The sequence below is a fragment of the Pelmatolapia mariae genome, linkage group LG10_11, assembly GCF_036321145.2.
Source record: "Pelmatolapia mariae isolate MD_Pm_ZW linkage group LG10_11, Pm_UMD_F_2, whole genome shotgun sequence".
Lineage (NCBI taxonomy): Eukaryota > Metazoa > Chordata > Actinopteri > Cichliformes > Cichlidae > Pelmatolapia > Pelmatolapia mariae.
This window is the reverse complement of record NC_086236.1, coordinates 35,975,954-36,046,833: the sequence shown is the minus strand read 5'-3', so window position 1 is coordinate 36,046,833 and position 70,880 is coordinate 35,975,954. Positions and strand designations below refer to the sequence as shown.

Below are 70,880 nucleotides of genomic sequence, written 5' to 3'. Positions count from 1 at the left end.
AGCTATGGGATCTTCTGCTTGCTGGGCCGCGTTCATTTCCATTTCTCCTGCTGGGATCTTTGCTCTGTTATTGACCCAGGGTCCTTCTACTTGAGGAGGATTTATTTCTGTGCCTGCTGCTGGAACAGCAGCCTGTTCCTCATCAGCCTCATCATTCTGAAGATTGTCCTCCTCCTCATCATCTTGTTGCAGTTGATTAATAACTTGATCCATAATACGAAGGTTTTCTTCAGTTAAGAGGCTGCACAACAGACCGATCTCAAGCCAGTGGACCATCGGGTGAATTGCTTCAAAATCTTCATGTTTGAGCAGTGCCAAAACCAGTTCATCGACTGCTACCCCTACAACAACAAACAGAGAAATATATTATTATTATCATTCATATGATGCCAAAGCTGTCCACAAATTCCAGTTTGTGTAAGATAACTACACAGGGAACATAGAAACAATATTAATGAATATATGCATACATTTGATGGCAAAGATCTATCCCTTCAATGAAGTTGGCACAACCCAGACCAGATGAGTGGACCAAACCTCCATCTTCAACTGGTGCTGTAATGAGGTCCAAAGCCTTGTGCAAGGTGTACTGTTTGGCAGATCTGGGTTTTTGTGCAATCATCAGGTGATGTTTCAGTGAATTTCTTCTCTCATCTTTTGTTTTTCCTCCTTTCTTTTCTCTTCTTCATTTCCTTTCTTTGAGTGTCTGTTTGCTTTGAGGTTTTTCACTTTTTCCTTCGGAGCATTTGTTTCCTGACTTTGTTCCTGCTGCTTTTAGTGGATGCAAGCTCCCCTGTAGAAAGAAACACAATGCATATTATATTCTAACAAACAGTGAATCACTCTGAAACAAGTTATTAGGACCATAAGTGACATCACTGTAAGGTATAATGATCAGTCAAGGCAGCATACCTGCAGCTGGTTGCTGATGAGTTTGAGCCTCTATGAGCAAGCATTTGGTGACAGCAGGAAGGAAAAAGGGAGGAAGACGAGCAAACCATATTAATGATGATAGGAAGGCCCCAACCCCGCCTTCCTAATGTGGGAGCCAACCAATAGGACCACTCCCTCCATAACTGCGACCAGTAAGAGCACGATCATCACCACCTAACAAGGTACCAGTGGTATGAAACACACACTTGTTGTATTCCACTTGTATGCACAATCATAGTGGGTCACAGGCTGAACAGATATCCACAGGTGGTACGTGGCAGTCAGGTGAACAGGTCGCTGGTGGCAGGAAACTAAGTCAGTGCGTCAGAGGGGGGAAAGCCGAGATTCAGTTTGTTAGGATGGGGGACAGTGGGTTTGGAGGATGGGTGCAACACTGAGTGTCCAGGAGCAAAATTCAGTGTTTGGATCATTTTCTGGGTCTCCCATCTTCCTCTTCATCATCCTCCTCCTCCCTTGGCTCCATCATCATCACTGTCGTTGTCATCAGTGTCACTGTGATCGGTGTCACTGTCGCTCTCAGCCTCCTCATTATCCCAGAACCACCTCATTTCTTCAGCTATGGGATCTTCTGCTTGCTGGGCCGCGTTCATTTCCATTTCTCCTGCTGGGATCTTTGCTCTGTTATTGACCCAGGGTCCTTCTACTTGAGGAGGATTTATTTCTGTGCCTGCTGCTGGAACAGCAGCCTGTTTCTCTTCTTCCTCATCTTTCTGAAGATTGTCCTCCTCAACATCATGTTGTTGTTGTTGATTAATAACTTGTCCCAGAACACAGAGATTTTCTTAAGTCAAGAGGCCGCGCATCAGACCGATTTGAAGCCAGTGGACCATCGGGTGAATGCTTCAAAATCTTCAGTGTACTTGTACTCTGGATATTGTTCCAGCTCATTTACTAAAAGATATTATGACACTGTGGGTATGAGTTTGCTGTCTATTTTCAATAGCAGTCTTCAGTCTGGGTGTGTCCCTGCTGACTTTAAACTTGCTGTGGTGGAACCTATTCTTCAGCTCCAGACCTTTCTAGATAAAAATGGCATTTGTGAAGTATTTCAGTCTGGTTTTAAAGCCCACCACAGCAACCTTTTCACTTTTACTGACTTGGGAGATTCTGCCATTTTAATACTATTAGACCTCAGTGCTGCCTTTGATACCGTAGATCATAGGATTCTTATCTCTCGGCTTGAACACTGTCGGAGTCAAAGGGATTGGAGTGGTTTAAATCTTATCTGTCCAACCAAAGCTTTTCTGTTAGATTGGGGGTTACATCATCCTCAAAAACCTCACTCGCTTGTGGGGTCCCCTAGGGGTCCATTCTTGGCCCAGTTCTCTTTTCAATTTATATGCTCCCTATGGGTTCAAGTTTTAAAAACATGGCATCTCATTTCATTGTTATGCAGACGACTCACAGATTTAGCTGCCACTGAAACGTACATCTTTGAATCCTCTGAAGGGTTTGCTAGATGTCCAGGAGCAAAATTCAGAGTTTGCGTTGTTTTCTAGGTGCCCCATCTTCTTCTTCATCATCCTCCTCCTCCCTTGGTCTCCTCCTTGAACCCCCCGGTACTGGGCTGGGGGGCAGTGGCACAGGGGCATCCTGAACATTGTCTCCACCATCATCATCGTCATTCTCATCAGTGTCATTGTTATCATTGTTGTTGTTATCAGTGTCGTTGTCGTCACTGTCACTGTGATCGGTGTCACTGTCAGGACCACTCTCAGGGACACTTTCATTGTCACTCTCATCCTCCTCATCATTCCAGAACCACCTCATCTCTTCAGCTATGGGATCTTCTGCTTGCTGGGCCGGGTGTATTTCAATTTCTCCTGCTGGGATTTCTTCTCTGTTATTGACTTCAACGTGAGGTGGATTTATTTCTATCTCCACTACTGGAACATCAGCCTGTTCCTCCTCTTCGTTATCAGCCTCTTCGTCATTGTCCTGAACTATGTCCTCCTCATCATCATCTTGTTGCATTTGATGAATAACTTCGCCCAGAACACGGAGGTTTTCCTCAGTTAAGAGGCCGCGCAACACACCGAGTTCAAGCCAGCGGACCATCGGCCGAATTTCTTCAAAATCCGGACGCTGTTGTAGTTCAAAAACCAGTTCATCGGCTGGTCCCCCTACAACAACAAACAGAAATATATTATTGTTATCATTCATATGATGAGAAAACTGTCCACAAATTCCAATTTATGCAAAATAACTACATAGGGAACATACAAACATACGCCCACTACACTTATTACAGTGTGATTGCTCCTTCAAATAAAAAAGGCTTTAGTTGATGAGCAGCAACGTGTAAACGTCCTCATGTCACTGTTTTCCTCAGCCCTCACTCACTGTTGTAATGCACTATTAAACTAAATTATTAGGATTTTGTTACAATTAAGTGCAAAGTCTAAATCATTTTTATAAAGAGACATATGTGTATTCCCAGTGCACCACGAAATACACAGTACCACACGGATGTTTTCAGGGCTCAGAGGAGCCTCTGGGCTTGTGTGACTGAGGCCTTAAAACTTCAGAAACTTTCATGTGTAGAAACAAACTGTCAGATAATCCACGAGAAAAACTGCAAAGAGAGACCACACTCTTGTCACACCCCTGAAAACAGGGGGAAAGAATCACGAGAGTGAGATTTAGTTGTCTCTATCATGCAGTAGTTTACAGCGGTCCCTCGTTTATCGCGGGAGTTACGTTCTAAAAAATGACCCGCGACAGGTGAAATCAGAAGTAGCCAACTTTATTTTTTACAATTAATATAGATGTTTTAAGGCTGGAAACCCCTCACTGCACACTTTATACACTTTTCTCAGACAGGCACGAACATTTTCACACTTTTCTCTTTTGTTTAAACTCTCAAAGTTCAAACCTTCGTAGAAACATAAGTCCAGTATTATAGAATGAAACCAAAGGCACCCGCAGGAGCCTCTGACGGTGCAAAACGTTTCGTCTGCATTGTTGTGTTTGATGGGGAGAAAACTTACAAACATACAGTACAGCAGAGAGTCACACTGCTAACGCATTCTGTACTGTACAGCAGCGGTCCCCGTCCTTTTGTGCGCCACGGACCAGTTTAATGTCAGACGGTATTTTCACAGATCGGCCTTTACGGTGTGGCGGATAAATACAACAACATAAAATGATACGACCAAGACAAAAAGGGTGGTATTTTGTAAATATAATAATAAACGCGAAATCACTGTGTAACTTTATTAGCAGCGTCCTCCTGAAACGCGCCAACAACATTGGGAGTAACGTCCGATCCTCTCTGCACCTTAATGCGCTCTGGTCGCTATGGTAACGCGTAAATAGTTATTTCAAAATAAGACAACTACACCAGGGGAAAAGACCCAGAGAAACCGATAAAAACCCTGAAAAGCATAAATTTCACAACTCAACTCTCGCGGCCCGGTACCAAACGACTAACGGACCGGTACCGGCAAGAGGAGAGCGCGCGAAAGCCCCCTGGTGGAGGATGGAGTCACTAACAATTGATCCCAGAAAGGCTCATTAGCCGATTAGCAATGGACTAATAAAATGACAACCATTAATGCAACATGAAAAAAAATAATAACAATTTTCTTATCGTGTTTACATCGTTTTTATGCTTATGGCACCTAATATGAATTAGTAATATCTCTATACACCTTTGCTTTGTTGTGAACCCTATGAATAACAGCTGTATGGAGCTTTTTGGTACTGCCTATGGGGAATAACAGTAGCCTTTCAACCTATCACACACTTACTTTGAATCGGGTTGTCTCTTCGTCCGTCTCCTCTGTCCATTCTTCTGGGATGATACACAATCTGGAGGAAACTAAAGCAGTACAGCTCTCAAACTTTAGCTGACTGGATTCAAACTTATCCAAAGTTATGACACAGTCCTTAAAAATGCTGTGAAATCTTTTAGCTCTTTAAAAACGCGGAGTAAATGTAGACTAATCGCCACTGAATGCTGCGAGGAATGCTGCCAACTGTTAACTGATATTTCTCCACCAACTATCCAATAATATATAATGATGATGAGATGAACGTCACAGGTTAATTTTGTAGTTTTGCGTTCTGACTCTTCAGTGACGTCATCGATTGAAGCTGCTCAACGTTCTGCTGGTGAAAAAACGTCACTTTGAAACTTTTACAGGTGAAGCAAAACAAAACAAAGTTTTGAAGGTATTATAGTGACAGAAAGAGGCCACGAGATGGCGCCATTTTTCACGTAGTGGATACCGTCTGTTTGGTTTCTGTTCACACCCCTCCACGAGTGTTTTGCATAAAGTATTCCTCAGGCTCATGATTTCTGTTTCCTCTCTGGCTGAATGAAATTAAATTAAGGAAACTAGAGCGAGTCTTTCATCAGTAATTAGTTATTTTAAACACTTTTCTACCTAAAGTGCATTTTTGGTGCTTTACATGTTTGCTGAACTGCCTCATGGGCTAAAAACCTTCTGATTCGTTAGACGCTGACTCTGTTCTTCAAATAAAATCTATACTTTGTTTTCCATTTGGCTTCCCGGATTGCCAAGTTTGAAAATAAAAGCATTGAACAGTGTGAGTGTCAAAATGTGTCGTGTAAGTGTAGAAACACTGAACAAAAATATAAATGCAACACTTTGGTTTTTGCTCCCATTTTTCATGAGCTGAACTCAAAGATATGAAACATTTTCTACATGCACAAAACACCCATTACTCTCAAATCTGTCTAAATCTCTGTCAGTGAGCACTTCTTTGCATCCCACCTCACAGGTGTGGCATATTAAGGTGTTGATTAGACAGCATGACTATTGCACAGGTGTGCCTTAGACTGCCCACAATAAATGGGCCTACAGGAGGGCGAGCCCATATGGCTTTTTCAGGCTGCACTTGGCCAGGCCCCATGGGCAAAGGCCCAGCCATCAGGCTCTCTCTGCAGCTGCAGTCACAACTGACAACATACAAAAAGGACGACGACCTGATGAATTTTCTTTAAAAATATCATTTTTAAAACTGGCTGCCAATATTTATTTCAGACAGTTTGACAATAATTACAGTTTACAGCATTCAAAAATCATGTTCAGCACTCAGCTGCTTTTGGGAATACACCAAATACCATGTGTTATTATAATGTGGTCAACGTATTTTCACTTTATTTGTCACAAAGTTCATCTGCTTTTCATGTTGGTGCATTTCCACATCTCGTTGTTCAAGCAGCAGGTTTATCTCGAAATCATGCATTTTTCCCCCAAGGCTGGTAAGGCGTTAGAATAGTCAACAGTTGCTTTGGTTTCAGACGTCAGTGATTGTGGCTAAATGCACATTTTTTTCCTCATTTTCTCAAAAACAGATTCACTAACTGTCAATTGGTTTTCCGTTTTAGTATTAAAAAATATTACAATACCATTTGCTTCCATTGGGCTGGAGAGGCATCTGGGTGACAGTGATCACAACTTTGTACAGTTTGTTAAAAATCTACTCTACTATGTAACAGTATCTGTGTGAGGTGACCTGCACCCCTAGTGTCTGCTCAGTAGCTGAACATCTGTTGCGCAGAACTGCTTTGTTGCTGAGGGGTGGCTGGCTGGCTCTGGCTGGGCCGGCCTGGATCTGGGCCCTGGGCCTCCTGACTCTCCCCCTGTGCACCCTCCACCACTGGAGTGACCTGGCTGCCCTCAGCTGCAGGTACAGGCCTCCACGCCAGAGTCGGGGCCTCTAGCTGGTGGCCCATGGGGTTGACCAGAGTGGCGAGGTTGATGAAATGGGCGACGGACTGGGGTGTCCCGCTTCCAGCAGGACCTACAGTCTCTGGGATGAGTTCTGCAGACCGGTTGTGCAGCATAGCAGAGCCACTGACTGTGTCAAAGGTGACCGTGAGGATGGAGTTGTCCAGTGTGAGGGGCCGGTCGCTGGCTGTCAGGTGGCCCACGGCAACAGGCTGCAGGCTGGTAAACTGGGCAGGGGCGTGGCTGGTGATGGGCGTGACTGTGATGTTGGTCAGTCCCACTGAGCTGTTGGGGGAGGAGGCTGATGGAGCACTGGGGTCGGTCAGAACCACCACCTGAAACGGCAACAATGAAATCAATTGCAGCTCGATGATGAAAGCAGCTCATCTGCCGCCAAAGCACAACACTGTTGTTATAATCTAAGTTTGTAAGGAACAGCAGCTGGCTGAGGTCGTGAGTCAAGCTCAGCCAGCGATCCTGGCAGACCAGCTGACTGAACTGAATTTTATTGCATTCACATAGCACCAAATGACAACAACGGTCACTTCAAGGTGATTTATATTGTAAAGACTTTACAATAATGCAGAGAAAACCCCAACAATTAGACACCACCCAGTGATCAAGCACTCGGTGACAGCGGGAAGGAAAAACTCCCTTTTAACAGGAAGAAATGTGTTGTTACTGATGCTGCCGCTCTCCCGGCCTCTTGGCTTTCCATACTGCACATGTTAGGAAAGTTCCAGAACAGAGGCCAAATATAAATTACTGCAGCTGGAATAACACTTATATTGACTCAAGTGGCCCGGACAGAGATGATGTAGTAAACACATCTGAAAAATGGAAAATAAATAAATAAAATTAGAAACTACGTCTTATTTCACATTTTTAAATCAAACTATATAAAGCATCATGCCACTTTGTATAGTTATATTATTAAAATTGTTAAAGGTCTAATGTGTTTGAGCACATCTGTAATCACAAAGCCTTAGCTGTCAATTGTGGCTTCAAGCATTGCACTGCATTTGTGTAATTTCATAACACTGTCTTAACAGTAGGAAAACAATTGTATATTATAAATGTAATCATTTTGTGGTTTGACTGTGTGTATTTTACACCTGCTTTACTCAACAGATCCACATTTTATCCTACGATTCCCAATGAAGTCATAACTACTAGGTCAACAATTACCGAAGTCAGCAATTTATTAGGTTATGTAACATTATAGCCCATTCAAAAAAAAACTTTATTAGACAACTGCCACATTTTTAGACAAATGCCACAGTTATTAAATGATGACTTCATATCAAATAATCAACAAAACAAATGCAAATCCAGATTTATTCTGCCTTTCATCGGCAATGTCGAGCCAGCTGCTGTGGGTGACTTAAGGGCTCTTCAGGGAGAAAAACTTCAGTCTGTGTTTTCCTTTTTAATCAGGCCGCCTGCCTTTATCCACTTATCGTGGTGTTCGGGGGGAAAGAAATTGGACACGTTATTGTAGCAACAAAGCAGAATCTTCTGGGGGAAACGTGCACACGTACCTGCTGGATGCTCTGTACAGCAGAGCTCGTCTCAGTCTCATCACCGACAATGACGGCGTTGAATTCTGACATGGCTTCGTGCCTTGGTTCAGCAAAATCAACGTATTCATCGGACTCGGAGAGCTCCGGCTCAGCTGAGCTTCTCTGCTTCTTCTTGGGGTGTCGGGAAGGTCGACTGGGCCGCTCCTGAGACATCCCGTCTTTTTCCATGGTCAGAGAGGGCTGCAGAAGGAAGTGAAACATCTTTAGTGTAAATGCAGATTTTAAGGCAACTGACACCACAGACATACTTAATCCAATATGGTTTCTTGTTGTTTGTCAGTGTTTTCATAGCTACACCTCCCTAAAACCACCTCGTTTGTCAATAAGGTCAAAGGTCAAGGTCAAATTTATTTATATAGCACATTTTAAACAGCCGATGCTGCACAAAGTGCTTAACAATATAAAAATGGCATTAAAAAGCAACAATGTAATACAATAATAACAATATAAAACAATAATAGGACAATAAAAGAATTAAAACAATAACTAAAACTATTTAAAATAAGACCAGAATGCTTGGGTCATAGTATGTTAAAAGCCAGGGCATAAAAATGTGTCTTTAGTAGTGATTTAAATTGCTCAAGTGTTTGTGCAGATCTAATATTTAGGGGGAGACTATTCCAAAGTCTGGGACCTGCCACAGAGAAGGCTCAATCACCATGAGATTGGAGACAGGTCCGTGGGATGGACAGCATTCATTTTGAGCTAGACCTCATGGTTTTTCCTGGAGCATAAACAGAGAGGAGCTCAGACAGGTAAGAAGGCGCTTGGGTGTTAAGCGACTTAAAAACAAAAAGTAAAAGTTTAAATTGGATCCTGTAGGAGACAGGAAGCCAGTGTAAAGAAGCTAAAACTGGGGTTATATGCTCTCTCCGTTTGATACCAGTTAGCAGGCGAGCAGCTGCATTTTGGACCATCTGAAGACGATGGATGGAGGCCTGGTCTAGACCAAATACAATGAATTGTATTTGGTCTGTGGTGTCAGAAATCCAGAATTTTATTCTAACCTGCACAATGCTGATAGATGAATCATTCATTGACAAATTTTCCTGAAGATCATCAAACTCGTCGATTCTCACAGACACCACCTGTAGGCATATAGGAGAAGGACAGCATTTCAGGTCGAGTCTGCCTTTAGGGTGCTGTAATATGGGTTGTTTCCTCTCAGGTCTGACCCCACTCACCTCGGGATGTTTGCGTCGCAGGTGTCGGTTCATAGAAGCGCGAGTGGACACCTTTGTCCCGCAGAGGTGACACGACTGGGCCTCTACCTTTTCGTGGGTCAGGTGGACGTGCTTCTGCAGCATGTACTCGGTCAGATATTTCTTATCGCATGTGGGACATGTCCACGTCTTACCCACTGCAGCAGCAGAGAAGGAGAGGAGGTCAGCTCAACAGCATCAGTTAGTATGAAGCTCCAAATTAAACCCTATCATATTCAATGTTGTGTGTAATGCACTCCAAAGCATCTTTGCTTTGTGTTGTTGGATTTGTGTTGATACATATGAAAGATCACATGTGTGTTCTGACTTTGATAGGGATATATGTTGGTGTGTAGAACAGCAGAACTGGTAATTATGTGAATTTGTTTCAGGTCAATTTATGGAGCAAAAGTAATGTAACGAGTAGTGTAACAAATTATTTACTCCATTATAATTTTGCTCAATAATGTATTAATCTCAGTTGCTAAATCTCCAAGTCCTTCCCTGTCTTATTAAACTTTTGTTTAAGAAAGAAAACACATTTTCCTAAAAATTGTTTGTAACTTTGCTTCATAGTTCATGCTTCATACTATTCTGACTGGCTGCATCACCACCTGGTATGGCAGCTGTAATGCTCTGGACCACAAGCTCTGCAGAGGGTGGTGAGGACAGCACAGTCATGCAGGATCTCTACAGACAGCGCTGCATGAGGAAGATGCAGCGGATCCTCTCCGATCCCAGCCACAGACTTTTCTCACTCCTGCCGTCCGGCAGGCGGTTCAGGAGCATTCAGACCCGCGCTAGCAGACACAGAGACAGTTTCTACCCACAAGCCATCAGGCTTTTGAACTGCTGACGTTCTGCACACACCATTACACACTCACTACAACTACAGGACTCTACACACTGTCACTTCAACAAATGCCACTTAAATGCTCGTTGCACAAGTTTTGCACAACATGTAAACACCATCTTGTCTTAACTATTAAATATTTAGAGAATTTTTTCTCTCTCTTTTTCTCTTTTATTAGTATTATTATTATTATTATTATTATTATCATCATCACCATCATCATTATTATTATTACTTCTACTTTCTGTTATTTTCTTCTTAATATAACTGCCCACTTTCTACATGTTCATGTAAAGCTGAGGAGCACGAGCCAAAGAATTTCATTATGGGTAAATGTGGCTACACTGTTTCTCCGTACATGACAATAAAACTTGAAACTATTGTTTAGTTAGCACCATGTAGCTAACATTACGCTAGTATTTGTCTCAGTCCAAAAATAGCAGGCGTTTACATGAAAGGATACAACGTGCTTCTTAAATCATAAGGTCCTGGCAGCAGCTGCATGTCACGGGCTTTTTGGCAAGTTTACTTTTGGACCAAACTGCCTCGCTGTAACCACACGTTTTTAGCCTTTATGCTAACTTAAGCCAACCTTCTCATTTTTGGAATCAAACAAAAGTTCCTCTTTCCTCTATTCATCATCAACTAATAAGAGCTAACTTACATTTTCATACCACAACAGTTAACATTAACAGCTAAAATTATTTTTGGTAAAATCACTTTAAATTATGACTAAAAGAAGATATTACATTACTACATATTGCATTACATTTGAAGCTTATAAGTAATAAGTTGCTTTCTGTGTGACTTTATCACACATCACCACTCTTGTTTACAATGTTCTGATTTAAATGTAGCAGGAAAGTAGATTCAGATGAAAGAGTTTCATGTTCAGCTTGTAATAATCAATATAACCGAGTAATGCACAGCAGTCTGGTTTTATGACGCCACAGTGACATGAAATACCTGTGTGGATGAGCTTGTGAGTCTCTAGTGTGGTCCTCTCACTGAAAGTCTTTCCACACAACTCGCACATGAAGTCCTTTATACCTGCAAGCACGGTGACACAAAAACAAGCACTGAGGGACAATGACGTGATTGTTAGGTGTGCTTGGTTTTTAGTGCTTTTTTTGCAGTATACATCCTTCATGTCTGTGACACACAAACACTTTTTCTTACTGCAATAGAGACAAGTGAGAACAATCAATACAATTAGGGTAAAGACAGTGTGGTGGGGCTAAACAGACAAAAAGAATTACAGCGACTGTGGGTGTATGACTGAGGATTAGTGCAGGTGTGTGTTTGAACGTGTACAAAACAGAGTAACCAACCCATCATGCTTACGCTATATGTATGTGTGTGTTTGTGTGTGTTAGACTAAGGTAATGCATTAAAATGAGCTCTATATGTACACACACACACATTCTCACTTACCTGTGTGTCTCTTGTAGTGTTTCAGCATGTTGACCTTTTGGGCGAATTTGCGCTTACACTCCTTACACTCGTACTCTTTGATGCCCTTGTGGAGCTTCATGTGGTGTCTCAGAGCATGTTTGGTCTTCATACCTGGGCAGGCAAACGTTGACACAATCTCAGAATAATTCAACCACCACCAGCTCAAGTCTACTTGTTCAGTTTACACGGTGGGAAAAGAGCAATGAGACGTGCGATGACCTTTCCCGCACTCGGCGCACAGGTACTCTCGGTTGTCGTCGTGCACCCTGAGATGCTCCTTCAGCATGTCCTTTCTTGCAAATGATTTGCCGCATTTATCGCAGCCGTGGCTCTTCACCCCTGGATGAGTGAACAAACATTTTAGCATTAAAAATGTGACTTCAATTAAAATCTTGTGGGATTAGCGTTTGGATGAAACATTGCAGAAACATAAATGATTTTGCTGATTACCAGTAGTGTTCATTTAAAAACCTCACACTGGGTGGTAGGCGAATACATTTGTTAAGCACTGACCACAGAATAAACATTTCACCTGTGTGGATGATCTTGTGCCTTTCCAGATTTCCAATGCTATTGAATATTCGCCCACAAATCTCACATGGATGGATGTACCTTTAGGAAAGAGCAAAATATTTGAAAATGATTTCTGTACATTTTTCTGACTTCATAGTTATTTGGTACCTTTATTTTGAAAAATACACGGTTTGTGCTAAAAATGACATCATTTCCTTTTAGGTGCAAGTCAGGATTTCAGCTCTCACATGCATGAATGATTAGTAACTAGCACTCAATGGCTGCTACACACAAATGTTACCATCTTTCCTACCGTGAACATATTTAAAGGAATCAGATGTATTCCTCTCCTCACCAGATTTCAAAAGTACTGTCTTTATACAATTATACATTTCTCTGCTGGCCCACAAAACTGTGACTAGCATTTGTACTTGCTTGCTTCCTACAGTCTTACTTCTGCACCGAAGGGTCGGGCAGCTGCTCTCGGTGGATGACCAGGTGAGCGTTGTAAGTGGCTTTGAGTGCAAAGCGTCGGTTACAGATCCCGCAGCCGTAGGCTTTCTCCTTGTGCTGCTCCATGATGTGCTTCAGGTACTCTTTTCCTTTTGCAAACGACAGCTGGAGACAAGAAGCAGGACATGTGTTATTTGTGTGGGACACAGGGATACGTGGTGCTCCATGTGACTGCAGAGTTTCTCCGTGACAGTCAGAAGGAGGCTTACTTGGCATTTCTTGCAGTTATATTTATGGTGCTCTGGGTCATCTTCATCTTCATCCTCGTCTGTTTCGTCACTGTCGTCCGCTGAGATGCCGATCTTCTTGATGAAGTCTTCCCTTTCCTGCTCGTCCATTAAGGCTATGTCCTGGAATAAAAGGACGTCATTCAAGCTGATGAACGCCAGGTATCTGGAGAGCATCTGAGCATTTCTGTGTTTATCTTTTCTTATCTGAGTAGCAGTGCTTCTGATTTTTTTTTTTAAATATGTCACCTAAAAATGAGAATTTGTCTTTAGCCTAGGATGCAGCAGTCTAATGTTTTTAACCTACAATTTAGAGAAATGGTGAGATTCTGACTGAGGACATGTAAATGTATAGAATATTCTGTTAGGTGTCTATAATACTGAATCAGAGATGGACCATCCCTCTAATTCATGTAAATCCTTGTGTGTGTGATTAAAGTGGAAACCAAGTACTCAAAGGCCCAAAGCCAAAAAAGCATTCTGAATTTTTGCAGCTAAATGTGCAGCGGCGCTGTTAAACGAAAAAGTGGAACAGACTCTACATGCGTCATTTGTCCTGTGGAATAAGCAGTGGTGCAGCTTTCATCCTAGAAATGCATTTCATCCATAAATCCTGCATTTTTGTAATATACTGAAACACAAACTCTTTGATCTTGTGATGAAACAGCAGCTTCTCTGTGAATGAACCCTTCAAAAGGTCTGATAATGTTGCAGGTTTCACCTTGAAGTGCACGTGAATGTGGTCTCGGAGGACGTCTACACGGAAGAACTTGCGGCCGCAGATCTCACAGGTGTACTTTTTATCGCCGTGAGTCAACAGATGCTTGTTCATGTTACTCCTGCAGGAGAACACCTGTGCGCACACACAGAAACACACTGCAGTGAAGCCGGTGAACAATGAAGGGTTTGCACTTTATGCCATGAGCCAACATGTGCAGACGGCTTACCTTGCTGCAAATGGGACAGGGTGACGGCTCCTTCCTGTACTTGGTCCCTTCTTCTCCATTGGCCTCCAGCTCCTCTCTCTTCATGTGCTTTGGTCCTGTGCGTATGGATTTTAGGTTTAGTTTAGCAAAGAGCGCCAGGGCCAACAGAGGAAATCCATCTAAACGGTGCAAAAATGCACCAGGCTGCTCAGCTCTGACTTGGTTATCTGTGTGTTTGTGTGGGAGATGTGAAAGTCGAATCCTTCTCAGTTTTATGAAATCGTTTACACAGTGAGATTCAATATGATTACCACTAACAATGCCAGAGTAATGCAATCATATGAATGGCTTCAAATAACTGTTTTATATCATTTGTTGCTGCCTGGCTAAACTCACAAAACAACAAATCACTTAATATTTGCTAAACAGTGATTAAATAGCTCTAATGGTATGGTTAAAAGTATTCTCTGAACTCAAATATTTGTAGAGCTCCTCCGCTCACTGCCTACCTAGCCCCTACAGTAAAGCATGGTGGTGGCTGCATCAGGCTGTGGGGGATGTTTCTCAGCAACAGATCAAACCAGCTGGAGTCGAATACACAGAGGTCTCTGAAAACAACCTGCAGAGATCTGACCAATAGTTTTGCTTATACAGCACCAAGTCACAGTTGCCTCGAGGCTCTTTCTATTTGCGAGGACCCAACAATAATACAGAGAAAACCCCAACAATCAAACGACCCCCTATGAGCAAGCACTTTGAGACAGTGGGGAGGAAAAACTCCAGCAGAACACGGCTCAGGGGAGGGAGACGGGACAAAAGAGACACCAAAGAGAGTCTGGAAGAGCAGGAGATTAAAAACGACTAATGATTAAATGCAGAGTGTTGTGTAAGCACACACAGAGTGAAATGAGGTGAATGAAGCCTAGGCTTATTGTGCCATAGCTAAGGAATAGCTCAGGGTCACCTGACTATAAGCTTTATTAAATGGGAAAGTTTTAAGCCTAATCTTTAGAGCAGAGAGGGTGTCTGGTGTCCAAACTGGAAGCTGGTTCCACAGAAGAGGGGCCTGAAAGCTGAAGGCTCTGCCTCCCATTCTACTTTTAAATACTCTAGGAACAACAAGTAAGCCTGCAGTGTGAGAGCGAAGTGCTCTACTGGGGCGATATGGTACTATGAGGTCTATAAGATAAGATGGGGCCTGATTATTTAAGAAGCTTATGTTTGAGCAATATGGACACATGAAGTTTGGAGTGGTTTGCAGAAAATCTCTCTGTTCTAAAAACCTTAAAGGTTCAAGCCTACGGAGTCTCTAGTTGCAGACTTGACTGCGAGACGTTTCCTGGAAATTCTGTTCGTCTTGCATAATCACGGTGACTGATAAGACCAGCGGCATGACTGCCTGGGAGGGAGTTTAACTATCCATACTCTGATTTATTTGGGGTGGCTGTAGCTCAGGTGGTAGAGCGGGTCACCTACTCACCGGAAGTTCAGTGGTTCGATTCCAGGCTCCTCCAGTCTACATGCCAAATATCCTTGGGCAAGGTACTAACCCCATGTTTGCCTACTGGTGGTGGTCAGAGGGCCCTGGGGCGCCAGTGTCCAGCAGCCTCGCCTCTGTCAGTGCGCCCCAGGGCAGCTGTGGCTACAATGTAGCTTGCCATCACCAGTGTGTGAATGTGTGTGTGAATGGGCGGATGACTGAATGTAGTGTAAAGCGCTTTGGGGTCCTTAGGGACTAGGTAAAGTGCTATACAAATGCAGGCCATTTTACTATTTACCATTTATTTATTCCTGTAGTGCTTTTCATCAACCATAAAAAGCAAGAGAAGCATTTTGCTGTCATCATTCTAGTACTGTGAAAAAGGAAGACTGTCTTAAATAGCATTAATAATCAAACGTTGCTCTGTGTTCTCATGGACTCACCCAAACCGTGCCTCCTGTGGTGCTCCTGCATCACGTCTTTGCGGTAGAACATCTTGTTGCAGATTTCACAGGAGTAGAGCTTCTCGCCGTGCTTCTTCTTGTGCTTGGAGAGGTTGCTGTTGGTGGAGAAGAACCGCGAGCAGATATCACACTGGAACGTCTTATCGTCTGGAGTGAAGGAATGAAAAGAGGATGGTTAGAAATGTGATCAGAAACAAGGGGAAAAAAGAAAAGAGAGAGGCAAACTTACCTGTCCGGCAGTTGTGGAACTTTAAGGCATTTTCCAGGCGAAAAGATTTCTCACACGTGTTGCATTTGTACTTGTACTCTTGGTCAGGCTGTTGGGGGGATAAACACATGACGTCATTAACCGCTGGAGCGGCTGAAACCCTCGATCCGGCCATTCGAAACGTCACTTACCACGTTCTTGCTGTGCTTGTATGAGATGTGCTGCTTCAGGCTCTCCTTACGGCTGAACAACTTGTCACATTCATCGCACTTGAACAGCTTATCACCTGTGGACCATACATGAAGGCACCTTTTAGTAAACTTTTAGTTTACTTTTTAGTAAACTTTTAGTACTCACTCCTTCTGAATTGAACTCTATCTGGAGATGACGCCATCACAGCCACAACTATACCATGAGATCGGATGTGTCTGTTGAGGTTGCTGCTGTTCTGGAAGACCTTGTTGCAGCGGGGGCAAGCGTAGACCTTCTTGTGCTCTCTCGCTCTGTGCCTCTTCAGGACAGGCCCGCTGTCTGGAGTGCTCAGTGGGCTGCTGTTCTCTGCCGCTTTTGTTCCCCCCTCTGACGCTACAGGCTCCGAGCTCACCAGTGGGGGCTTCACATCTGCACACATCAGGAACCCAACGTCAAGGTCGATGGAGCAACTGTAGATGAGCTCGTGTTCCACACTTGATCGTTTTATGGCCTTATTGCAAAATTAATCATATTCATTTTTCACCTCAAAATTCTACATGCAATGCTCTGTAATGACAAAGTGATGAAGTTTGTTTGAAATATAACATGTACATAAATATTCACAGCCTTTGCTCAATACCTTGGTAGCTTGGAAGCACCTTTGGCAGCAATTACAGCCTCAAGTCTTTTTGAGTATGATGCTACAAGCTAGCACACCTATTTTTGGGGCAGTGTTTCCCACTCTTCTTTGCAGAATCTCTCAAGCTCCAGCAGTTTGGATTGGGAGTGTTGGTGCACGGCCATTTTCAGATCTTTCCAGAGATGTTCAGCCTGGTTCAACTCTGGGGTGTGACTGGGCCATTAAGGGAAATTTCTAAAGCCACTCCTCTGTTACCTTGGCTGTGTGTTTGGGGTCATTGTCCTGTTAGAACAGGGGTGGAGGAACTGCAGACGTCGAGGGCCGGTGTCCTGCAGGTTTGAGATGTGTCTTTGATCCAACACAGCTGATTTAAATGGCTAAATGACCTCTTCAACATGTCTTGAAGTTCACCAGAGGCCTGGTAATGAACTAATCATTTGGTGTGTTGACCTGCAGGTTTTAGATATACCCACCCCTGTGTTAGAAGATGAACCTTCACCCCAGTCTGACGTCCAGAGCGCTCTAGCAGGTTAACATCAACATCATGCCTCTGTGCATCGCTGCATTGACCTTTACCTCCACCCTGACGAGTCTCCCAGTTCCTGCTTCTGAACAACATCCCCACAGCATGATGCTGCTGCCACCATGCTTCACTGTAGGGATGAGATCATCCATGTGATGAGCGGTGCTTGGTTTTCACTTGGCATTCAAACCAAAGAGCGTAATCTTTGTTTCATCAGACCAGAGAACTTAGTTTCTCGTGGTCTGAGCGTCCTTGGGGTGCTTTTTGGAAAACTATAGGTGGGCTGTCATGTGACTTTTACTGAGGAGTTTCTGTCTGGCTTCTCGAAAAAGTAGAAAAGTACTTGACACAAGTGAGATCCCTCTCTTTTCCCCCTGTGGTGATTTGCATACAGCGCAGGTTTTGCCACTTTGGAAAAGTAATAGCATGAGGGGACAACATGTGTTTTTTCCATTAAGTAAACCAGAGACCTGAAACATTCCTGGCTCAATGTGTTCAGTGGGCATCTTTGTTCAGATGGAATGTTCAGTTCAGTTCAGTTCAGTTCATTTTTATTTCAAACATTTCAAACATGTGTCTTCGCAATCATTATAAAATATCATTTCATTATTTGTTTGAAAAGAAGTAGGCAGAAGTATTTACTTATTTGTCCCTACCTAATGTGATTGGTTGGTGACTTTGTGAGCTGGATGGATACAAGGAGCCTCGTCTGAGTTGACACTGGGCGATTCACCTCAGCACTGCAGGATTTTTCTTCATGCATTAACTGTCTTTGTGTCTTTTCTGTGTTGTTCTGTGGTGCAGACGCGACTCTACGACACTTGTTGCTTTGTTCTTGGTCAACATTACTTGTTATCTGCTGTATTTCCAAACAGCGGATGATGATCTGCTTCAAAGAACAAGCTCTTCACCTCCTGCTGTGCTACACATTTGAATTTGATCTGTCTTAACGTAGTGATTATATCCAGAAACTTTGAGCTGTGTTGTGCAGGAAACAGGCGCTGACCGAGGGAGCACTCGATTTGCTTTGTGTTTTAACTGGTGCAGCATGCATTCTAAATATCATGCGATCATCCTCATTTAACCGCTGCAAGCCAGAATATGTTTCACCAAGTTTTTTTTTGCCCAAGCCTGACTCTCTCTTTCTTCTCACCTCTGTTTTTGCTTGCTGCAGCTGCAGCACTGGGCCTGCGTCCTTTAGCTCTCCTCCCTCGGCTGTGCCCTCTCTTGGGGCTGGGCTGTGCTGCAGGGGAGCTGCCCTCCTCCTCATCAGGACCAACCAGGCATTCCCCCTGGGGCAGGAGTTGCTCTGCTGGAAGCACCGTTATCGTCTTTACCTCGTTGAGGTGGATCAGCATGTCGCCTGTGATCCACAGAAAAGAGGTAGATGAGTCAGCGTGTGCGATCATGACGCAGCGTTTTGTTCAGCTTAGAATCTTTTGAATGGGTGAACATGTGGCGTTCACTCATGCTGGACTCGCTGCCAAAACAAAAAGCTGCTGAAAAATTGATGCAGTTAAAAGAAAAAAAAGGATTATAATCACAAACTTAGCTAAAATATGGGAAAACATTTCAAAGACGTGTGAACTGGAGGTGGTGGGTGTTTTTAATGATCCTACCTGCGCTGCTGTCTTCAGCCGCTGGAGGCATGTGGGCTCCACTTTTCTCTGAGATCTCAGATTTAGCAGATGGAGCTGTCACATCTGATTGAAAAAGAGAAAAACGAGAAGATGTAACTCTCACAGTTTCCATGGTACCCCAACACAGCATCTGTGCTGTAACCAAATCTACCTGGTGGAGGCAGCGGTGGCTGAAGTGGGGGTTTCAGCATGGTCTTCTCCATCTTCTTGGCGTAGAACGCTCCATACCAGACTCTCAGCTCTGTTCCTGGCAGCACATCCTGGGAAACACAACAGCGGCAGGTATGCACGTGGATCAACAAATCAGTCTCCTTACAGAGGTGAAGGAGCCGCGCAGGTTTCAGGTGGAGGAAGATACCTGGGAGGTGTTGAAGTACACTTCGTCATCCTGCTGGTAAGCCTTCAGATTCTGGTGCTTGTGGTCGCTGGCAGGTCGCACCAGCATCATCCAGTTGCAGTCCTCCTCACTGCTGGAGTCAAAACACACCACTACACCGTCCTTCTTGAAGATCTGCCCAACAACAGAGAGAGGATCAAGAAGGAAGTTAAAGTTAAAAACCACATGCACACATACAGTTTAAAGCAGGGGGTTTAAGTGCACCTTCAGGGGGAACGCTCCTTCCTTCTCCAGGTGGGGAACCCTCTTTGCTTCAAAGGGCCCAAACCGAGTCCTCTTGACCAGCCGGTGCAGGACAAACACCCCCTCCTCTCCATTTCCCACCTCTCTGATCTCCAGGCTGTCCGGAAGAGACGACCTGATCCAAGGAAAGAGCAACATGGCATAAACTCATGATTACTGTCTGTTCAGTATGTAAGCTAAAAGCATGATAAAAGCTCAAAGCGACGACCCTCACTCTTTACTCTCAACTCTCCATCATCACCAATCACAACCCCCAACCTGTTACTGCAGACTCCTCCCAGAGGTTTCTTCCTGTTAAAACAGGGACTCTTCCAGCCACTGTTGCTAAGTGCTTGATCACAGAGGATGATCTGGTTATTGTAGGGTCTTTACAATAACAAGGCCAGCCTCCTGCCTGTCTGCCTTCTTGTGAGCCCTTAGTTTCAGTATCACTTGATTCAGTATGCTGATTACTTTGCTAAAATGCTGAAAAATGGTGTGTCCTCCCCTTTTGAGCAATTTTGTGCTATATTATAGACAGAAACCCCAATGATCCAAAATATCCGAGAAAGAGGGAGTGAGAAAACAAAAACAAAAAAAGAAACTGCAGGCTGAGATAGGCTCGAGGAAGGCAGCTGTATGCTTGTGAGAAGAAAGCACAGAGTGAGATATCTATTATGTTTAAAGGGCCATTTTAAAAAGTTCCACATTTAGGATGAAGCTTCAAGTGGCAGAAACGCAACCACCCACAGTGGGATACTTGGACAATCTCTTTGCAAGGTCTAGAACAGCAATAAGGTGACACATGAATGGGATTTGTAATTTCACAGGTCAGGATGACTGGGTGTCAGCGCTAGCAGGGATTGATGTTTCTCCTTCTTTGGTTTTGCTCTGACTGAATCTTTAAAAAGAAACTTGAGTTCAAAGAACGGCCCAAACCCCCACCTGACACTTCCAGCTGTCACTCACCGAGCTCGGCTGAGGACGAAGGAGTCCTGGACAGTCACCACCGGCCCAAGTTCAGGACACTCAGAGTCATGGTACTGGCCACAGTCCTCGCACCCTGTCAGATACACACATCACATCTGTCTTCATAGTGCTTTAACACACACACACACACAGGGGACAGTAAGGGCTGGAGTCATACTCACAGATGAACTCATCTGGTGTCTGTTCAGCCATTATGCCAACCTACAGACAGAGGGAAAGTGTTTGCATCAGGGTTTACCAGAAAGCACGCAGAGAGCAGAGCAGCAGCCTGGTCGCACTCAGTTTTACTGCACATTTACACGAAAGAAGTACTTTAACCAGTGTTTCAGGATGTAACTGAACTTCTGAGCCTGCTCATCGTTTAATGTGGGACCCTTAAGGTGTACGTGAATGCATCAGCCCTACCGGCTGTACACTAGTGTCTTATGAAAACATTAACTGGTTTTTGGTCTACGCGAAACAGTTGACGCGTGTATTTGAACATATGCAGCCCGGGGAATAGACGGGATCCAGGATTTGAGTCGTTCCCAAACTCTAGCCGGGTTTTAACTCCGATCTGAGCGGTTCCTCTTTGCTAAAATGTAACAAAGAACAGTCGGCATGGCGGATGGACCGGAGACGCAAACCCCCAAACTGGAGTCAATGCTATTCAACGGCCGCCAGTGTGTGGTGGAGGCGCTTCGGGTAAACTCGGACCGAACCGGACGGATCAGCTGCACCTTCACTACCAAACTGCGTCTCCATTTGGTAGAAAGGCGGCGTGTATTGGTCGGGAAACACGTTACCTTTTCTGCAAAACCCCTTCATTTACCAAATCCTGACTCCGGGTTCCAATCCGCTCCAGAAACGGCGCAGGACCGGAAACGAGCCACCCCGACTGCATTATGGGAAATGTAGGCGCAACACAATGGCGCTAACCCAGGTCCTACTACCTCATACGTGTAACAGTTTTTAGTCTTACAGAAAATACAGGAGTTAACAAAATGTGCGCAAAATACTAAAAGCCAGCATGTCAGCGTATGCTGCTGCTTATAACTACTTTATCAAACTTCCGACAACGTTTGCTCTCACAACAACGTTTCGCTTTCTGTTTCAGTCCTAACAACACATTTAATGAAAATTATATTTCAGTGTCAAGAAGCTTTTTACAATGTTGTCTTTATACCAAAATGTCTTTCTATAAGCAAAGTGATTAAACACATGGAACAGTGCGAGCTTACTAAAGTGTACTAGTTAAATATTTGGAGTTTCTTTGACATTTTCTCTCTTTTGAATTTTTGATTAATATGGACTCTTTTTTGAGATTAAGTAAGCCCACTTATTATATTTGTTATAACTTCACAGTTACTAAATTCTAATATGATAAACTATATAATTAAAACTGTAAACGTGTCTCCTTATATGTTAGCACTCAGAGTGGGCATGTCTGAAGAACTGTACTAACAGCTGACAGAGATAGCCTGTATGGTCTGTCATAGTTGTTGCACAAAGTTGTGATAGTCTGGACATGTGCAGAGGACAGATAGTGAAGGCTGGACCATTGAGGCAATCAGTTGCCTTAATTGTTTGAGGTCTGACAACAACAGACATTTACTAGTTTGTTCTAGGGGATTAGAAAAATATAGACATAAAAGGCACAATACACTCACCAGCCACTTTGTTACATCCAACTGCTTCATTCATTTATTAATGCAAAGATCCAGTCAGCCAATAACATGGCAGCAACTCAGTGTGTTTAGGCATGTGCAGATGGCTAAGACGGCCTGCTGAAATTCAAACCAAATATCAGAAGGGGGAAGAAAGGTGATTAAAGGGACCGCCATAATTGTGGCTTTGTTGTTGATGACAGACAGGCTGGTCCGAGTACTTCACAAACTGCTGATCCCACACAACCATCTCTACAGTTTACAGAGAAAAAGTCAGAAAAAGAGAAAATATCCAGTGATATTTATTTTAGGTTAAAGCTGAATGGCCAGACTGTTTCTTTGTGATAGGGGGAAAACTGTAAATCAAATAACCACTCGTTTCAACCAGAAGAGCATCTCTGAATGCAAAACCCTGAGGCAGATTGGCCACAGCAGCAGAAGACCACACGGGGTGCCATGCTATCAGCAAAGAACAGGAAACCAAGGGTACAATTTGCGCAGGCTCACAAAAACATAGCCTAGTCTGATGAGTCTCAATTTCTGCAACCACGTGTGGATGTGGAAGTTAGTATAAATAACACGACAGCATGAATCCACTCCGCCTTCTATCAATGGTTCAGGCAGCTGGTGGGGATGTAATGGTGTGTGGGATAGTTTGTTAACACTTTGGCATCGTTTAGCACCATTTGAACACATCTGAGCATTGTTGCTGCCCAGCCCTTTATCACCACAGTGTATCCATGTTGATAATTCACCGTGCTACAAAGCTCATATCATATCTAACTGATTTCTTGAAAATGAGTTCACTGTACTCAGATAGCCTTCACAGTCAATCCATTAGAGCCCCGTGGTGCTGTGGTGGAACATGTGCAGTAACTGTGAGAGGAGTTATAAAATCTCTGAGAAATGTTTCCAACACTTTATCAAATTTATGGTGTGAAGAATTAATGGAGTTCTGAAGGCCAAAGCCGGTCCAGCAGTATTGGCAAAGCGTTCCTAATAAAGTGTCCAGTGAGCGCATTTCTTTGTTGATGCAGATGCTTAAAGTAGCATAAACTGTAAACATGTAAATACAGAACAAACTGAACTAAAGTAAGTACAGGTTTCCATACCCTGACACTAATTTCACTAAAAGGAAGTTAAACAGCAAATCAGATGAACGGGTCATGTGAAAGCCAGAACATCGACATCACCACAGTCTTAGTAATTCAATCAATATTTATTGCTTAACTCAGTATGTATAGTAGTTACAGTCCCTGCAAGGAAGTGACTGACGCTTTGCAGCAACAGTTAATCAGCCACTTTCTGCGCACACAGAGCAGAAAGACAAAAAAACATCAGGAAGCAATTCATTAATCACCTACAGCCCCACTGCTTACTGCACGACTGCAGTTAATGCTTGCAGGCTGTAAGAAGCTGAGCTCGATTTAAAACAATCCGTTTCCCTCTATTCCTCTCCTCAGAGTTGGAAGGTGCTTCTGTCTGAATGATTATTTTCTCGGCCTTTTCTTTCTATGATTTTCTCTTTTATTTGTTTTTAAACAGACAACAGTCAGTGACGGTGGATTAAAGCAGATCATGTAATTATGAATACAAAGACACCCACACAGGATCTGCAGAAGAGAATTATTGTGAAGAGCAAGAGTGTTTTAATATCTCAGGTAGTCGAATATCGTAAACAACCCAGTCAACAGATATGTTAAGTGCATAGGCTTATTGATTATAGAAACTGCTGATGATGCAGAAACACAGTGGTATGCTTGCCTGATCAGAGCCAATCCAACAGGTCACCACAGTCACTCAGGCCCACATGTCTGATAGCGGATGCAGCGTCAGGAGCCAAAGTCATGTCAAGCTGAGGAACAAGACTCGAGCAGCTGGGACATCATTCACAGAATAACTGTAAGGCAACCATTCAGCTCTCTGAGCAGAATTAACAAACAGTAGTTAACATGATGTACAGAACAAGCTGCTCACAGGAGGACAAAAAATACAATCATTAGCTGGATTAAAAAAAAAAAAAAAGCAGCAGCCACAAGACCTGGTTGCTCTCATAGGTGTTCACACTTTTCTTTTGTTCATGTGCACATCTTTTAAAAACACATAAAATGACAGGGCAGTTCATGCTATTGAAATGTAAGGAAGGATCCGTTTTATTAGCACAAGTATGGCCGTGTGTCTCGCTGCGGTCCCTGGATAACGGTTCAGTTCCCTTTCCACACAACAACAACTCTGCTGAGAACAGTAGTGTACAACAGGAGACAGTTGCATATGATTTGAAAACACCCTGCTTCTTTTTTGAAATTGACGACCAAGGCAGAAACTTTTAGTCTTACACATGTCATGAACACACTTGATCTAGCTTTATTTGGGAATATCATCGAGTAATAAACAAATGATTTCATATTAGTGTCAACAAGTAGTCATACTGCTCCCACGTACAGCAGTCTTGCAGTGAAACAATCGTCTCCCTTTGTGAATGAACTACAGTCTTGCACAAGAGTTGCTCCTGTCATTGCACTTTAAATTAAAAGGTACTAAAAACTGTGCAAATCATACAAACACCACTCGGCTCTTCATCTTTGGTCCTGTTGAGTCACCGTAGGCAACTTACGGTTTACAGCAGGGAGAGTTTTGAATCCGCCCTCAGCTTTCAGTGAGGTAAAGAGTGATGGCCCGCAGCGGTCCCTTCTGTCCATAACACAGCCGTAAAAGCACTTAAAGATTTTGAAATGTTGCATAAAATCAAATAAAAAGGACTAATCTCTGAAATCAATCCAGGGCAGGATCATCCACACATGCACACGCTTGCTGTTGGTGGCTTCTTATTTGAAGCCTTAAAATACGACTTTTTTTTGTTTCCCCATCCACAATGCAGCAGCCCCAGTATGCAGGTCAGCCATTAGAGGGGAGTAGGTTAGCCAAGATGTTTGCCAGTGCAATTTGAGGTGGAGGTGATGATGGTAGTTGAAGTGATAGGGATTGAGGTCAAGGTGAGCGAGGGACGGTGGGGGGGTCACGCATGTGGCTCCCCCACAGAGGTAGAGCCGTTGGCTTTACTCTTACTCTTACTCTTGCGGTTGAGCATGCGGCTGAGCGTGGCTGTTCGGCTCGCTCGCTCCACTGCGGCCGGAGACTCCAGGTAAACCAGGTCATTGTGTGACTGGCTCATCCCCGGGTCTTTGCGCTGGTGACGACGTCGGAAGAAGAGCTTGGCGCTCTTCTGCAGGAAGCTGCCTGTGGCAAAGAAGAGGAAAGGAAGCAGCCTGAGACATGGATAGTGTCAAAGCGACACCACTCAAGGAAAAGTCTTTACTACAGATAAAAAACAGGCACGAGTAGTATTGGCTTAAGCAGTAATGGAAAAACTCATTTAAAATAAATAAATCAAAAGTTAAAGCAGCAGTGGTACAGAATCTGTGTTAGTTGGAAACTGTTACTATGAAACACTTCCTGTGGATTGGATAAAAAATGTGGCTTAAATAGCAGCAGAGTTGTAAAATTGTGTTTAATCACCAGCTAACACATACTAATCTGTACCAACAGAGAGCAGCCTCATAGTCCAGCCTGGCTACAAGCACCATTCCTCTGCTTCCACACTTAAGGAGCTCCTGGGTTATCCTCAGTATCGGTGGATTCGTTTAGTCAGTACAAAACAATATGAACTCTAAACAGTATCAAAACAAATACATGACAAAGAAAAAAGGAGGCATTCGTGTCCTCAATTTGTAGCACATTCCTAAAGAAGAACGCAGAACAATATCAGATCTTCTCTAGATGCTTTTGGACCAAACACTTCTGGAAACTTGCCGAAGGGAACTGTCCACTGGAGGGAGCGACCCTCAGAGCCTTCGTTCTGTGTGCAATAGGACCTCTAAAAATGTGTGACACGTCGCACAACAAAAACTACAAATGACTGAGGGCGTTGTAATCAGAGATGTGTGTTTGCCGGGTTTCAGTGGTAGTGTGTCAGGCACTAAAACTGATAAGCTCAACGGTTACAACCAGCCTGAGGAGGAGGAGGGGCTCGCAGTGGCGCTCTTCACCTGCTATGATTCTGCAGCGTCACAGCCAAACAGTGGAGCTGTGTCTGTGCTGCTCTGTACACACAGTCTGTCAGGTGTTGTATTTTCTTGTCAGCTTCTACATTTCCGCTCCACATTGCTTCATCGTGTGTGGATGCCTCAGATAGCAGTTTCAGAGGAAATACGGGCAAAGTTGCTCTTCAGCGAGTAAACATCTTCTTGCGTTTCCTCTAAACTTCAGTTTGTCCATTTTTTTTTTACTGAAGCAACAGTTAGCATTTTATAGCTATGTGTTGCTTATACAGCTGATGTTTTTTACTCAAAGTTTCCTCTTGTGACAGAGAGTGAAGTGAAGGCGATACAAAAAGGTTTCTAAGAGCTTTTATGGTTTAAAGACACAAAATACTGGAGAACTCCTACATGGCTTAAAGAGTTATGATCAAGTTCCTGTGGTCCGAAAGCACCTACCAAGTGACTAATATTTCATATTGCAAGTGAATATACCGAAATATTCACGGCACTTCATCTGTGTTGTACAGCCACAAATAAAAGACAGTCGCTGCTCAAAAAAATTAAAGGAACACTTTTTAACCAGAACATGGCATCAAGTCAGTTTAACTTCTGGGATATTGATCTGGTCAGGAAATGAAATTAACAGAGCACAAGACGGGCAACAATGAGACAGCCCCCATTTCTACCAGTGATGGGTCCAGATCTGGGAGGAGATCCCCCGGACACCATCCATCACCTCATTAGGAGCCCTGAAGTTGTCAGTCATGCCTACAAACACAAGGGGGTGCCATACAAATGACTGAGGACCATTTTGAGTTGTTCCAGTCTTCGATTTTTGGGCTGTCTTTGAATTGGTTGATCATTTTCAGTTTCATCAAATGATGCGGCACCCTTTCATCCCTAACACATTATCCAGTGTCACTAAAGATATCAGCATGATTTTTCTCCAATCAGAGCTGATGTTTTTTCAAAGTATTCCTTTAATTTTGTGAGCTTTTTTTTGCAAACTGATTTTAGAGGAACTACAAAAGTGAATCTCACCTTGTAGAAAAACACTGTTATCTATTCTACTGCTAATAGAAACTACAGAGATTAGAATACCAAGAATACTACAAGTAACTCATGAAGTAACTTACTCATACAATGCGTGCTTAGCACTGCTTTCCTCTAAGGTGGCAGTGATGACAGTTCGAAAAGGAAAGGTTCAAAGAGTAGAGGGGAAGCAGAAAGGAGAACACAAAAAGAGAGTGCATAACGAAGGAGTGGCTAACAAACCCTAAACAGCCAAAACAGATCAAGTTCTGCTTGTAAAGGTATTATTTTCCTTTTCAGGATTTTAAGGTTTAATAATACTCCTGTGAAGATTAAAAATGCATCGAGAGGTCTCTGTGATCTCTCACCTCTGCTCTTCTTGCAGTTCGCCTCAGACACACACATGGACAGTGAAGCATTGTCTTGTTCCTCGCCAGTTTGGCTCTCCCAGTCCTCCGGAGGCCGCCCTTCAACTCTGGGACCTTCCGTGGGCTCCGACATCTCTGGAGGGGTACTAGTCCCCGATGCGATCGCTGTGGTCACATCCTGAGTAGAGCTGCTCTCTGACATTGATGCGTCCATTGCTGCAGCATAACCCGCCATCATAGCCAGCTCATCATCCTGAGACAGGGGCGTCTGGGAAATAAATCACATTCCCATTAAAGCCATATTTGTTGTGGAGCTAGTGTGGAAGGCCCAGGCACAATGAAGGGTGCTAACAACATGAGAAGGCCCTCGCTGCTCCAGACAAGGCATGGGCTTCCATTTAAAATCGACTTCTCTCCTCTGACGTTATGAACCACAGGTTATGGAACAGATTAGCTTAAAAAGCACTTGAGGAATCTGACTTCCAGAGTATCAAATATGCAAGATTGGCTCCAGCTGTGCTTCTTCTTTTAAGCTGATTTACATTAAGTGAAAAAGTACAAGTTAAAAAAAGAAAAAGGGGCTCATAATTACTTTGGCGATGCCCGAGATGATGATGGTACTCTTCTTCACCGGGGACTTGAGCTTCTGTTTAGCAGACTGGTGGAGTTGTCTTATGGCGGCTTCGGCCACAGGGTCTGTCCCATTGAGCATCAAGAGCTCAGTGTCGGAGGAGGACAGGGCCTTACTCACAGTGCCCCCTAGCATAGACACCTGCTCTGAGACGCGACGCTCCCCCAGCTTGGGCTTGTTGACCACGGCCTTCTGGGCAGGATCTGAGGAAGCAAGAAAGTGTCTCACTGTAGTTTCATTCATGTAAAGGACTTTCAGAACATTCATTTTTGTCAAATTATGAAAATGACCGAGTTGAGTTGCCAACTAACCAGCATCTAAAAAGCTGACTGGGGAACTGTGCTACTCTAACTTCCCTAAATTAAAAAACAAACAAACAAAAAAACAACTCCTGAAGCAACTCTAACAGGATCTTGTAGCATTTATTATACAATACAGCTATGTAAGGAATGTGCAGCGGCCTCACAGTTTTCAGTGCTTTACCTATATTAAGTGGGAGTGGTCGAGCTGGCTTGCTCTTCACCGCTGTGATCGTGGTAACCACTGTGCCACAGGGCATGACCGTGCGGTCCATCTCCACCCTCTTATTAGAGGCTGGGGTAGGAGGTTGCCAAGACCTCACCTCACTCGGTTCCAGGTAGGTAAACTGAAACACACGATTCAAGTTACTACCCAAACTACGTGTAATTGAAAATAAGAGACGCGTGGAAGGAATTCATCTAAATCTGATGATATTAAAGGAAAACATGCGATAGAAAATGAGTTTTTTAGGTCTTACGTCAGTAGTCAGTGATCCAGTCACTACATCTTTGGTCACGAGTTCAAATGTACGCTGTCCTTTGGGGTGCTTCTTCACAAGATCAAAAGGCACCAACACCTGACCAAGTAAGGAATCTGAGACAGAAAACAGCTGATTTAGCCTGCTACACAGAAACACGTGCTACGAGAGGCACAACGTGTGAACTACGTTAGTGGTGTGCGATACTGCATATGTTGGTATCGATACGATACCAAGAAAATACGGGCCAGTATTGCTGATACATCATTGAATTGCTAAATCTCAATTCATTTTCATGACCGTAAGTGTTTTTTGTGATGTTTCCTTTTTTATTATTAAACAGTTAAAACCCGGGACATAATTACGACAAAGTTTATAATTAAATAGAAAATGCTTTATTATAAATTTTTTTAAAGAAAAATCTTAAATAAAAAGTGCTCGCAAACCAGTAAACAAAGTACAACAAACATGTACTGTTGAGAAACTATAATACAAAAATTACAATTAAAATTCTCAACAACCGGTAAAAATATACATATTTGTAAACAACTTAACAACCCCCAACGCGTCTAAGTCACGTCAGGTGACAGCGCAACATCGAAACACAAGAGGGGGGAGGGCGAGCAAAGCGTGCCTGCTCTGCGCTGACACGGGAGCGGCGAGTGCGGCGACCTGGCTGTTTCCTCTTTGCCGAAACCACAGCATCGCAAACAAGAGCGGAACTTAAAGTAAAGAATCGATCTCACCAGGCTAGTATCGATCCGATACTGATGCCGACTTGGTATCGATACAGTCGATATTTGGATCGATCCGCCCACTAAACTAGACTCTTCATTACAGTAAATGCAACACAAGCATCAACAGGTAACTGGCCATGGCAGAGTTTTTCTTACTATCTGGAGGATGTCCATCGTTCATCAACTGAATATTGAGCTCCTTCGATCGTCCATTCAGTTCACTGGTGAGAGAAGAATATTTTACATGTATGTGAACGGTGTTGTTCAACAGAACCACCTGCGATGGAGTCAGCGTTCACACTTACAAAATAAACGGCTGGTCCCAGGCAGGACTCGTCGTGTTCTTCGAAACAGAAGTGTTGAACCTCTGAGGAGGATCATCTAACTGCAGCACACACAGAGGATTCATGCTGCCTGCGAACACAAAGTGCCATCCAAGAGCTGACTTTAAAGCTTTCTTTCTTTTATTTTGTGGTCAGCCACTTCCACTCCCTCACTCTAATGGATAAACACGGGATCACTTTACAGAGTATATATGATGAATTATGCAGAGATTAGAAGAGGCTAAATAAGTGCTGGTCTTCCTCAGCACACATTTTCTTAAGCACTTAAAGTGAATTTTAGTGGCCACAAGCTGTGAATCAGAAGCCTCGCAGATAAGATTCAGTGCTTTACAATACAAATTATTAAACAATTAAAACAATACAAATGAATAAAATGACATAAAAGCCTGCACGACCATAAAAACCCAGCAGACAGTGACTGATTTTCAATAAAAGGAAGGAAGATGTATATAGTGAAGTTTCAAATGCTGTGTCATGTCTCTGCTGTGCAATATTAAGAGTCAGACCGAACGCTTTAGGGGATGTCTGCAGCCCCGACAACTGCTGACTCACACTCGGAGAATGACTCATCACAGGAACTACCCAAACAAAGTTGTTGTGGGTGGTCTAAGACTTCATTACTGGACAATCGTGTTAACAGCCTATCATCAGCACAATCTATCAAATGCTCTCTGGCTTCATAGATGACCACACCCTGGTACTTTGTTTACTTATGTGCAGGTCTGTAGCACCACGCTGGGTGTTGTCTTACTGTTGTGGGTGTATTATTAATATACTGCCATCATTGTTTAGCTTTGACCAGTAGATTACCTAAAATGGAGGGGTGGGAGTGGGGGGGTGCGTTGTCATGCAGCGTTGGCAAAGTAAACATCAGCCATGCTGGAAGCACAGTCCCACTGCTGCTGATTCATTACCAAAGTCAGCTACCCTCTAAACAACCTTTTCATTACATAGTCGTGGTAATGCAAATAAAGAATGGTCCGTTAAACACTGCAAACAGTGCGTGCAGTCTGATGAAAGGAGCTAATACAAGTTCTGAGAACATTTCAACTTTGGAATAGATGTCTTTAAAAAAAGTCCTTTTGATAAAAATACAAAGTCAATATGGTGGGTGTAGGATTCTTTGTTTGTAACATATATTGAAGCTCATATTTCTCCTCAGCTTAGTGTGCAGGACCCAAGGTAAATATTATCTGTTAATAGAACGCTTCTGAATGAGTTTACATAGCTGGTACACAGATAACCAGCGCAGTTATTATTTTTCTTATTACTACTTTACTGACACTCCTGCTGATGACGCTAATGCTTTTAACATAACAGAACCTCTTTTGTTTTAGACACGCTGTATTTGGACCTAAATGTAGCCGTTAGCATAGGAAACATCATCAGCTTGAAAAATTCAGAATTAACATTCATTTATAAGCAGACACACAACCGACCTGCAGCATCTTCCTCCTGGTTGAGTGTGACTCGGATGTTTTTCACCAGCAGCTTCCACTCATGGGCGCGTGGGGGCTTTGGGGGCGATACCACTTTATTGTGGCTTTCCTATTGGAGAGAGCGTGCAGTGAGTACATACATAAACCTACAGCACAGATTTAGTGAGCGCAGCATTACGAGCAGTACTGGAAGCAGATAAATGAGCAGAGGCCTAAGTATGCTCGTGTCTTTAAATGAGAAGCGTCTTCATGTTTGAACAAGGACTCTCTGCAGCACGACCCCGTTTCCACTTTCACATGTTGATCATTTGCATTGGCCTTTCTATGATCAGGGAGAATTTGCATCAGAAGGACCTCTGATGAATTTGCATTACAAACAGGCACCATCTACAGACAAAAGTGATTTTTTTTGTCATTTAAATAGCAGTGTATCTGATGAGCTTAATGCTTAAATAGCTTCAAAGCACTAGAGACTTATTTTAACCAGCATGCGAAATCTATATGGTTGGTTTATATTACGGCTAAAACTGCCGGCTAATTGATCTCGAACATTTCAAATGTTACGCCATAGAGCGACTATTTAATTTCGTAAACCACAACATTCAAATCATCTGGAAATTAGGAGAACTTTGGGGTCCAATGACCAGATATATGAATGTCAATAATATTGACTTTTTTGATCAGACGAAAGGAAATTCCTCTGATCAAAATAAGAGTTAATCCCACTGCCTCTCATGTAACTCACAACTATATTTGGACCAAAAAAGAAAACTTGTCATCCTGTATCAAGTAAGATCTAATCAGAAACACGTGACACAGCATCATGTGATGGTGGGTCGTGAATAATAACCTTTTTAATGCATGTGAACATAACCTTCAGTGAATCAATGCTGCTTTAGATGAGCATTATTTCAGGTTGCAACAAGAAGCAGTAAGAGCGCAAACCACAGCCAAGGAACTGGCTCTCTGGGCAGCATTACTTTTAAAGGAATCATAATGTATTTTATATATCTTCATACTTCTTTGTTATTTATTTCTTAAACTTTTATAGAGCTTTTAGTGCAGTAAAAGTCAGAAAATGGCAACATGAATGACGTTTATTGATCATACAAACATTATGTAGGAGTAGGTTATGAATAATAACTATTGATTTGCAAATAACTGGACATAAATATAAAACATTATACTACAGTATATTTCTACCTAACCAGGCAGCTCATTCTCTTTCTCTTGACAGAACACACTTTGGTTCAGCTTGAAAGAAAGGCAGGTGTGAAATGTAAACATGATGCAAACTATAATGTGATATTTCAAATCTCCATATACTGGTATCATTTTCTAAACTTACCAATACAAACACAAGCAGTAGTTTTAAAAGATAAAAGACATTTTATGACAGTTTGAAAAGGTCACAGGTCATATTTAGAATGCTCATACATGCCTATATGTTCTGAATATAACAACTGCTTTAAGAAACATAGTTTTAAATAGCATAATTATCACTTTGACCCTGAAGGAAAGGTCAGAGTTCAAACACCACACTTGTAGGAATCGTAGTTTCTAAGATGAATTCTCCACTAATAAATCATAAAATTGTTTTTGCAGACCTTGCAGGGTGTGAGTGTGGCGCGTTCACACAACCCGCCTCTACACCCCGACAACATTTGATCAGAATTCATTCAAAACTTTTCAGGCTGTCACGTTTACAGACAGAATGACATAAACACTACCAAAACCAATACCCTCTCTGGTGGAAGTAATTATGAGTCTGGCAGCCTTACATCAGACATGACTCGTTCGCTCACCTTGACCTCTGAGGCCTGAGCAGGCCTGCAGCTCAGCAGCACAGAGGGATGCGACACACACAAAAGCTGCTTCAGCTGCTCCTTTATGGCTGCATTGTCCTGACAGAAAGAGATTATTCCAAATTACATACCTCATATTAATCGAGTAAAACTAGAAATGTAAAGTCCTATTTGGTGATAAAACAAATATCAATTGTTTTAATTCCATTCTTATTGGTTTCTAAATGGTTCGACTACTGTTTGATAATGAAACTAATTAATCTTCCTCTCCACGTCCTCGTTTGCGTGACTAAACACGTTGATGTAACAAAAGAACATGAAGAAATAAACAAAGTGATTTCTATGAAGGCTGACTGTCACACACACAGTTTCTTTATATTTTGGTAGAGCGAAACATTTCTTCCCATGTTAGTGTGTTAGATTTGGTTAGATTTATACATCTGCGATTCTGCTGCTTTAAAATTACCTGAGTGAAAGCGGGCATCACCTGAAGCTCCTCCACCTCTAGATGAGACACTTCCCAGCTTACCTTGACCTTATCTTCAGCTTCCTGCATGTGTAGATGAAGCTGGGGAAGAGAAAATAAAGAGCTGCCCTATGACTCATCCAGTACTCATCAAATTCACAGAAAGATGAACTAAAACTGATTCTCTGGAGATGAAGCGATACACCAAACATGGAGCAGCTCAGTATGTGAGGTGGGCGTGGAGGAACGAAATCAGCGCAGTGTTTCCCGCACAATTCGATTCTATTTGTGTTGCAGCCGGTGGTGAGTGGGTGGTGTGCATACCTACGCTTTGCGAAAGGGGTCATATTATGCAAAATCCACTTTTACATTTTTTAAACATAATTTGCGGTTCTCCAGACTAAAGAGGCATAAAGAATGCTCCGTTTGCAATTTTCCCTTTCTCCTTGGATCGCAGCGTCTCCCTCTATGAGCCCATCAGATTTGCAGCGGGTTATGATAAGCAACCTGAATGCTTCTCTCCAACCCTCGGTAATAAATCAAATATATCTGAATGCAACCAAGTCCCCAATAAAGCTTATATTTTTCTGTTTATCTTATCACAAATAGTACAGCTCGAACAACTATGAAGCTGTGAGACAAACTCGCCCTTTTAGGATGAAAGTATCACTTCTAAGCCATTTCAAAGCGGTCTGTACATACTGCTTAATCCCGAGTTTATATTCCACGACGCCATGCAGCTAAATGACCATACTCGGAAGTTAAAAAGAACAGCTGTTCTGGGATTTTTAATGTGCAAAACAGGTGCTCACAGGAAAAAAAGCCACAGCATGTGATCAAATACTCTTTCCTGCCTAGAACTGTTCCTAACATGGTGAAATGACATGAACTATGTACATAATAAGAGACAGTCAAATGTTCACAATTCTGAGAAAAAGAAAAAGTCCCTCAGTGCTTCCTTTCTTGTCCGTTAGTGGAGGAAAGGGAAGGAGAAAATGCTGTTCCCAAAGCGCCATCATTCAATAACACGACTGACAAGGAACACATCGCGTACCTTTTATCTTTTGAAATTTAATTAATGCGTTAAACACAAATCACCACTCGCCAATCTGCTAATCTATATTTCTTTATTTAAATTCCAGCCTCAGATCAAAGTGGCGCTTTTCACCTATTTGTCCTTGTTCATACAGCCTACATAACAAAGTTAAGTAGCCCTTTATAAATGCATAACTCTTTGTGAATTCTCCTTTATACGTTTTACTTCAAAACATGTTCCAAGAAAAAGACACGTTTTATCTGCTGTGTGATCAACTGAATGCGCTGTTCTTACTGGCTGCTCTCCATCACTCATAAGACCTCTTCTGGAAAGGGGTGTGGCCTGCAGCAGCACTCTTGAATATAAACAACCTGCTACCTTATAACAGTGGCACAAAGTATAAAGTACAGAACACTTCAATTGTTAAGTGCATTGTGACAAATGAATAACTGAAACACATATTTAGCTGCCTTTTCTGTCCCACTGCAGTCTGCAGCTGGCTCTCTTATGACCGGCAGACTTTACAGGGTGAGATTACCATGAAAAGCATACAAATATTTTTGGTTTATTATGAAACTGTAGCAGGCAGAGAAGATAATGGGAAACACTGCAAATGACTCTGGTAGGATTTTAGTCCCTTACCTGAACGTAAATAACATACAATCAGTGTGTTACGCTGACACCACTAATGACAACATTAGACCAAGTTTTTGTTAATTTATTGACCAACAAAAGAGAAATGCTACTTGCTTAAGAAAACTAGGGACTCTTTTCCACATCTTGAATACATCATTCTGTTAACCTTTTCCAAACTGAAGTCTTTGGATGCGATTCCATTTCTAATGAGATTCATATGGCCAGTGTGATGTGAAATCAGGAGTAAGGAATGATTTCCCAGAGCACGCAGTAATTAGAATGTGATGTTTTTTGCTGGTTGTATAACACTAACTACACAAATGCAAATCTGAAGTGAAGGAATAATCTCTGCATTTGAAATTAAGCCATGGCAGCTCCATATGGGCAAAGGTACAAATAAAATACACCAAAAAATGCATGTGATTCCTCTTAAGTCAGCCTGACACACGGGAAAAGGGTTTCTTGATAAATGGCAGCAAAGTTTGCAACACTTAGATCATATCCCAGTGACAGTTAGAGAATAAAAACAGTGACAGAAAAACAGGCTAAGCCATCCTGCCCCAGCCTGCCTGGAATTCAATGTAAGACTGCTGCCTGTGATGCAATAAAGGTCTCAACAGATAGTAATGGGAATGTTAGACAGATCCAGAAGAACATCACAGCCTACATCAGCAGCACCTAACACTATTTTTAGAAATATCTTCAACTGTTGGACTGTTATACTAACCACTCTAATGATAAAGAAAAGCGGACATTATTATTGAATATAATACATGGTTTCAATGGTTAATGGTTTATAGCACCAAGAGAAACAGGCCTCATGTGACATCACACTCCATCTACTACAGATCATCACTGGTGAGCAGAGATGGGCAGCGTTACTGTAATCCAATTACTTTTTTCAAGTAACGAGTAAAGTAAGGGATTACTATTGCAAAAAAGGTAATTAGATTACTGTTACTTTCCTGTAAGCACGCTGTGTTATTAAAACCGTGATTTTTTTGCGAGAATGTCTCATGCAAATGACGTAAGCGAGTGCGACATTGGTGACAACAGCTGTGTGCAGATCAACAATGGATAATATAACGAGTGCAGGAGAGAGTATGAGCGTGCAGCGTTTAACGAGTGGAAGTACTGACCTTACTTTGAGTTTGATTCCATAAAAAGTGACAAAAACATTAGCGTTCGCTGTGCGTGGGAAGAAAAAACCCCTAAACTTCCGAGCGAGCACCGAGTACGCTACCACGGAATGGGAAATTCACAGACAAACTCGCGGATTCTTCCACTGACCGCTGCAGCACACCTGCACCAGGGCAAACCTCCGCCTATCCAACTCCTGCCTTACAGGTGAAAATAGAGCAACAGGACCGCTAGTGTTTGATTTTATTTATTTTCTGCTGTGTTTCACTTGCATCTATTTGAAAGAGTGAGTGTAAACACAAAAAAATATTTTATTTTATGTGCTGCAATGTGCAGAAAATAGGTTCCAATGTTAAACAAATTTCTTCCAGTCAGAGAATGTTGCATATAATTTAATTTTTGCTTGATGCATAAAGTTAAAAGATTAAAACTAATAAAACAAAATTTAAAAAGAGACTTTTTCCATTTGATTACATTTTATATGATGGATTATGTAGAAAAAGTAGAACTGGGCTGAAAGATCTATCGCTTTATCACCTATTCAGGTTGTAAATCATGTTTTTTAAAAAGTAACTAAGTAATTAATTACTTTTGAAAATAAGTAATCAGTAAAGTAACGGGATTACTTTTGGTGGATGTAATCAGTAATTAGTTACTGATTACTTTTTTCAAGTAACTTGACCAACACTGCTGGTGAGTATTTCATTATGAGGCGTGTCATACTGCCGTGTCCCTCATCAGGTCACGTGATACAGTAGTGCATTTAAAGACAAAGTACACTCAGCAGCACACCTTCATGTAGTGACCGTGTTATCATGTCCATTAAATGCCTCTGTTCCACATGCCCATGCACTCCTATCATGAGCCACAAGTATTCTAGCTTGGATCTGAGTCAAAAGCTAACAAACGCTCCAGTGGACGGATGGAAACATTTGAATAAGCTCTCTGATTTTTCCAGACTAAGCTGAAACAGTGGGAGTGAAAAAGACAGACAAAAGGTTTCCTTTATGTCCCTGAAACAACGACTAATCCACAACCAAAACAAAACCTCCTCAACACCTGACTTTAGCTTCCAAACCTCTCACACTCAGGTTGTATTTATAGCACAATTACCTCAATGGAAAAGCACGTTAATTAGTTTAGAAATAGCCTTAATACAGTTGCATTAGCTTACATAGACACAAGCATTTTTTGCATTTCTGAACATGTAAATATGAACCTAAAAGCAGGAGAAAGCCTCCGGACACTACCCATTACACATCCCAACATATCAACTTTGGCTCCAATTTATTTCAACACTGCACTCAAGTCTAAAAATGCTAGAGGAGCGTTAGGACAGGCTGAAGGTGAGCTGCAGGAGGACTCCATTTAAGAGATCAACATAGACAGTTTTGATAACGATAAATCAAGCAGGTACAAACCAGGGAGTCTTATTTGGATCATAACTTCATCAGTTCTATATGGAAACAGGCCTCAAAGGGATGTTAATGAGCTGTTTGGGACATCTGCCAAGGAAGGAAAGATACCCCAACCATTTAATCTAATACTGCTGCCTGCAGTGAGCCAATGCTGGGCAGCACATCATGTTCAGTAAAAGCTCCCATTAAACTAAATCACTACGACTTCCAACGGATTTAACTCTACAGTCTAACTGTTACAGACATATTTTACAAAAGAAAATCAACAGTGTTATTTTCCTTGCAGTCTAAGACTTCACAAATTTAGAGTATTTACCTGCAGCTCCAATGGAGCTATACACACAGTATATTTACAAGGATCTGCTGTAGCCATGGCTGTCGATGCAGCGCTCAGAGAGAACTGAAGCTTCTCCCCAACCACACAGCAGGAAGCGGCCTGTTGGGAGGACAAGGTGAGGCATTAGTTTAATGTAAAACTCCAGAGAATCCTGGAGTTAAGGCAGTGACAGCATTTGCATGCTACTCATGTGGTTATACCGTTTGAATGCAATTCAAATAGAAAGTAAGCCCAGAATTTTCACTGAACTAAAAGGTGCTGTATGTGAATGCATATGTGATGCTTCATTGATAATGCAATCATGTGGTTTACTTTAAACCAGAATTATTGCCTTGCAGTTATAAGTTTGCATCAACCAAGCTGAAGTTTACATATTTGTCCAAATCTGTGTAATTCTCCACATCAATATCTCACCAAGTACGACCTCCCCTTCTGCTCCTGAGCTATGAGGTTCAAATAGGACCCCAAAGTGCTTCTGCAAAACATCATAAAATATCTTTTTACATCCATCCATCTTCCTAAGAGCTCATTCAATCCATGTTTGAGATTTGGCCATAGCATATTCCATCTGACTTTGGGTGAGAAGCAGGGTACACCCTGCAAATACATGCAAATGCTACACAGAAAAGCTTCTGTGTGCTTTGTGACATGACCTTTAACTATCAAAATCAAATTAGTCAATTGTTAAGTCGAGGTTAGAGGATAAAGGTAAGACGAGACAAACCAAAAGTATAATCTCAGCAGCAGTAGCCAGTGATGGGCAGAAGTCCCAGTTAAACCAGAGCAATGTGCTAACATACTGACTTTGCATAAAACTGACCCAAAACTGACATTTGCTTCAGGACAACTTCACTTTGAACTCTGAAAGGAAGGAAGGAAACGAAGAACAACTCTGATAGATCCCAAAGGCATCAAGAAGTATAATTATCTGTGATCTCTAGTCGAATGAATGACATGCAACCTAAACTGAGTATCAGAGGTAGTTTAAGCTTTAGAAACATATTTACTCAGCAAATTAACTCTGATTTCAGCAAAGACTGCATGTCTTTGACATAAGTACAGTATTAGAGGAAAGCTAAACATAACCATAGGTGCTGGTGCATTTCTGGCTGCCTGCTCCTCCTTAGTGCTGAGCGTGACAGCTTTATAAGCTTCTTACACACACACACACACACACACACACACACACACACACACACACACACACACACAGTGTGTGGTAAAAATAAACCTCTGCTCATTAAACTCCCTAGACTCCATAGAGTACCTGGTATTTTGGTCTATATCTCGAAGATCACAAAGAAAGGAGTGAGTTTGCATTTAATCTCTGCAAAGCCAAAAAAGCAGTGAGCAGTGTGTCCCTGTTTGACCTCCCAAGTTACAGTTTCTAGTTATACTTTCTAACACAGGTTGGCAAAAATGGGCAAACACTCTGTATGACTAATAAGTGCATCATGGTTTATTCAAGTATAGTTTACGGTAATTAACAACCATATTTGTTCCTGATAAAAGATTAGTTTGTCAAAATTTAAATTTACCGAGAAAAGCCTGTAGTATCGTTGGAAAGTCGACAAGTCAGTGCTTGTCTGCCATAAACAGTGCAAAGTTTTTTTCCAATGTAAGAAAATGGAGTGAGTACCTTGTTGCCGGCAGACTTCTGAAAGCTGGAGACCCTGCTAAGCGTGAGATCTGAAGCCTCGAGACCATCCTCTTCAAATGCCAGCAGAACAGCACCCTGACAAGAAACAGGGCAGAAACTTTAAAACAACAAACACCTACTCAAAGTCTTGCAGACTCGGCGAAATGTTGCCAAGGAATCAAAATTATCTGGGCTTGCACGACATTGGCAGCGTCAATCCATATGCAGGAAGGTGGAGAGTTTACACTACAGTGTCTCTAATATCAAACTGAGGGTTATGATTTCAATAAAAGGGGAAATTTCTTTACAGCGTACATGAGGAGATTTTATAACCTTGTCGCATTATATGCTACACTTTTATTGAAGTCACCTGCCCCACAGTACAGCACTGGCTTGGTGGTCATGAGACTCACCTTTCGCTTCCTTGCTTCGTCATTCAAAGCTATGCACCAAGCTCTTCTCCACTGACTCTTCCAGCTTTTCAGTGACAGCGCCCATCCCAGCAGAGCGGCGGCTTCCTCCTCCTCTGTCGCAGCATTGTCCCCTTCTGCTGCTCCCTGCTTATTTCCTATAAGTCTATGTTGGAAATACTGTACGAAATACAGTATAAGAGTAACCAGGGAGGCGATAAACAACGTGACCATACATAGCCACTGCGGATCCTCCAAACCAAAATATGAACTGGAACTTTCTGGGTCGGACATTCTTCGGGAATATGATCGATAATCTGAGTTTAACACACCGGTTCCTCTGGGAATTTTCCTGCCAACCTCATGTTATGTATTTAATTAAAGAACGATGGAATCAATAAATTCAATCGCCCAAAAATGATAAGAAGACAAATATCCACCTCCAATACAAATTCTGCTTATCGTTATCCATGCTTCAGTGCTGCCATACAGGGCTTCCAAGCTACGCAAGCTGGTTGTGGAAAGCTAAACCATTGTCAAAAAACTAAAGGTAGCCTGCGTACAAATAAACCTGCAGAATAGCCCACTCCTCCTCTCATTGAACACGATTGTTAGCTTAGTAAGCTAATTTTCGCTACGGCTCGTTAACTAGCTATTCTTCGTTAGCTACTAAGCCGTAAAAGTTTGCCAAAACGGACTTATGCCCGAGCTTCGTGCTCATACTCCAGCAGACGATATCCAGATAAAGAGTAACATTCCCGGGAAAACATCCTGCAGGAGAAGAGTGCAGCCCGACCCGGTGGACTACTTTCAGTCTGACTGTACAAAGTTATCGCTTCCAGACGGATATGTGGCACAAACTGTAACTCCCAGAATGCACAGCGACATTTGTGAGACGTTTGTTGTTGTCGAGACCTCGAGGGAACTATAGCTTTTTTCCCAGCTGAAGCTGCAACTGGGCTTTTAAGATATTGTTTTTATTAGTAATAAGTATTATACGATTAGTTTAGTCCATGTTTAAGTCGAAATAAACGGAAAACAAATCCGAGCTGGTATTTTGAACTACACGACTTCCCGTAGCTCGTCCTGTTGTCCATCACTTCCTGTCTTGTTCTTGATCTGTTTGTAGTAGTAAACAATTAGCTAGCTTGCGTTTGCTACAATGTATCAACGCTCAGTGAGCACGACTGTTATGTGGAGGTTGCGTATTATCGATTAAAACCCTGTTTTGTATTTTAGTATACAATAAAACACTGGATTAGATATTTCACGCCGATTTGTGAATGTAAACAGTATACCTTCGTCATCTACCGTGGTCTAGCTGCTATACAGTAGCTATCGTCGCTGAACTCGACTCCTGCTCTTCGTTAACAGACATAATTAGACATTCGCGATGAATTGTCGCTCGGAAGTTCTTGAAGTAACTGTGGAGGCGAGACAGGTTGAAGAAGCTATGTTGGCTTTGCTGCACACAATTTTACTGCACCGGAGCACCGGGAAATTTCACTACAAAAAGGAAGGCACCTACTCCATCGGCACTGTGGGCACACAAGACATCGACTGTGACTTCATAGATTTCACCTTTGTCAGGGTGTCCTCAGAGGAGCTGGACAGGATGATCAGGAAAGCGGTGTCTGAATTCAAGGTGATTGTCGGTTTTAACGCGTGATTTCTGACTCTCGTGTTGTGAGGCCTGTACTTTCAGCTGTGCTTTTGTTGCAGGATGCTTTGAGCAACTCGGGCAGCGACGGCATGGGACAGATCTCCCTGGAGTTCTACCAGAAAAAGAAGTCTCGCTGGCCTTTTTCTGACGAGTGCATTCCTTGGGAAGTGTGGAGCATCAAGGTGAATGTGGTCAACCTGGCCAATGAGCAGGAGAGACAGATCTGCAGGGAGAAAGTGGGCGAGAAGCTGGGTGAGAAGGTGATCAACGTCGTTGAGGTCATAAATCGCCACGAATACCTGCCAAAGATGCCCACCCAGTCAGAAGTGGACAATGTGTTTGACACCACTCTTAAAGATGTTCAGCCATACCTTTACAAAATCACATACCAGATCACTGACTCACTGGGTACTTCTGTTAGCACCACTATGAGAAGGCTGATTAAGGATACACTAGCATTGTGAGAGAAAATATTTATGGTGTGGATCTTTCATATTGCTATGGTCCTGCTGTCATTTCTTTTCTATGTTTTGTCAGCTATACAGCGGAACAACGAGGCAGTGTCAGTATAATGGTGTTCTAATGTCTTTGTTGTGCTTCTGGTATCATTTGTACCTTAAGAGACTTAATTATGTAATCTTCATTTTAACAATATCTTGCTTGTGCAAGCTTTCCCTTTTCTCTCATACACACTAGCAAATAACCGTGTTTATCAGTTTGATTCCTTAAAATGTTCTCTTCTTGATAATGTCATCAGTGCATTACTGTAAATTTTGAATAACAATAAATGTTTACTTTAATTACAGCCACAGCTCTTGCTGGAAAACATTGCTTCCATATTATCACACTGAATCAGTGTAAAAAGTTTTATGCAAAAGATCTGGCAGAGTTTGGGAACAGATTTCCTCATCTGTGTGAAAACTTCCTCTCTGCACAGTTTCATGGAGAGTATGACCTTCCACATGGGGAAGGACAGGATTTCCAGTTTGCCACTTTTCCAAATTAAAGCAAACACTTCCTAAGTTCACTCCCTTGTTTCCAGCCAGAAACTGCACCATGGCCTGCACTTTGAAAAACATCCCTCTGTTTTCAGGATAGTCTGCTTGCCAAGAGGAAAACAACATGTGTGTGAATACATTAGGTCAACATGTACATTGGGTATAATTATCTGTTCTCTAGTTTGAGGGGACAAGGTGTAGAACATATTCAAAAGCATTAATCACTGAATCCCTGTACAGTACTGTGAAAGTATTTGGCCTCAGTTTTTAAATGATAATTTTATTTATTAAGGGAAAAAAATCAACATAGTCCTACCTGATCCCATGTGAAAGAGTAATTGCTCCTTCTTGCCTCATATTAAATCAATTAATTAAGTGTAATTAGCTACATTTTTGGGAAAAGTGAGTTCAATTTCAGTATCCACACCCGGGTCTGTTCAATCAAGAAATCACTGGAAGATTTGCATCCGTTACATCTTCCATAAAACAAACACAGTATTTCATAAAAAGAACATCACACCAACAGTCAAACATGGTGGTAGTGTGATGGTCTGAGGTTGCATTTAGTGCTTCAGGACCTGGATAAATTGCCGATGGAACCATGAAATCTGCTCTGTACTAAAAATCCTAAAGGAAAATGCCTGGCCATGAATTTGTGCCCTGCAAGCTTAAGCACAAGTTGGTTATCAAGCTGGAAAAAGATCCAAAAAACGTCAACAAGTCTGAAAAAAATAAAAAATCTTGCTGTTCATGCTCATAACCAATCCAGTGTGGCTGAAATAAAACAATTCTGCAAAGAAGTGTCAAAAATTCCTCCATAGTGATGTGAAAAACTCATCAAAAGTCACGGCAAACATTTGGTTGCAGTTCTTGCCGCCAAGGGTGGCACAACCAGTTATTAGTTTAGGGAGCAATCATTTTTTTCACACAGTGACAGGTAGGTTTGGATAGCTTTTTTTTAAAAAAAAAGCATTTATTTTACTCAGACTGTCTTTGTCTAATATTCAAAATTGTTTGATGATCTCAAAATATTGTAAACGCGACATATGCAAGAAACTAAAATCAGGAAAGGGCCACCTACTTGCTTTTAAGTTGAGGTTTTGTGCAGTAAATAAATATCAGAATTCCCAACTTCATTGCGTTCGTAATGCTGAAAGTACTGCAGTGATGAGCGGATCAATCAGTCAGCCAGTTGGCAGACAAGTAATTTGCAATACCTATGAGTTTTCTCAAACATTTCCACTCTTGGCTTGTCAAATGGCAAAAAAAAGACCTCTGCTCTAGTTTTGTAGCATTTAACTGAATCTGAGCAGAGAATATAGCCCTCTACACATCTGTCAGCAGTCACTTCATCAATAAACGCTAGTGATGTGGTTCTACTGGCAGCCATATATACCCCTGCCATAACATATGTTTGATAGATTATGTGGTATGTTTCAGATCAAGAGCTGTTTCTCATCTTTCCAATACATTTCTATTCCCATCATTTTGCTACACGATAATCTCATGAGTCCAAATAAATGGTAAAAATGGTAAATGGCCTGTATTTGTATAGCGCTTTACTAGTCCCTAAGGACCCCAAAGCGCTTTACACAACCTGTCATCCACCCATTCATACACACATTCACACACTGGTGATGGCAAGCTACATTGTAGCCACAGCCACCCAGGGGCGCACTGACAGAGGCGAGGCTGCTGGACACTGGCACCACCAGGCCCTCTGACCACCACCAGTAGGCAACGGGTGAAGTGTCTTGCCCAAGGACACAACGACCAAGACTGTCCAAGCCGGGGCTCGAACCGGCAACCTTCCGATCACAAGGCGAACTCCCAACTCTTGAGCCACGATCGCTCCCATGGCCAAATAATTTTTTTTTATTTTTGTTTGTTTTTTTAGAAGTCTGCAAGAACTTTCGCATGTTTTCTGACAAAGTTAATCCGGCCTTCCTGGTCTTGAGTGTACTTTGACAAAGATATGCACACCTCCTCAAGAGTTTTCCAGACTTGGTTAGATGTGAAGAAGTTTTTCCGAAGTGAGAAAAACAAAACCTCTGTGATCACCCCTTCAGTAGTCTTCCTGGCCTTTTGGTGTTGCTGAGCTGGACAGTGCATTCCTTCCCTAAAGTTTTTGCTCTTTCTGAAAGTTTTCTTTTTGTTTGATTGTTTTGTCAGCCTAATGCTCTTTCACTTGGTCCTAACAGTGAGAGTTCCACTTAACAACTACCAAATGCAAGGTCATCACAGATCAGCTTAGCCATGGAATAAAGAGGGAACAGGCCTTACCTGGTCATTAAACTGCTTGTCAACAGTCTAATTATTTTGAAAACTATTTAAAAGCGGTGCTACATATAATTCAAAATCAGTTAATACTCTACTTTTGTTAAAACCTTTAAATTAAAGTCTGCTTTAGTCACATTGCAGCCATTTGATTTGATATTCACTGGGGAGGTGTACAAAGGTAAAAAATTGTGCCGTTGTCCAAATGCTTGTACATAAGTATTTGGAATCCACCTTTTTACACATTATTCTATCCATTTAAATACTTAATCTACCTAGCAGCAATATGTAGCCAATTTATAATGGCCAATTAGACTAACACGAATGAAAATGTAACCCAAAATCTTTTGATCCACCGTGAAACATTCAAAGTTGTTAAGTTCATAAATCCAACACCACAAATGAGCGTTTATATATGTATATAATATATATATATATATATACTCCATTGTTACTCTTTATTACAGAAGTGAAGCACAAAACTGTAGAAAAACCTAAACACAAAACAGCTGCAAGTCTCAAAAAGCAACAGCAATGCAACCAATGTTGATACAAATATTCATTATTGCAGTGAGAGCACAGGAATACTAAAAAGATCAAACTCTTGTTTACTAACAAAATCGGTACAAAAATCAAGAATACAAACACTTCCATGTACACAAGTCTATAAGCATTCCTGTGAAACTTTCAGAAAGTCTTTCTCACAAGAAATTAAGAGCACTATTATCAATACAGAATTTCCGCAAAGAATTTAACATCACAATGCAGCTTGCATTAATCATTTAGTGGAAAACTAAGTCCATTAGTCCATGTGGAGTTCTGTCTGTCAGTCTCCCAAACAGCAATAATAATTTATGACAAAGTTCTAAACTATCAAGCCGAAGCAGAAGTATATACTTGTACAAGAATACATTTGTAAAACAACCGGAATACAATCAAAACACAATCATTACTTTTCCAAGAAATCTTCAGGAAGCAGGAACACTCTGTGACCGTTCGTAGAATAAAGATTTGCCGTCTCGTTGCTTTCCCTCCCGTTGACGCCGCCACCTTGAAATGCCTGAGTCATAAGTGGTCTGAAGCTGTTGTGCTTTCACGTAAAATAACAAAATAGTTTTGTAAAGTTGCATAAGGCCATCGAAGCGCTGTAAAGCTCACTTAATAGTCCAATGTGTTCAATTGCAAAAAATTCTATCAGTGTATTTACACAACACTGGTGCCGTACGCAGCTGGCAGATTTGAGCGATTGAGACACTGTGACAACATTTCATATAAACAAACTACTTTTAGAGGTTCTTATTTATCGTTTCATCAAAACCGTAAATTATATTATTATACTGCAGTGCATTTGATGTGAAAGCTTCTGAAAGCTTACTCACAGGAAATATTTAATATTATTATAAGCCAAATACTGCAAGGATGTCTCGTATTTAGGACTTTATGAGATCAACCCAGCCCACTGTTTTTCAGTGACAGCCTGCATGGCTACTAGTGCACTGGTCTGAGCACCTTTTTCCACATAATTTAGCGACGTTATAGTCATTTAACTTCACAAAATAAATATTTTTTCTGTAATCTTCCGGCTGATTGCATTGTTTCACAGCAGGCTAATCATTAGGAAGATACTGTGTTTGTGGGTACTGAATGAAGACTGTATGTGGTATAGCTTTCTTATACAGACTGTCTCATTGAATTTTTCCATGAAATGAGTTGATGTGAATTCAATATGAGCCTCAAACGTAAGAACAAATGAGTGCTATGCATGAAAAGAAAAAAAAAGAAGTTATAGATGCTTTTTGTTGTCACTTTTACTCCTGCAGCCTAAAAACTCGGTTAGGGAAACATACTGATCCAGAGTAATCACTGAGGATTATATCTTCCTACCAGAATCAAAAAAGTGCATATTGAATACATTGTTGAGGCCACCAATAATATCTTAAGGGATGTCAATCACATGTTTGTACAAAAAGCGAAAGCTCTAATCTTTAAATGAACCGCAGCCTCCAAAATTTTAAAGCACTTTTTCCACCACACTCGGAGAGAACAACGTAAACACTTGTCCCGCCTTTTTCTCTACCTTCAAGTCGAAAACATTGAGGGGTGCAACTCTTTACCTTGTTTCTTAAAACGACTAGATAGGTAAATACAACTAGACAACCAAAAGAGGTCTGAAACAGATAAATTCATATAGATCATTTTGCAAGAAAAAAAAAATTATAGTCATCTCTTCTCACAGAGGAATCTAGCACTTGATTGCACATTCACGTTTACGCGTCTAAATAAACATGGCCACTTCAATATATGACATTGGAGGCAAGCGAATAAGCTATACATTCAAAGTCTTTTGTTTGTAGGCTGAGGTGTGTTTATTCTTATAGTAAGTATTGTCTCCCGAGAAAAAAACTCACTGCTATCGGCCATCTGAATCTTACATGTGACTGTGACTCTGCTCGTGGCTCCACAGACTGAAGGCCGTCTTGAAGGTCCTGTGGCAGAGTTTGCACATGTACTGCCTCTTAAATGTCAGGGCAGAGAGAGACGGTGCGTGGTAAAAGAGTGTGTCCGATTCCTGAGGGCCGCCTGGATTCTCCATGCTGTTTGACCTTGACAGGGGGCTTTGGCTGCTGGTTTGCCGTTCCAGTTCGGGCCTCTTGGTCTTGCTTACCAATGAGCTGCAGGGATCTGGGCTGCTGGACTCGTCGGTCCCTGCGGTTGCAGCAGCAGTAGCAGCAGGGACCGGTGCCGCCTGAGTAGATATGAGCACAGAGGCCTGTGGGGAGGGACGTTCTGAAGGGGTAAGTGGAGGGGAAGGGCTCAGAGGTGAGGGGTTTCTGTCGATCTCTTTGGCTCCGGGTTCGTTAGCAGTCGACATGTGAGACTGGAAGTGGCTCCAAAGGCGGAAGTTGGTCCTGAAGGCTTTGTTGCAGATGTGACAGATGAATGGTTTGATGTGGCATAGCAGCTCCTGGTGTCGTTCCAAGTCTTTGCGAGAGCTGAAAAGATTTCCGCATTTCTCGCACGGCCACACACCGGGTTCTTCGGAGCCACTTTTGGCAGCATCGGGGTTGTCCCGCTCACTCACAGGCTCCTCTAACGGCTCTTCCTTCACTACCAGCTTGCCATGGTGGCCCATGCTCAGGTCTTCAGGCACATAGGATGAAGAGTCTTCAGAGTCATACATAGGTGGACCTGAGGAATCACTGTAACTGATGTTCTCTCTTGTGCTCTCGCTTGTTAGAGGCTCATCACTGTAATGCTCCTCCTTGAGCATTTCAGACTCCTCTTCATTGTTCTCTTGTTGCTTCAGGAGAATGTGGTCTTTAACAGTCATCATATTGTGGTTGTGCACCTCCACCTGATGGCGCCAAATGCTGAAGGAGGATTTGAAGGTGCGCATGCATTCCAGGCATGTCAGTTTCTTGTACTTACAATGTGCCTCGTGGTCTTTCTTGACAACTGGACTTGAGAATCTGAGGCCACAATAGGGGCACACGGTTGCATGGCGACAGCCTCTCTCGTGGTCACCCTGTTCCAGGAGCGATGACAGCTTCATATTGCAAAGTCTACAGGAGTAAACACCGGTGTCAGGGTTCTTCTGTTGAATGATCTCATCCTGTTCCTGGTAGAGGATGCTCTCCCTCGCTGTGTCCTGGTCAGCTTTTTCAGCAGGATGTGTCCTTAAATGCTGTCTGTACTGAGACTGGAACACAAATGTCTTGCCACAGTATGGGCATATGTAGCTGGGCCTCGATCTCTTTTTTGTAATTGCAGGAGACTGCAAACCCTGCTTATTCCTCTTTAACTTCCAAAGCAAAGCTTTCTTTATTTCTCTCTCTCTCACAATATCTATTAGCTTCTTTTGAAATTTCTCATCAAGAACAGAGGAGCTGGCGGACGACGCTGGGTTTTGTACTACACCATGCTGAGTTTGGCAGTGCGTCCACACTTTGAAGTTGGTATGAAAGCGCTTGTGGCAGATGTCGCAAGCATACGGCTTTTCCGGATTGTGATACATATTTACATGACGATGAAGTCCAGCACCTGACCGGAAAACCTTTAAACAATTCCAGCATTTGAAAATCTTGTTCTGAGGTGACTCCTCGCCGTCCTCATTAGGGTCACCGCTGGCATGCTGAGGTACTGCTTTTGACATATTCACGTTAACTGAGAGCGCATGCTCTTTAAATAGTTTGCTCTTCTTTAATGGGTACCGTCTGTTGTCTGGCCTGTCCCTTCTTTTCCCCACAGGATTTAAGACTTCCCTGGGACCTTGATCATAATTAGTTTGAAAGTCTTTGAGACTGACTGGCAAAGAATCACCAACTGTAATGCGTACGATGTCCATGGGGTCAGCAAGTGGACTGCTGGGCTCAGCTTTCACACTCACCTCTCCTTCTACCTGAGTTTCTCTATCATACCTGCCGGTATACTTTGACCTGAGAACCAGAGGAGACGTTCTTTTTGAGTCGCCGTTGTGGGCAGAGGTTTCTGGCACAGACGTCTTCAGTGCCATCTGTACAACTGACTGGTCTCGATTTTGCAGCTCCTTGAGCTCCAGCGTGGGGGAGAAGACTGGAACGGGGCTGTCCATGGATAATGACCTCCTGAGTAGGCTTTTTATAAGTGGCCCACTCCTGTCAATGGTCTGGCTTGGCTCACTAGCCTGACCCTGAAAGGGCACTTTGGTATTGTAGCGGGACTCCTGCTCCTCATTCTCCTCTTTATTGTCCTGGTCAGGGCCAGATGGCAGCCTGATGTGCTGCACTTCAGCATCACTGAAAGACACTGATGATGTCAGCTGGGGTCTCACGGGTGTGAAGTGTGATGAATTCCCTTTCAATATGGAGGCATACGTCCTCTCCAAAGCTTCACCCCGGTCAGGGGACTTCCTGCTGGACTCAGAGTTTCTGACCGATTCATACGAGTTGTGTTCCGACGGAGGCCGAGTGGACCCATGAGCAGAGTGGGGAGATGTCGATCTCTCAGATGTTTTTCTCGGATAACTCGAGCGAGAGGGATGGGCCGTGTCATTCCGGACCCGACGCACAATGACGCTCCTTGTGTGGACATCATTCTCATCCCCCTCTGAGAACGAAAGCCTTTTTCTAGACACACAGTAGGATGCATGTGGCCTTGTTGACACAATGTTGGTGAGGAAAGGGATTCCGAGGCTGTATCCCAGCTCTTGAATGGCTGCCAGGCTGCCTTTGTCCACAAAGAGTGAGGAGGAGTAAATGTAATTCAAAACTATCTCAAAGGCGTCCGGCTCACAGAAGTCCAGGTTTACAACTGTCAGCGAGTCTGCGTCCATCCGTGAGAAAAGGGACTGGAAATACTCACTGCTGGCAGCCAGAACACTCTTATGGGCCTGGTACCTTTGGTCTCCCACAACCAGGACCACATCACACGCTTGTCCCCGCAGTCGCTGCTCATTCAGAGCCCCCAGCAATGACAGGGCGTGGGAGGGGTTACTGTAATGCACTAGGCTCTCCATGGCTGAAAGACAAGAAAAAAAGATTATATTATAAAAAGATTACATTTTATTGAAACAATGTAGACATATAAACATATATATGCATATACTCTTGATCTAAATAAATTTGTATACTTTAGATGTTTCAGAATTCTTTGGACATGGATGCATGAACAGGAATAAGCATCTACTAAATAAAAGCTGACGGGAATTTGGGGCTTTTGTGCACTATATGTATAATTGTGTGTGGTGTTCTTGTCAGTTCTCTGTGATCAGTTTAATATGACACCAAGTAAAAATTCATAGTCTCTAAATCAGGGGTGGGAAACTCCAGTGTCCTGCAGGTTTTAGACATCACCCTGGGTCAACACACCTGAATTAAATGATTAGTTCATTAGCAGGCCTCTGGAGAACTTAAAGACATGTTGAGGAGGTCATTTAGCCATTTAAATCAGCTGTTTTGGACCAAGGACAAAAACCTGCAGGACACCGGCCCTCGAGGCCTGGAGTTCCCCCATCCCTGCTCTGAATAGTAAAAATACATTGTTTAACTAATGAATAAAGGAATCTCAGTATGTGTTCTTCACATTCTTCCGTCATCGAATCTACTTCAAACTTGACACTGGATTTCCTGCACACACAAACTAGCTGCTACCTGATGGTAAACAGAGGGAACATCTCTTAATTGACATTTAAGAGATGTTTCTTAAATTTATGATTACTTCAGTTGAGACACTGCAGTATTCCTGAAGCCTTTTGTCTGTTCTCCCCAAAAAGTGAGCGACTATGTAATCAGTTCTGTTTGTCTGTCTATTAGCAGTCTAGCATCCACCATTTTCAAGATATCCTATGCAAATTTTGTCTGATGGTAGACAAAATTTCACCCATAAAAGCTCCAGCTGATTTAATTTAGGTGAAAATCAGGTGACGATCACACCAAATATGAAAACCAGTAAAATCTGTTTATTAATCAGAGTTTTATATGGTTCGTATTCAAACTTCACAACAATATACTAGACCTTGGGGGACATGAGCAGCTAGTTTGGGTAAGCATTTGACTTTGACCTTCAAGAAATCTTTCAAGCATAATATATCATATGAAAGGGCATCGGGAAAGCTGAACAACACACTTTTTTTTTCAATACAACACCCTATCACACACTGCATGAATATATATTAAAATCTCAAGTTTTTACAGCTTAAAAAAGCTAAAGATTTCAGCTGGTTCTGCTCCAATCATATGGGTAAAGATAATAAAGTACACTATTTTAGTATGTAGTGCTTCAAGGTCATAAGTTAAAGGTCAGGGTCACACGAATTAGGAAAATTCGTTGGTTTCCATCGGATCGGCTTCAAACTCTAAAGCATTAGTCCTTGGGGGGGGAGACATAAGCACTTGTTTGTTTGAGCTTGTTAGAACATTATTCAGGAGCTCATATACAACATTATATGACTTCACGGTGAGACAAAAAGATTAATATACTACACCAGATCTCCATATTAACAACGCTGACATCAGCATGTTGCAACAAAAACATTACGAATAATCTAAGTTTTAGTGTAGCCCTTTCCCTTGGTGGGGAGTTGTGCTCTCTAATTGTTCATGTTATGTTGCAACCATAACCGTTCAAAGGAAGTAGTAACACAATACAATAATTGCTGAGAACTACAGCTGCAGCCATTATTCATTATTAAGCAAACTGGCAATCCAATAACTGCAAACATGCCAAACATAACAAAGCTCCTGTTTACCATGTGTGAAGATTTTACGCTCATCTGTTTTCTGTATTACTTCTGACCTATCGATTTTATTATGAGCTATAAAAATTCATGCCTTACAGACTGCTGTAAAAGTAAAGAAAAAACTGGTTAAACTAGGTATCGTGTTTAACAGAACGGGGTTTACAACTACATGCGCATTTTTTGTCTTGCTGTTGTTTGTGATGATCACTAGAGGTCAAAGTTGAGCCTTTTAAAATATAAAATGGTGTAAAGGAACTCTCCACAGAATTTATGGGAATTACATCATGTTATCAGTCTGAAGGTATGAAAAATGGAGTTCTGTCAAGTTGCCCTCAACCACACAGGGCACTGCAGGAAGTTTAAAAGGTTTCAACTACAAGTTGAAATGCATTGCCTGCCTTGAGCCACCTTCACTTAAACCATTAAACATCTACATTTATTTCTATGGTTGAAAAATGTAACTATCAGAGAAAAGCACTCTTGGTATTTCAGGAGGCAACTTTATTTGATGAATCTAGCCTACTGTTTATACTGTCAGCTAAAAGATTCATCAAACATGGGACAGGATCCATTAGCATTTGTATGCTTTACAGCCGAGCTTAAACGCTGTTGTATTGACTACTTCCATGTCACCCTTTGTATGATGATCAAGTATACTGGTGCTGTAATCGAAACTAAAACAGTTTAGAAAGCACACCAAGTTATAAAGTATTGACTTGAACAAAGTTTTCTGGCACTAAATTTGGGCTTTATGATGTGTTTTTCATCATTTTTATTATAAATCTAATTTATTTTGTAGTTGAAGTCTCTGAGAAATGTAGAATTCATGTAAGAAACTGCATAATATCGATACACCTACATGGTCAGTGGTGAGACAACAATAATACTACTGAACAGCACTGTACTGTTACAAGAACAAACCCCATCTGACGCACAGCAATAGTTGTGTGATTAACATAGTCAAAAACGGGGATTGCAAAGCATTATATGCACGCATTTCATTTTCCTGAAAACGGTGCTGCCTGGATGTCACGGCGTTTATTTTGAAAATTGTAACCGGAAGTCGCGTTACTTACGTCGGCTACTTTGACACTTGCTAAATATATTTATGGGCAGAACCCCCATTCATTCATCAAAAAACTAAAGATTGCCTAGAGGACTTTGGTTGAAAATGTGTGCTCCGTGTTAGGAAACACAAGGGAATGTTGGGTCGTGTCATGCTTTCCCAGAGGAAGCCGAGTGAAGCTTCGGGCATTAGATCATCCATGAGACGTGGCTCTAAAAGAACTTCTCCGACTGATATGCTGCTTTCACGCATTCGTACATTTCTGTTTTTGTTTAGCTTCAGACAAAACCGAGGGTGCAACGCTTGGTCTCGAGCAGCTAACACCAAATAAAGAGGGGGGAAAGTTGAGCGCGTTTCAATGGACTGCACCGCGCTAATCCAGAAATGAAAGTCGGCGCGGGCAGAGACGCCGTTTTGGCGTGTAAGGAGTCAGTTGTAAACGCTATCCCCGGTGGAAGTCATGGGCTTTTGCTTTTGTTATGTTTAGTTCTTTTTTTTCCCCACCCCCCCAAAAAACAAACCCAAGACAAAAACGGCTCCACACCGGCCCGACACTGGAGCTACTGCTGGCTGCAAAACAGGTTGTAGCTGGTCAGGTTTTTACAGCGACACAATCCCCCCTCCGAGTTACGTCAGGGAGGAAAAGGAAAAAGCTTCTCCTTAACAGCTCTCACCAACTATGTCTGCGCCTCCCTGCTCGTTTTACTGAACGGTAACTTCGTTAGGCTGGCTACACTTACCCTGCCCGTCGTGAATACGCTCTTTCCTCCACGTAGCCGGGACTTTGTTCAGTGTTGTGTAGATTTCTCCGCGCTGGTCGTGATTCCATCCATCTTGAATTTGACGTCATCCCACACCAGGGATGAGGTCATCGCAGAGAGCGCTCGTCACGTGCACCGTGCACTGATAGGCTGGTCAAAGAGCAAGGGGCGGTGCAAACGGAAGACTCGAAACTGAGGCTAATTTAAAGGGATATGTCATATTTTTCGTTTGATCTTTTTTTAAAACAAGATTTAGTGAAAGTCGGTAAAGGCTAACTAGCATTTTCCTGCACATTGTAATTCACTGCACACTTTAGTTGCACATAGTTTAAATGAGGTACACTGAGTTTGCTGCTGGGGTTGTGTTCTGCTTGTGTGAAGTCACATGTGTTACAGTAAACCTGACCAAGTGTGGAAACTTTTAACACCAAGTAGGAAGTAAGTGCTCTCCTTATTTTTGTTTCTTTCTTATTTTTTTTATAGTTTTGGTCTGATTATTTTAAAGAGTACTTTTTTACTTTACAATGCCATGACTTAAATGTTATTAATGCGACTACAGAAGACACTACTTTGATGCCCATCTAGCCCCAGTGAAACTAATTATATCCATGACTACAAAAAAAGTCACTGCAGCACAGCAGTGCATTTGTGTCATCACTTCCATCCAGTGGGGATTTGTCACCATGCCTATTTTGCTTAAAGGCCTTTTCCTGGAAAGCCTCATCTGCTACAGTACCTGGCAACAGTCTCATCTCACTTAATCAAGGACAGCACTGATGGTGAAAAGACAGCGCCACTCCCAATTATCTTTAGTTTCAACAAAACACGAAAGCATGCGTATGCAAAGCATATATATATGTTTGGTGACCTCTGATAACCCATCTGAAAACCCTTCACTGCCTTGCATTCACACCCACAAGCCTGCTAGCATGAGCCCACTCATTACTGCTTAATCACTGAATTGCGTTTAATCAGGTTCATTTTCACACCTCATTACTATTAATGGAACACCATTATTTGAACTGGTACTTTTGCGAAGAATTAAAGGCATGCCAAAAGGCTTGTAGAAATTTAGCAGGATTTTCACATTCAGAATGCCAATGTGATCACAACGTGAGCCTTTTTTTTTAGAATATGTCTTTGACAGCCAAAGCATCCTGTTGCTTTTTGATATTAGCAGAATGAAGACATGTGGGAAAATGGCAGGGAAGTTCTCACTCCTCCTTACTTGATTTTAATAGCTAAGATGGTTGGTTGTTAATGCCAGCATCATAGCAAGCACTGCCATGGTTACCTGAGTGGAAACCAAGCCATTAGGGACTCTGACTCCTCCCAGCCCATAATTCTCCTTGGCCTCATAAACATGTTTACTTACACTGACACAGCCAAAGAATAGGCAAATCCATAATGCATTTATTTGACAAAAATAAAAGCATGCACTTCCTCTCACAGGTTGCATGAAAAGCAAAGACTTTCTTTGTCATGTTTATGCTGATTATCCAGGTTGTTTCGCTGACAGCAATTTAAAACCCGCTTAAAAAAACATTAACCTCTTTCCAAAATTAATATACTTTTAGTAAATTAATAAAATGGTAACCGCAAATATCTAAATTCATATAATACTTGCCTGTTGGATGCTGTAATTTTGTGGTACATTTGGGACCGTTGGGTCATTAAGGGGAGGGGAAAGATAGCCGCAGAGGACTTGGTCTTTGACTACACCCTGAACAGTGCGCTGGTATCATTTCAAAGTGAAATATGGAGGTAAAATGTGGTGCTTAAATACATGGGTGAGATTCTGATGTGAAAATGAGTTGGATGCTCTCTTTTGGGGTGGCTGTGGCCCTGCTGGCTCTCTGTAGGGGACAGGACACTGTGAATGAAGGTAGGCCACGATGCCGACGACAGATTTACTCTAAACAGATGTTTTAACAAAACAGAATGTGACATTTATTTTGATTAAAGCCTTCACATTTCATTCAAAACTTTCCAAGCACATTAACATATAGGAGCAGTTTATTAGAGTGAATCAAAATGTTATTTTGCAGCAGTGTACACGATACCAATGGAAACATCTGATATCCAAAAGATATATTTTATTTTCAGGAAATAGCCTGTCTCTGTCTGGCTACCACCTGTGCACTCATAATGAAACAAAGATTGTGAGTTTCCTGGTGGTGCACAAGGTTCCCTATTCAGTGTCAAAGTCTTGTGGCGGTTGGCTCCTCTGGAAGACTTGTAATGTCACAATGTATAGGATGATCCATCAGACTGAGTACAAGCTGGTGACGGAGCAGGTGATGGGATGCTGCTCTGGCTATGTGCAAGTTGGTCGTTACTGTGCCCTGCGTGAGTATACTACACTAATCAGGATTAAAGAAAAGCACACATTGTTTTGTTCTTAGACTGTAGAAGACTCTTTGTGTCTGCAAAATCTGATTATGTACCACACACACACACACACACACACTGTCTCTAGCCAGGCAGTCAGCGTGACCTTTCAGTGTGTGGTGCTGTGTGCAAGACACCAGATGGAAGCGCTGAAACTGCAATGCTACAAATATCTCACTGCTAATATATGGCCTGCAACATGTTATTTCCTTTGAATGAAGCTGTAAACAGGAGTGGTGAGTTTAGTTCCAAGCCAGGATCCTGTCCAACTGCAGATGGATTGCATCCCAGTTCTGAGGAGTGTGACTTGGATATAGACTGTCCAGGCTGGCAAAAATGCTGCCAGAGATCTCACCACTCTTCCTGCAGTGATCCAGCAAGTTAGTATATATGTGATTTTGCATCCACATTAGATTTAAAGTGAATGTTCACCATGCATCTTACTGTGCTTTGTTTAAGCAAATGACAGTTTTAGAATAATGCTAAAACGTAATGAGTGACTCAACTCACTGAGGCATTAAACTGAAATTTGCCGTTTTTGCTAAAATCCTATTGCCCAGCATCTATGGTATATCAGCTAAACATGACAAACTGTTTTTATCTGTTAGTGCAGCTTTACTTCTGCCATCTTGGTGCTGATGTGACGGCTCTGTTGATGTGTCATTTTCCTTGGTATTTTGTAAAATTTCAAAAATGAGCACTCAGAGAGGGCAGATCCCCCTGAAGGGCGAGGGCTACGCTAAATGCATGCAAACACGGGGAAAACATGCAAACTCCTCACTGATTGTGGAATTGAACTCAGGACTTTCTTGCTGTGAGGCAACAGTGCAAACCACCGTGCCACCGTCAAATAAATTAAAGGAAAAAAATCCATCGGTTTTCTTACAGCAACAGTAAAAAGTTACAGAAACTGAAAGTGTTACAAAATCCACGCTCATATGTTCTGTGTCACGTTCAGCCGATGTAGACCGTGCACACACTAAGAGTGCAGCAAAAAACCGACAAACAAAAAAATAAAAAGAACATGTTGTCTTGACAACGGTGTGTTTCATTGCTTCTGGTTTTCGTATGTGTGTTCTTGTAAAATTACAGTGTCACCAAATTCTTTTAGAAACTAATCTTAGTGACTTGGGGTAATCCACAGACCCCACAGTGTGTTTGTGCCATTTTCACTGGATCCCTTTCCTGCTGAAGAAAATATGAAACGAATAGCTGCTGAGTTGGATATAGACAGCTTCAGCCTGTTCCTATTTCATTTAGCAATTGAAATAAATCAGCTGATTTTCTTTTTTTTAACCAAGCTCTTAAGTGAGCCTGTAGGTCTTTCTCTTAAGCAGGGAGAAATCTGTCGACACTGATCTTTTTATTGTATCATGTTAATCTCAGCAAATTACTCTGAGAATGGAGGAAACCATTTGAATGCAACAGTGACAGTGAAGACAGACTACCAGCAACTGATGTCCAAGAATGAAGGGCTTCTGAATCACACAAGGCTGCTGCAAGCAATGGTAATACAACAACGTCTATGGTCAAACTTCTTCCAGACATTTATAATGAGACTAGACTTCTAAGTGTTCCAACATAAGCACTTTCCTTGATGGTCGCTTTTTTATGAAAATATGTTCGTCTGTGTCATCATCAGGTGACTGGAGCTCTGCAGTCTGATGTTTCTGTCTATTATCTCAGCACATGGCCTGTGCATCCCTACAGAACTGCCACCTCTCTGCTGATCGAGTGTAACTTCACTCTCTCGTTGTACAACGTCACATCGAAGCTGCATCGTCTTCTCGAACACATAGAGGAAGTGTCTTCGATAGCAGTGCAAGGTGAGGAGGCACTGTATGGCAGTTTTGACCTCTCTGCGAAGCTACTCGGGGCTTTTTTTCTTTTGAGAAATGAAATTCTTGTAGAGTTTTGAGAATGATTCATGTGCAAAGAACACGGCGTTCAGGAAAAAGTGACTCAGTCGCACCACAGTTTCCTTCTCCCACTACTTCTGTTTGAGTGACAGTCATCTGTGGGATGTTTCCTGCAACAGCGGAAAATAACACCAGAGCGATCGCACACGCACACACAGAGACAAACACACGTGCATGAACACACGAAACACTCACCCACACTCAGATATTTATCATAAATCAGTCATGCTTGCTACATTCCTACAAAACATGGTACCGAGCTCGCCATCATGCGCGCACATCAAGCTGGCTTTTTCTCCGAGATAATTAATTTCCCTTTTTCTGTGCTGAAAGCCATTTATTTTTAGACACATCTGAATTTCCAAGCCTTTAAATGAAAGATATGAGCAAGATAAGTGAATCCAGTCTTGACTTGCATAATGTATTTCAAGTTCCAGTGATTTTTCCAGGATCCCAAACAGATGTGGAGATTTTCTAAACAGCTTCCACTATAAATTATTGCCTTTGTGCTGATTTATTTTCAGAAACACATTTGTTACAACTCATGCAAACACAACTGTAATTAAACAGCTTTTATGTATGTGTAATTATAATTGCTGTTTAACTCCTCCATATGTATGCATTTTCATTGCAGATGTAGACGAGTGTGCACATTCAGCTCTTCGTCAGTGCTCGCTTTGGGCCGACTGCAACAACACAGTGGGTTCTTATGAGTGCGTCTGCCACCAAGGTTACATTGATGTTGACCCGAGCAACCCTGGAGCCCACTGTTCAGGTTTGACCGTGCACTTGTGTGTGTGTTTGCAGTGCAGACTTAACCCTTTAAAGTCTGGACTGTGATATAATTGACAGATAATTAAAATGTTTATTTGCACATGACTTTGTATTTGTTCTATTTTTGCTATGTGCACCAATTTGTGCAATTTATTTAGGTTTTTCAGAAACTAGCTCACACTTAACTTACACGTGCACAATGTATGTACACAAAAAAGTAATCATATTGCTAAATATAACATCCGAACCTCGTTTGAAAGTTTTCTTTTTCTCAAGTGCTTCCAGTTACCCAATCCTCAAAATCCCCTTTGAGCCCCTACATTTGTACTCGTATGTGCAGCATCTCAGACAAATACTATAGTTGAGATTTAGTCACTTTAGAAGTGACAGGAGGGATTTCCCCATCATCTGCCAGAAAGCCCCAAATAGAAACTGACAAAGATTACAGTTAGATTGATCAAAGAGTTTTTGGGGGGCATTATTCTAATGCTAATGTATTGATGTTTGCTGTGTGGAGTAAATTTACAACATCCCGTCATTAGACACACACACACACACACACACACACACACACACACACACACACACACACACACACACACACACACACACACACACACAGACTATTAAAATAACTGACCTGTAGAACTGGAGGTGAAAGCTGAGTAAGAACAAATGAAGATTTCTCTCAGTTTTAATCAGATTTTAATAGTCCGCCCACCATCAGCCTTTTTTGGGTAAAATATCAAACAAGAAAAAAGAAAACAAGTCTCAAAAGATAGTTTTCTTGTTAAAAGCAGAAAAAGGTCAATTACCAATCACCTCCTGACAGCCGTGTGAAAACATTAGTAGGGAACACAGAGGCTACGGAGGCCTTGTTTTGGAACAAAGCTGTGGTTAACAGACTGCCTCCTTAATCTGAAACGGCTGCACAATAATATGTGTCAGAGTTGTTCTTCAAGTCAGACAAACCTACTTGAACAAGGAAATTGTGGTTAGTTTTAAAGGCTTAGCTAGCTCACAACAAAGTTGCCACATTTGTCATATTTTGTGAAGATGGTCCTTCCTCATAAATGATCCACAATGTTCTGCTATTACTGCTTTGTAAAGACACAGTTTCTAAAGTGACCTCTGTTGGCTGTGTGACTAAGAACATGTAAATTGTCTGTTCACCACTGATGAGTGGAGGAGGGTGGAGTCAGGTCTTCAGTCTTCATACTGGAAAGCTTGAGAATGGTTCTTACAAAGATGGTGTTTATTAACCCAAATCATAAATCAATTTAAAGACAGTTTAGAGTAAAAGTTTATTTTTGATCCATGACCCTACTTACCGACCTAATTTTTTTGCTCTTTTAAAGTGGAAACACTATATGTTGTTTCTAATTACTATACGTCTGTGATGTGAGTCACCTGATGGATGAAATGGAACACACACTTATCAGCACACAGTGGTATTTACACCAGAAACTTATAGTTCAGCCGTTCACTTGTTGTTCTTTGCTCACAGCTGACACTGGAGTGTGGACCACCGCTGAGCCCACCCTGACCAGCCCTGCATTGATGAACACAACCTATCCCCCTGCTTCCAATCGCATACAAGGCCCTCCTGGCAACAACACAACAGATTTCTTCACATCCACTGAGATCAGCATGACTGCAGCTCCGAGTAATACGACCTCTGTCTCTTCGAATTCATCACAAGCTTTGCTGTGGACGAGTTCTGCATCTCACAGCCAAATGAATACAGCTGTGGAGTCAGCTCTTCCAGCGACAACATGCTGTAAGAAATATTCTATTTTTATCTAAAGTTTACATGAAATCTCCATCTCTTGATTGGAAGGGTGTCCAAGCCAAAAAGAGGGATATTTGGGTTTAACAAGCATTTATTTATAATTTTACATCATTTACACTGAAGCTCATCCTCTTTGGAGGAGTCTTAAATTGTTATTCTCATACCTGTAAAGTTTTTTTCAGCTATTTTTACTCAAGTATTTATTTTTCGGACTACTTTTTACGTGTGTTCTGTGCATTTTTATCATGATGTTCACATCTTCCTGGTATATTTGAAGTTTAACCTCCATTTGTGGATCGCACAGCAAACTGTGCTCACAGACTGTGATTTCTGGAAGTGTTCCTGAGTTTCTTCGGATTCTGGGAATCCTTTGTTGCCCGTGTAGCAGCATTTTAGAGATATTTTGCTGCCATCAAATTCAAAATGAGATAATATTTTAATATTCCTTTGTGTGAAATTTTCTGGATCTGGCTTGCACAGACTGAATAAGACTGGCCTAAAATGGTCTAGGATTAAACTGACAGGATGTAAAAAGTAAAATAATGCATTTTTAAGCTGTTCTTTTTTGTTACTTTTGATAGGCTTAGACTAGCTGTGGTGTTTGTTTCCAGTCACTGTGCAAAACTAGGCTGGATGCTATTCCCTAAGACAAACCGTACAGATGTGGGAGTGGCATATTTCCACGCAACAATCAGCAAGAAAGCAGATTCAGATTAATGACAAGCGATTCCCCTGTCTGTCCCCTCCCTCAGCTCCCCCCAGCATCAGCAGCTTATGGTCTGCTAATGTTACTGGAACGTCCTTCTCTGTCTGCTGGTCCAATCATGCTAAGACAAAACAGATTTACCTGGTTGTTCTAAGAAAAGGGTCAGAGGTCATTCAGACTCAGAAAATCAATGATACCACGATAGAGGTGAGCGGACTGAAGCCCGGACTGCTCTACAATGTTACCGTCACACCTCGTGCCTGCGGAAATCAAGGAGCCCCTCTTCACATCTCAGTAAAAACCTGTAAGTATTGGGATGTTGTTACATTGACTTTCATATTTTGATATATATGTTCAAAGTACTCGAGAGCTACCAATCTATGTGACAGCTCCAGTAACTTTCAGTACAGCTTTACCTTTATTTATAACTGTTTGTTATGCAGTCATATTGTTGTTATGGCATGGCTAGTTTGTGATGGTGCTTTTAAAACAGTAAGGAAACACTTACATGTCACATTGGATCTTGATGTGCGGAATATTCAGGCTGAACGTTTTATTTTGATGAGAACAAATTGATGTAAAAAAAAAAAAGTTGAAAACAAACCATCAACCCTTTGAGTGCTGGATTCAAAATTACTTAAAAAAATCAAATTGTTCAAGTGTTCCCTTATTTTTTATTCATTTGTATTTATTTATTATATTTTTGCAGTATATTTTGCCTGAACCAGAAGAAAGAAACGGACTAATTGACTAAAAATACTGAAAAACACTTTTTGTCATTTTTCTTTCCGTGTGTGTCTCTGCATGGAGACACACACTTCTCAGGAAACAGTGATATTTTCCACCAGAGGCTTTCATTTCCACCTCCACTTGTTGTTCTTTGCTCCCAGCGATATTATAGAAATGTTATCATGCCAAATAGCATTGTGACAATATGTAACCTATAACATTATTATAACACTTAACACTGTTTTTTGGATTTCTTCATGGTTATTATTAGAAAAAGAAATCATAAAATGTGTTACTGTCATAAGAGAAAAGTGAAAATAGAAGGAAACTGGAGTTGTTTAAGTTTGTGAAGCTGTTTGGCGTCACATCCAAGACGCTTCTTCAGTTCTAAAAACAACAGGTAGGGAAGCCTCTTGGATGTGAAGCCAAACGGTGTCACAAGCTTAAAGAAGCTCAGTTGCCTTTTTTCCGAGCTTTTAAGACTCCCGTTACCTGCATGACTGAGAATCTAGACACACAGAAATGCGTTACTCTTCCCTCAGAAATCAAAATATAGGTCAAATCTTTATTTCTCCTCTGTGGAAGTATTTTCAGAAAAAGAACAACAAGAATACTGGAAATGTTTTTTTGTCTGAGCCACAAGTGAAGAAAGTGACTGACCCAGATTTTGGAAAATAAGAACATAGCCACACTTACCACCCTGAGGGAGTGAGGAGTACAGCAGTTTAATTGTCTTTAATGACTAATGCGTGATGAAGAAAAGAATCAGTGTTTTATCAAAAGGCCTGGGGTCAATAGGATGGTCAACATTTATTCGCGGTAAATGTGGTTATCGTGCATAATAAAAGTTTTCTTTGTAGACGCTCAGACTCTCGATGCCACAACACGACTTACCAACATAAAGTTCACAGCTGACCTCCAGAACACCAGCAGTCAGGCCTACAAAACCCTCAGTGAGAGTATAACAGAAGAGGTAAGTATCCAGTGACTGAATGTGATGTGCAAATGAAAATACTTTGAATAAGTTCCACAAACTTTGCACTCTGAGCCTGTTTCCTGTGTCACCAACCAGATCTACCAGTCTCTGTCTCCAGAGGTGAAAGCCATGGTGGATTCAGGCCAGGTCAGAATCGAGATCAGAAACTTTTTCCGGGGGAGCGTGATGGTCAACTTCACCATAGTGTTTATCCCAAGTCAAAGCCTGGACATAAGCAATGTGTCCACAGCAGTTCTGGAGTCCCTGACGAACAGTTCGACATACACAGTAGATCAAAACAGCACAAGTCTAAATGGTATGTGTCTTTATATTGTTTATTCTAATGCTGTGGGCTGTTAGCGGTACACTGCTGGGAAAATGCTTCAAAGAGGGAGTGCTAAGTTTGACATTATAGCAAATTAGTGTCAAAGACTTACTCGTGGTGTTAGCAAATGTTTTATTTTTACTGAAATCACAGCACAGAAAAGAAAGAAGGCACTGGAGTTGGCCCAATATATAAATGGGGCCATGATGGTAGAAGCCACATATTAAAATTTTCATAAATCTTCATAAAATAGATATATTGTGTTTGTGCATTTGACTAGTGAGAGTCAGCGGGCAGCCTACTAAAAATCACAGCAGTTAATGTTTGTGTTGCAGACTATAGGAGATTACATCTCTGGAGACGTGCATGAGAAGTTGCAGTATAGGCTAAGGTGAGAAGTAGAAATGGGGCCTTAATCAACCAGCAGCAGTCATTAACAGTCTTTGTACCAGTTTTCTTGGTAGTTTCTGATTAAAACATAGCCAGCAGTTAGTTTATTGTTTTATTGTTCTGGGATGTCCATTAATGAGTGAAAGGCAGCTGCAATTTTCATGTCTGTTAATGTGAACCAAACTTAACTAAAACTAACTGAAAACTGAAACTCAACATGAAGAAATCATTTAACTAAACTAAAATCTAGATTTTTGAAAATAAAATAAATGAATAAATGACTGAAATGATTTTATGGACCTGAAAAAAGCTCACTGAAACGAACTGAAACTATCGCAGAAATATCCCGTTCACGTGTTTACTGAACGGGACGACTGAGTCAACGTTTCAGAACGTGTTGTGTTTTTGTTGTACCTGTGCCGATTCTCTGCAATCTTGCTTCTGACACATGCGCTCCACATACTTTCTCTCCCACGCAACTTAACAGGCAGCGACAATATAATAATAATAATAATAATGTGTATGTGTTAGTCCCCGTTCACCCAGTGAAGCAGTGGGCAGCCACCAATGCAGTGCCCGGGGAGCAGTGTGTAGGGACGGTACCTTGCTCAGGGGTACCTCAGGGTAGCCGTTCAGTGGAGTCAAACCCCCGACCTTCCAATCATGGGGCAACCACTCTACCTACTGAGCTATCCCTGCCCCTAATGTGTATGTTAGAATAACTATGAAGTTGCGTTGTGGAATCCAGAAATTCTGGATGTGGACTAACGCTTTGACTTAAAAGGCAATATTTCTTGGTCGCTGTTGCCTCATGTTAATTTTCTCAGCTTTATGGAAATAAAACACAAGATGATGTCCACAGTCATGCAGTAATGTAATAACTGCAGGTTATAGTGCACCTAAGTGCACTAAAAGTATTAACAAAAACTTTTTGTGTCTCAAAAGCAACATTTTGGAAATTCAAAGTAACTAAAGTAACATCTAAATAATCAGCCAATAACATAATACCTGACTCTATTTTTTTATTTCTGTGTCTGTAGATTTTAATGAATGTGCTTTAGGGGAAAATGATTGTTCCCAGTCGGCCACATGTAATAACACCTGGGGCTCCTATACATGTGTTTGCCTGTTCGGGTTTACTGACAACGACCCAGAGAGACCTGGACGGGTCTGCCAAGGTAGCTGTAAAAACTCATTTATACACTTTACATGTAAAACAGAATATCTTTGTAACCAGTGAGCCTTTTCTCGTGCAGCACCTACAACCTTAGAAACAGCGACACCACCCCTGACAACAGGAATAACACCCTCAGCCACTGAGCCAGCTGTAACCACTTTAACTACTGCTCCAGAAATAACCACAGACAGTATATCAACAAGTCACATGGTTTTCACAACAATCTCAACTGTTGCTCAAGCTTCCACCATCACTACCCCGACAACCAGTACTTCCCTAACAGCCATTCCCGCCTCTACAATTGCCACAACAACTGCTACCAGCTCAACAAAAAGTACCACTGCTCTGGGATCTGCCACCGATGACTCTATCCAAGAAGCCCTCTCAGTCCATTGCAGACTTGCGGCCATCACTGTGACTGTCACTAAGAATTTTCTTCAGAGCTCCATGATCCAGGAGAGTGCACTTTACTTGGGCACGGTGGGCTGTGGCATCAATGGCGGCAATGACACGCACATGGAGCTGACCGTGGCGTGGAATGAGTGCGACACTAAACTTGTGCATGTAAGTTTTTCTCCTCTGCATTTGGGAAACCTCCTGAATCCCCTGTGCTCTTGTTTTTTGTATACTAGCTTGCCATTGTCTTCTTCAGTTAAGTACGAAGTATAAAAAAGTATAAAAACCAACACTCTGCTCTTTCTGCCGTTTGGGTATTTTAGAATGAAACCCACTACATAGCCTCTGTAAACCTGTTTAACACTATGGATCCATACACTTCACCAACGGGAGCAACAGAGGTGCCCAGAAAACAGCTGGATGTCCCAATCATGTGTACCTACATGAAGAGCATGCTTATTTCTGCAGACCTTAGCTCCATGGGGTAAGTGCCATGAGTACTGTCACGAGTACTCATTGTATTTTATTATTTTTCAAATCAATAACCCCTTGATAACTGACACAGCTGACAAATAGCTCAAGAGGAAACAGCATAAAGAGATAAAGAACTACTTCTCCAGAACAGAATATTGACACATTCAAAAAGTACATACTTGAGCAATATCACACGAGAGGCAGTACTGCTGTTCAGAATATCAGCACAGCGGGGATTTGATTGCTGCTGCTGCATTTACACAGCAGTGTCACGAGCAGCCTTTATTAGCTGACAGTAATAAGCAACAACAGACTGGGATATATTCTTTGTTAGTATATTCAGGACCCTGAACTGCGTTTCATGAACAGCTATCATTGGTATGAAGGTTTAAACAAGAATGAATCCCAAGATAGAGGCTGATACTGTAGAGCTCCCATTTAGTTATATAAATGGACTTAACTGAGGCTGAAAGCTGTTCAGCACTCATCAGTGTTACCACCACAGGCTATAGCCATTCCTAAAATCCTATTGAGCATCCCAAGTCTGATAGGTGTTTAGCTTATTTACTTCACTTAAACTCTCATGTCCCATTTTCACTGAATGCAGTTATATTGTGCATTAGTAGCATAAACTGATAAATATTTCATTTTTAATATTTTGTATAGTTTATATTGTATTCATTATACCTACAATTCATTCCCATCCATATCCAGGTATGACATAATTAAAGACCTCATTGTCACAGGATCGGGGTCATTCCAGGTGAGCGTGCATCTGTTGGACGGTGCAGTGCCTCTGCCTTACAACTACAGCCTGTCCCGTGAGCAGCCTGTGGTAGTGGAGGTCGGACTCAACACCTCCTCAGATCAGATTAAAGTAGTCATCAACAAGTGCTGGTCCACTCCCACCCCAAACCCTGTAGACGCCTACAGCCATGTCTTCCTGGAGAACAGGTCTGTTTCCCAGCTACAGCTTTATTTAGCTTACTCATACTGTTACCACAACTTTAATCTGGAGTTAAGATCTCAGATGGGGTTGACTTGGCCAACATATGCATTGGTAACACACGTTATATAATAATGTGTCATTTAAAAAGTCAAAACTCTACAAATTAAGTTCCTGACAGTTTCTGTCTCAACGAATACATATCTGTGGTTTTAAGTTGATAGGAAAACTTGTTCTGGATGATAGAAATGATAGAAAGGTAGCTTCATTAGTCAGCATATGATTAACTTGGGGCTTCACACTTTTTAAAACAAGATGCAAATGTGACCAGCTTCTGTGGGGTGACACATAAAAAACACTTCTTCCTCTCCCTAAAAGGAAGTCTTTCATAAGGCCTGAAACCAGGCCCTTCCATTCTTTTATCATTACAAAGTCAAGCGTTAAAATGAAATTTGTAAGACAGAACAAGACAAGGAATCATATTGTGTCGCTCATTTTGTTAGTTACTGTCTAAAGCTACAGTCAGCAGGAGGTTAGCTTAGCTTAGCTTTGCATAAAGCTTGATTTAGACTTCTGCTGGAAGTCTATGGAAACTTCTTTTATCCCTGCAACACAACATTCAAGTATGCATTGAGCCATTGTGTAGTTACGTTCTATGGGAGGTGCACGTCAGGTTAAATAGGCATACAGTTAAGATGAAGTTGCGGTTATGGTGTAAGTTACCACGTAAATCTGATGCACATATAAGGGTAAAGCTAGCTAGCCTAGCCCCATTCAGATACAAGAAAATCTGACTCCCATTGTTTCACTGCAAAACACGTGTCAGCGGAAGCATTTGTGAAACAAATTAACTAAATTATATGAATTAATGAGCTTCATAGTTGCCAGTGGGCCAGTTTTGTTACTGGTCATGTCTGTTTGCACCACTTTTCTTCATTTCAAAGCTGAGCAAACTTAGAATGTCCAGCTTCATATTTACAATATTTGTTTTCTAGTGATCAGTTTCAAACACCTGGTACTTAGATGTATGGCAGGGACATGGAAAATGCGGTGGTCACGATATCATCTACTGAACCCCCCCCCAAAATCTCCCACATGCACCAGTGTTGACGAGAAGGCATTTTCTGATTCACAGCTAAAGGTCCCTCCATTCAAATGAAATTCATCTTTGTGCAGGATGTAAGAAAAAAAAAAAAGTGCCATCAAAAGTGACAATGAGTCAGTGCAGTAGCTAAATCTGTGTTAAAGCCTTCTGCAAAGCGATAATAAGAGAACCAGCAGATTATTCAGCTGTCTATATATTTAGCACGATGCTTTCTAATAATAGTTTTTGATCAGGTGCAGTTAAGTTCATCAGTCAGCCCCCCTGTCTGTGTCTCCACAGCTGTTCCCTGAATACATTCACCAAAGTGATGATGAACGGGAACTCCGGCACGTCCCGTCTGTCCGTGCAGATCTTCTCCTTTGTCAACCTGAAGGTGATCTATGTGCACTGCAAGGTTCAGATCTGCCTGCAGACTGAATCGAATAGCTGCGTGCCAGTGAGTTCATTCTACTCCACAATACATTTCATGCAACCCTGCAGCTTTGACCCTGCTTAGACTAAAAGCAGTTGATGCAACATAAACTCGGCTCATGTTTTGTTGCAGGACTGTCACCAGAGAACAGCTCGATCTGTAAATGCGCTTGGAACAAGGTTCGGTTCAGCTGGGCCTCTGATCAATTCAGATGAAGGTGTGTATTTTTACACAGTATCTGCTTTGAAAACACTCCGCTCCAGAGTGCTCTGTGCTGTGTTGGAGCACTGCTGATTTCACCTGGATGCTTCTTTTGTGCTTCAGTTGGAAGTGTAATGACACTTCAGCTTCCACTCAACACGGACCATTTTAAAAGTAGAAAAGCTATTTAAATCTTCAGTGGCCATTATAAATCTGGCTCTCACTTCATTTCAGCATTTAAATGGGCCATCTATAGCTGTTGAATTAAGGCAGTAGTGCAGCTGTCGCTATTATCAGTGTGGTGGAGAGGAAAGTTCAACTAGCTTGATGGAAAACATTCATCCATCTATCCATTTTCTTAACTAGCCGTCACTAGGAAAGGGTTGGCTGCTTTTATCACGACACACTCATGAGGGGAACATTTTTTTAAACATTATTTTTATGTAAGGGAGTTGGAAACGTTTGTTTTAAGAGCCAGTGAGTAAAGTTTTGGTATTTCTGTCATCATATACTGCTTGTCTGCATGTTTGTACTTCTTCAGCCTTGGTTCATATATTCCTGCAGAGCCCTTGGATAAGGAGCTGAGCACTCTAAATGTAGCTGGGCTTTCCATTCTCGGAATTTGCTTGTCGCTCTTCTTCATCTGTTCCCTCGCCTGCCTCTTCTACTGCCAGAGGAACCGCATCGGACACTACAATTTTAACGTCAAACCCAAAGAGGAGAAATTCACCTACCTTGTCTTTAACACCTAATGACAGCCCCTGCACCCACAGGCACACAATTAGAAGAGATTAGACGTGCTGTCGCTGCTTTTACACTACACCTGCCACCATGTGTCACTGTTGCACCAGTCACCCTTCATCGTGTACGTGAATCTATTATGTACAGTTTGAATTTAAATTCCACCTGCGCCTTCTTTGTATAATTAAGATATTCAAACGATAGAGTGGTTGTATACAGGGATGTCAAATGTAGAAACTATCAATATTTCATGCATGACATATTTAATGACTGCAGAGAATCAGATACCAAATAACTATGCAAGTTTTGGTCTCCGTATCCTATTCTTATAGTCAAACGTGTTCATAGCTGCCTCTTTAAATCATGTTAGCTGCTATTTTTTGCTGTCTGTTATCTATTGTGTTTACTGACTCATAATTTGTGCTCTAAGTGGTGAGACAATAAACAAGTCCTGTATAAACTCAGACACTTGGGGGTGCTGCTAACACAGTTCTTCATTAAAAAAAAAAAACAGTCCAAGATGGCTTCCTGCACTCAGAGAAAACACGAGCGTTTACAGAGGACGATGTGAGGTGGTGGATTCAGAAAAAACAAAAAATTTACAGTCCCGTTTTTATTCGGTTGGCTGGAGGTTGTGGTGTCAGTTTCTCCTTTACCCAGATCAGTGGTTAATGAAAACATCTCATATGAGCCTTTCTCAGCAGAGAAGAGCCAAAGATGAGAGCCCAGCTTTCCTTTCACACTTTGCATAATCCGACATTGTCACGGGGTCAGAAATGCAGCAGCGATGGGGGTGAATACTAAAAAGAGGAGAGGCTTTCTCTTTCATGGGAAGTCCCTGGAGACCTGTGGTGAAGGAGGG

The 70,880-nt window shown here is 41.9% G+C and overlaps 5 protein-coding genes across 6 annotated transcripts; 2 read left to right on the top strand and 3 right to left on the bottom strand.

Annotated features, from left to right (window-relative positions):
- Positions 1-5,951: 5,951 nt before the first annotated feature.
- Positions 5,952-21,567, bottom strand: prdm15 (PR domain containing 15). The gene is given in 25 exon segments (XM_063487759.1): positions 5,952-6,991; positions 8,198-8,419; positions 9,247-9,327; positions 9,424-9,599; positions 11,261-11,344; positions 11,729-11,860; positions 11,969-12,088; positions 12,282-12,361; positions 12,717-12,880; positions 12,985-13,125; positions 13,724-13,855; positions 13,950-14,044; positions 15,852-16,019; positions 16,102-16,189; positions 16,272-16,366; positions 16,492-16,701; positions 18,589-18,798; positions 19,055-19,138; positions 19,227-19,335; positions 19,434-19,586; positions 19,677-19,830; positions 20,664-20,757; positions 20,846-20,885; positions 21,470-21,483; positions 21,486-21,567. Coding segments are annotated over 25 exon segments (3,459 nt in total). The 3' UTR covers positions 5,952-6,460.
- Positions 21,568-23,530: 1,963 nt separating this feature from the next.
- LOC134635971 (C2 domain-containing protein 2) lies at positions 23,531-41,491 on the bottom strand. 2 transcript variants are annotated; one of them, XM_063485681.1, is made up of 14 exons: positions 40,587-41,491; positions 40,174-40,269; positions 38,514-38,633; positions 33,968-34,069; positions 33,502-33,600; positions 31,697-31,805; positions 30,219-30,327; positions 30,070-30,134; positions 29,177-29,292; positions 28,882-29,044; positions 28,360-28,601; positions 27,768-28,035; positions 27,504-27,534; positions 25,373-25,567 (listed from the first exon to the last, which is right to left on the bottom strand). In XM_063485681.1, exons 1-14 carry the CDS (start codon positions 40,875-40,877, stop codon positions 25,483-25,485), a joined length of 1,896 nt encoding a protein of 631 aa, XP_063341751.1. In that variant the 5' UTR covers positions 40,878-41,491; the 3' UTR covers positions 25,373-25,482. The 2 variants fall into 2 exon arrangements, with proteins under 2 accessions (XP_063341750.1, XP_063341751.1); XM_063485680.1 differs by lacking the exon at positions 27,504-27,534 and having other exon boundaries at positions 23,531-25,567.
- A 216-nt stretch (positions 41,492-41,707) lies between these two features.
- On the top strand, positions 41,708-43,030 carry atg101 (autophagy related 101). The gene is made up of 2 exons (XM_063485682.1): positions 41,708-42,228; positions 42,306-43,030. Exons 1-2 carry the CDS (start codon positions 41,977-41,979, stop codon positions 42,708-42,710), a joined length of 657 nt encoding a protein of 218 aa, XP_063341752.1. The 5' UTR covers positions 41,708-41,976; the 3' UTR covers positions 42,711-43,030.
- Positions 43,031-45,970: 2,940 nt separating this feature from the next.
- On the bottom strand, positions 45,971-54,646 carry zbtb21 (zinc finger and BTB domain containing 21). The gene is made up of 2 exons (XM_063487964.1): positions 54,544-54,646; positions 45,971-51,017 (listed from the first exon to the last, which is right to left on the bottom strand). Exon 2 carries the CDS (start codon positions 51,013-51,015, stop codon positions 47,950-47,952), a length of 3,066 nt encoding a protein of 1,021 aa, XP_063344034.1. The 5' UTR covers positions 51,016-51,017; positions 54,544-54,646; the 3' UTR covers positions 45,971-47,949.
- A 1,727-nt stretch (positions 54,647-56,373) lies between these two features.
- umodl1 (uromodulin-like 1) lies at positions 56,374-70,372 on the top strand. The gene is made up of 17 exons (XM_063484773.1): positions 56,374-56,449; positions 56,671-56,913; positions 57,177-57,335; positions 58,342-58,463; positions 58,598-58,781; positions 59,509-59,649; positions 61,156-61,428; positions 62,193-62,450; positions 63,736-63,848; positions 63,948-64,167; positions 65,607-65,744; positions 65,823-66,307; positions 66,463-66,623; positions 67,328-67,567; positions 68,944-69,100; positions 69,209-69,293; positions 69,842-70,372. The coding sequence occupies exons 1-17, from the start codon at positions 56,374-56,376 to the stop codon at positions 70,027-70,029; spliced, it is 3,243 nt and encodes a 1,080-aa protein (XP_063340843.1). The 3' UTR covers positions 70,030-70,372.
- Positions 70,373-70,880: the final 508 nt, after the last annotated feature.

Coding starts and splice junctions, on each gene's coding strand:
- LOC134635971 (XM_063485680.1), bottom strand. CDS start 40,877: ATGTCCGACCCAGAAAGTTCCAGTTCATATTTTGGTTTGGAGGATCCG. Junction 33,601..33,967: donor TGATGCCCGCTTTCACTCAG/GTAATTTTAAAG, acceptor TCTTTCTGTCAG/GACAATGCAGCCATAAAGGA. Junction 30,328..31,696: donor CCAGGAGGAAGATGCTGCAG/GTCGGTTGTGTG, acceptor TTGTGTTCGCAG/GCAGCATGAATCCTCTGTGT.
- atg101 (XM_063485682.1), top strand. CDS start 41,977: ATGAATTGTCGCTCGGAAGTTCTTGAAGTAACTGTGGAGGCGAGACAG. Junction 42,229..42,305: donor AAGCGGTGTCTGAATTCAAG/GTGATTGTCGGT, acceptor CTTTTGTTGCAG/GATGCTTTGAGCAACTCGGG.
- zbtb21 (XM_063487964.1), bottom strand. CDS start 51,015: ATGGAGAGCCTAGTGCATTACAGTAACCCCTCCCACGCCCTGTCATTG.
- umodl1 (XM_063484773.1), top strand. CDS start 56,374: ATGAGTTGGATGCTCTCTTTTGGGGTGGCTGTGGCCCTGCTGGCTCTC. Junction 58,782..59,508: donor GTCTTCGATAGCAGTGCAAG/GTGAGGAGGCAC, acceptor TTTTCATTGCAG/ATGTAGACGAGTGTGCACAT. Junction 64,168..65,606: donor AAACAGCACAAGTCTAAATG/GTATGTGTCTTT, acceptor CTGTGTCTGTAG/ATTTTAATGAATGTGCTTTA.